General features: G+C 41.8%; 2 protein-coding genes across 3 annotated transcripts; one reads left to right on the top strand and one right to left on the bottom strand.

Annotated features, from left to right (window-relative positions):
• Nucleotides 1-23556: 23556 nt before the first annotated feature.
• On the top strand, nt 23557-65476 carry CDC20B (cell division cycle 20B). Of its 2 annotated transcripts, none has more exons than XM_054987232.1 (13): nt 23557-23811; nt 24679-24750; nt 29522-29584; nt 38539-38761; nt 40639-40733; nt 41171-41258; nt 50246-50365; nt 51425-51621; nt 52544-52638; nt 57623-57851; nt 59122-59247; nt 61261-61378; nt 64888-65476. In XM_054987232.1, exons 1-13 carry the CDS (start codon nt 23758-23760, stop codon nt 65034-65036), a joined length of 1629 nt encoding a protein of 542 aa, XP_054843207.1. In that variant the 5' UTR covers nt 23557-23757; the 3' UTR covers nt 65037-65476. The 2 variants fall into 2 exon arrangements, with proteins under 2 accessions (XP_054843207.1, XP_054843206.1); XM_054987231.1 differs by having other exon boundaries at nt 23557-23815.
• On the bottom strand, nt 29488-35293 carry GPX8 (glutathione peroxidase 8 (putative)). The gene is made up of 3 exons (XM_054987233.1): nt 35081-35293; nt 34076-34337; nt 29488-31554 (listed from the first exon to the last, which is right to left on the bottom strand). The coding sequence occupies exons 1-3, from the start codon at nt 35291-35293 to the stop codon at nt 31391-31393; spliced, it is 639 nt and encodes a 212-aa protein (XP_054843208.1). The 3' UTR covers nt 29488-31390.
• Nucleotides 65477-72089: the final 6613 nt, after the last annotated feature.

Here is a 72089-nt window from a genome sequence, read left to right as displayed (position 1 = left end):
CATGTTAGTCCAAAGAAAGATTCCAAGACCATACAGTGGTGAAATTTTTCTTTCTTTCTTTCTTTCTTTCTTTCTTTCTTTCTTTCTTTCTTTCTTTCTTTCTTTCTTTCTTTCTTTCTTTCTTTCTTTCTTTCTTTCTTTCTTTCTTTCTTTCTTTCTTTCTTTCTTTCTTTCTTCCTTCCTTCCTTCCTTCCTTCCTTCCTTCCTTCCTTCCTTCCTTCCTTCCTTCCTTCCTTCCGACCGACCGACCGACCGACCGACCGACCGACCGACCGACCGACCGACCGACCGACCGACCGACCGACCGACCGAGGCTACTTTGGAAGGGGGTAATTTAGAGAAGAATCAAGAGAGAAGTCAAATGCTTGTCTGCTTCAAAATCAACATTAGTGCTCTTGGTGGCTAAGCGAAAGGAACAGCAACGGCATGGCATTGTATTTGCCATTTAAATGCTGAATGCTTTCCTGCCTGTATTTTCCCTCAATGGTCTCCCTTAACAGCCATTTTGAATGTGATTAGTTTCCATCTTAGAGTCCTACAGAGAGGTATTTAGAGTTGTCAACTGCCTGGAGAAAAAAATGTCCTCCCTCTTTAATGGTGGCTTAGTGGGATGGATGTTATTTCCAAGTGATGCTTTTTACCTTCCTCTGCCAGTTTCCTTCTGTTCCACTCCATCTACCAGGTTAAAAGGGCAGGGTTCCCCCAGGGTTTTAGCAACCCAGTGTTTCATGGGGGAAAGGTGGGCAAGTAAAGAGTCAACCCACCCTACTGATGGCATTTTCCTTAATTTAAATTCCCCCTTGAAAGCAATTTTGCAGCATCCTACATTCTAACAACATGGGTGTGCCACCATCATGGCTACTTCACCCCTCACATTTTCCTGCCAGCTGTGTCATCTTAGCTGGCTGAGGAACATTGGCGCCCATCAGTACCAGGGCCTTGCTATCAAAGGATCTCATCAAAGGTGGATTTCCAGGTACAGTTAGATCAAATTACCTCTTTTTTCATTCCAAACCGCCTAGTTATCTTTAGCAGCCCTTCTTCCATCTACCGCTACCTTTGGGTTTCCTGTGACTGTTTAGAAATCTACCTTCCATAGCCATTTCACCTGATTTTATTGGACAGGAGCAGAACTCAGACATTCCAGAGAACAGGCCTCACAAGGATAAGTTTCTACTGAAAAAGAGGATGTACAGCCACTCTACCTACCAGGTGACTTTTTTTGCTTTTGCAATCCCAGATAGGTTAAAAAAAAACAACCAGGAGGTAAGACACCATTCAGGGCTGGTTGGTATATTCATCTTGTTGGGTCACAAATGAACAAGGCTGGGTTATAGATCCAACCGGGATACTAAGTATTGCTAAGCTGGAAAGCTCGCTGTTTCCTTTTGGCCAGTCACTATTTTTCAGCCTGATCCTACCTCACAAGGTCCTTATAGCTTAACCATAATGTATGTCAGGCCTAGAGTTGCCATCCTCTCACTGGGGGTGGGGGATCCTCTGCCCCCTGCCTCTGCTCACCTGGCTGGTGGGGTGTGTGTGAAGGCACTGGGGGGAGGCATGCAGGCTTAGCATGCACATGCTTCCTCATTGCACTGGAAAATCACACTCAGTTTGACAAGGATTTTTAGCAAATTGCCCCCCCCCCAGCACAGCCTGTAGCTTCTGAGTTGCGTAGGGTTGCCAGCCTCCAGGTGGTAGCTGGAGATCTCCTAGAATTACAACTGATCTCCCGGCCACATAGATAAATTCCCTTGGAGAAAATGGCTGCCCTGGAGGGTGGAGTCTATAGCATTATACCCTGCTGGGGATCCTCCCCTCCCCAAACCCACCATCTCCAGTCTCCACTCCCCAAATCTCCAGGAACTTCCCAACCTGGAGCTGGCAACCCTAGTTGCACCAGAAAATGATGTCACCTTCTGGTGCAATGGGTGGCTGTGGGACAGCATGTGCGCTTTGTGAGGGGTAAGTACCACTGCCTCCGTCCCCTGGTTTGGCCACTGGGGAACCTGCCACCCTTAGTCAGGCCAGCGCAAGCTCTGTAACGGTAGGCCAAGCTACAAATGTGATAAATTAATTGCCATTCCTCAAATCAGTAACTGAAACCCCCTGTATATTATTGGGAATATTTTTTAGTTAAAGTAGCAAAGCTGCAGAGTCAGAGTCATGTAAGTGAAACACTCTTTAAGCCAGTATACTGAAACAGATAAAACTTACTTTTTTTGAAGTTGGTTCACATTCACTTACTTTTTTGTAATAACAGAAGAAACAAACATAAAACTAATCTAATAATATTCCTTATTACAACTAGCTAGCTAATCCAGGTGCAAGTGAGTGGAAGTATGAAAGCATGGGTGTGCCTCTGGCGTGCTTGTCCAGGAGGGAGCTGCAGAAACATCTTGCAAGACCACAAGGAGAGAGAGAACAAAGACACAAAAAAACAAGGAGGAGTCAGACAGAAGCTAACAGCTCTGACAAAGAGGTTTCACACATATACAGAGTCTGGTTCTAGAGAAATTGGAAAAATAATACCCACCAGTGTCCAAACATGCTGAGTTGCCTCTGTTCCAACATACATGATGCCATGTAGTGAGCCAGCATGGTGTAGTGGTTACAGTGTTGTTCTGGGATCTGGGAGACCCATGTTGGAATCCTTGTTATTGTCACGGAAGCTCTTTTGATGCCCTTGGACCATTTCATTCTTGGCCTAACCTACTTTACAGGTTTGTTGTTGTAAGAATAAAGTGGAAAGAGCAGAGAACAATGTTGTAAGCTGCTTTGGACCTCCACTGGAAAAGAAAGGGGAATATAAATATTAAAATAAATTAATGCGCTAGACCCACAGCTCTTGTAACACAGGACTATTTGTTGAAACCCTCTAGGTAATAATAATTTGGTATGTAAATACTGAAGCAACTTGTTCTAATATTTTTTCCACTGCTTTACTTTTAGTTGCTTTTTTGAACAAATAAAAAGTCAATTTACAAGGCAGAGTGACAACTGATACAAATGCTGTCCTCTGCCAAAGTAATCCTTGGCCTATTAAACTCCCTCTGCTTAATCTTCCAGACACATCTGTCATTATATTGTAAGATGAAGAAAAGGTCAATTAACCGGTGTTATAAGTGTATTCCAAAACGATGACACAAGTCTGAAAATGTGAAGGGAAAAGCTTCATCTGTTTGTGCTTATTTGTACCCAGTTAATGTAACACATGTACTTAAAAGTGATGTTTCCTTAAAAGCACAATAGAGCACATGCAGAACAAAGTCCCCGTATTGGTGCTGCGTGTCCTGGCTGATAGCAGGTCAGATGCTTCATGGGAAAAACTGTGTTATTTCTGCCTGTTTATTCAATCATTCCTTTGTGGGAATTTTCAGCCCACTTTTCTCCCCTATAGGACTCAAAATGACTTACAAAAACAGTATCAAATTGCAAAAGCTAATAGATAAATTATGTATAGGCATTGGACAAGGGAGAAATGTATGGCAAATTTAGCATCTTGGTTTGCTGCCTGGATGATCTAGGGTTGCCAGTCTCCAGGTGACAGCTGGAGATCTCCTGGAATTACAATTGATCTCCAGGCCATAAAGATCAGTTTCCTTGGAGAAAATGACTGTTTGGAGGGTAGACTCTATGGAATTATACCTCACGGTGATCCATCTTATCCCCGAACCCTACCCTCTTCAGGGTCCACCTCCCAAATCTCCAGGAATTTTCCATCCTAGAGCTAGTAACCCCACCTGGATCAGTTCTAGTGAAATCCTCTTGATAATTTATAAATTTAATTCACACAAGATTTTAACGGTTTAGAATACATGTGAGTGTCAATAAATAAAGTGTTAATAAATAAAACCTTTTAAAATCCACTGACTTGAATGGACTTAATTTGCATAAATGTTCGTATGATACAATGTGCACATAGTAGTAGTTTGGAATGAAAGACATGTGTTATGACCTGTACTTTCTTTGGGGTAGATTTTTCTTTTAATCTTCCCCTTACACCCTCTGGGTAGTTTGCTGCCACCAGGAATATATTATTCCAAAATATTTTATTCAAATTTCCCCTTTGGTAACGTGTTTAAGCGTCAGGCTCCTTCGTGGTTCTATGTGGCCCTGAGGATATGAATGGGGGATAGCAATGACAGCTACACTGGGATATAACCAAACAAAATAAATGTTTATTTTTCAAGAAGCGTATTGGTTTCATAAAAGTAGTTCTTAAAGTTACTTCCTATAAACTCATTCGCACAGATCTCTTCTAAGGCTTAACACACAGCCTCCTTCACTAGACTCAATAGTTCTCTCACAAATACTTCAAATATAGGCAGCACACAGCTAGCCTCTCTTTCTCTGACTCTCATTCACAGGAATATTAAACCTGCTCAGGCAGCACACAGCTGGCCTCTCTTTCCCTGACTGAGTGTCCTTTCACGAACATGCTCAGTTCAGGTTCCACACAGGTTATATTTCTGTCATAAATACTTCAGTATACTCAGGCAGCAGGTGACTTCCGGTTTGGGATTTATGGAGGTCTGACGCAGCTCCAACTGCGGAGCTGACCGGACTGCCGTTTTAACTGGCCGGCGGGGGCAAAACAGCCCGCGGCCGACTGCTCTCAGGCGGAGAGCAGGCAAAGAACGCTCAAGACCTCAGGGCGCGTTGATCTCGGGCGAGGGGGGGCTCTACGCGACGGGCCCCCTCACGACCCTTGAGGTCCCACCCTGTGACAGGTCGGCAAAGATCTCTGCGGCAGTTTCGGGGCCAATGCGGTTGGCATAAGACCTACGTACCCAAACTTCAACAGGGGAAAGAGGAGTGGAGGAGAAACGAAGATTGAAACAGTGATTACAACCCACGGAAAGTGAATGGGAAGGTAAAGATCACTATCTTCTGATACGGGACAGATTGTTAAAAGTAAAGAAGATTAAAAGTAGATTTTAAAACTGCAACAGGCTAATTATAACGAGGAGAAAACTCGGCAAGAGTCGAAACAGAAAAAAGACTAAGTTTAAAGAAGTTATTAAAGAATTTGGACTATTGTTTTGAATACTTGCGGTTATAGAGCTGTGAGAAAATTCTGCCATCGCGAGAGCTACTGCGGGAAGTCGGGAGACAGGAAGTACGTAATAACAATAGAGTTGCTGGAGAGAAGCGGCCCCTGCCGGAGGGCAGGAAGAAGGGAATTGCCATCTTTGAAAGGGGAAAGGCCGCGGCTTCAGCGGAAGAGGAAGTAAGCCATTTTGGATTACAAAAACCATAGAAGAACCATAGAGAAAAGACGCCCAACATTTTGGATTTTTTAAAAGTTTTTTCTTTGCAAAAAGACTGAGACATTTAAATTAAAAATTAAAAAGACGCTTAATTTCACGCCACGGAGTTAAGGAAGAAGGCGGACTCGTGGGAGCGAGCCAAGGCAAGCCCCACGATGTCGAAAAAAGAGTGGCAATCGGCAATAGAGAACCTAGACAAAAAACTCTTAGAAGTGATTAAAGAACTTAAGGACATTAAACCGGAGCTGATCAAAGAGGTTAAACAGACAGTGAAAAGTGAGCTGTCAGAAGTAAAGAAAGGTATGGAAATAATGCAAAATGAACTGCAAGGAACACAGCAGAGAGTTAAAGTAGTAGAAGGCACGGTGGAGAATTTAGCTGACACACAACAAACAGAGATGAGGCTGATGAAGGGGAGAATGGCGGTTGCGGAAAGCAAACACATGGAGAAGCAGCTAAGATTTCGCGGTTTGCCGGAAGTGGAAGGAAAAACAGCGCAAGAACAGATGACGGAGGTGTTAGCTGAATACCTGGGGAAGGAGGAGGAGGAAGTTGTGGCTATCCTGGACGTGGTATATCGTGTAAACTCAAGAATTGCGACCCAGAGGAAACTACCAAGAGATGTGATTGTGCAATTTACGACCCGAAATATGAAAGAGAAGATTGTGACTAAACAGTTTCAGGATCCATTGGAGATCGACGGCAAGACAATTATCATTATGAAGGAAATACCCAGATCGGTGTTACTGGACCGGAAAAAATATAAGGCGCTAATTCAGATTTTGAAGGACATGAAAATCAGGTATAGATGGGAACTACCAGAGGGAGTGTCCTTTGAATTTGGAGGGGCCAAAAGACGCATCAGATCGGAACGAGAGATGGAGCGATTTATAAGAGACAATGAAAAGGACTTACCAGCAACAAGATTATGATTATGGAGTGTAAAGTTATATCTTGGAATGTAAATGGACTTAACTCACCGAATAAGAGAAAAAGCATTTTTCACTGGCTATTAAAACAAAAATGTGATATTGTTTGTTTGCAAGAGACCCATATTCGAAAACAAGATGTAAAGTATTTAAAATTAAAAAAATTGGGTAATGATTTTGCAGCGGCCTCTAATAAGAAAAAAAGAGGAGTAGTGCTTTATATTAAAGAGGAGCTGCAGCCAAAGTTTGTAATGAAAGATGTGGAAGCCAGATTTATAGCAGTGGAATGCGTATGGAATTTAAAGAAAGTGCTGGTAGTTGGAATTTATGCACCTAATGGAGCAAAAGAAAGCTTCTTTGAGGACTTAAGGAAGCAACTAGATGAACTCTCATATGATCAGATAATACTTGCTGGAGACTTCAATGGAGTGACAAATTTGGAATTAGACAAAAAATCATCAACTGCACAAAAGAAAAGAGGATTGCTACCAAAGTTGTTTTTTGAACTGATACAACAGGAAACCTTAGAAGATGTATGGAGAAGACAAAATCCGAAAAGCAGACAATTCACGTTTTACTCCGCAAGACACTTTACACTATCGAGAATTGATATGATCTGGGCCTCAAAAGACTTAGCGTTATGGACTAAGGAAGTGGAAATAATGCCGATGGTAGGCTCGGATCATAATCCAATAATGTGGAAATTGGGAAGAAGGAGCAAAAGGAAAGGATGGAGAATAAATGAGGACTTACTTCAAGAGGGAGAGAATATGGAGATGCTGAGAAGAGAGACAAAGTTCTTCATACAATACAACATGAATAAAGAAGTACCAACCAACAAGGTTTGGGATACTTACAAGGCGGTAATTAGGGGCATACTAATGGACCTAAATGGAAGAGCCAGAAAAAAGAAAGAGGAGAAGAGACAGGAGATTATGGAAAAAATAAAAGCCAAAGAAATACAGTTAAAGAAGAGACCAGGGAAAAAGAAAATTTACCAGGACATTAAAATATTACAAGAACAGCTAACAGCAATGAATAATAAAGAATTGGAGTGGAATCTTAAAAGACTGAATCAAAAAGGGTTTGAAGGTGCAAATAAACCTGGGAAATATTTGGCATGGCAATTGAAAAAGAGAAAGGAAAAGAAAATAATAAACAAAATATGTGAAGATAACAAAACGTATTTGGAACAGATATCCGTTAGTAGAGCCTTCTATAAATTTTATGCTAAATTGTATAACAAGAAAGAGGTCAATAAAGAATCAATAGCGACATATTTGGAGAAAATGAAGCTCCCAGTAATCTCGGAAGCGTGGAGAGATAGACTGAACAATGAAGTAACGGATGAGGAAATAAAAATGGCAATACAATCAACAAATTTGGGAAAGGCACCAGGGCCAGATGGACTTACAGCCAAATTTTATAAGACAATGGCCAATGAACTGGTACCATTCCTAAAAGAAGTGATCAATGGAGTATTAAAGGATCAACAGATTCCAGATACCTGGAAGGAAGCCAACATTTCATTGATCCCCAAAGAGGGCCAAGATCTGACTAATGTGAAAAACTAAAGGCCTATATCCTTACTTAACAATGACTACAAAATCTTTGCGAAGATACTGGCAGAGAGAGTGAAGGGGTGGCTTTCGGAAATTATTGAGGAGGAACAAGCAGGTTTTTTACCTGGTAGACAAATCAGAGACAATTTAAGGACAGTGATTAATGCTATTGAGTATTATGATAAGCGTTGTGACAAAGAGGTTGGTTTCTTCTTTGTTGATGCAGAGAAAGCGTTTGACAATTTGAACTGGGATTTTATGTTTGCCACTATGGAAAAGCTACAAATGGGAGAAAAATTCATAAGAGCAGTTAAAGAAATTTATAGAGACCAGAATGCAGCAATTGTGGTGAACAATGAGACTACCAAGAAATTGACTATAAGTAAAGGAACAAGACAAGGTTGCCCGTTGTCTCCGCTGCTATTCATTTTGGTACTGGAGATACTGATGATACAAATACGACAAGATGAAGAAATCCGCGGAATAAAAATAAAGGACTTTTCTTATAAAATTAGAGCATTTGTGGATGACATAATGTTAATTGTGGAAGATCCAATGGAGAATATGCCAAAAGTGATAGAGAAGATCAAAGAGTTCGGAGATTTGGCAGGGTTTTATATTAACAAAAAGAAGTCAAAGATATTATGTAAAAATATGACTAAGCAAAAACAACAACTGTTAATGGAAATAACGGACTGTGAAGTAACAACCAAGGTGAAATATCTGGGAATTGAACTGACTGCAAAGAATATAGATCTATTCAAAAACAATTATGAAAAATTATGGACTCAGATTGAGCAAGATTTGATCAAATGGAATAGATTGAATTTGTCATGGTTGGGAAGGATTGCAGCGGTTAAGATGAATGTGTTACCAAGAGTAATGTTTTTGTTACAGACAATACCAATTATCCGAGACTCTAAGCAGTTTGAAAAATGGCAGAGGAAAATATCAGACTTTGTTTGGGCAGGCAAGAAGCCTCGAGTGAAAATGAAAGTTTTACAAGATGCAAAGCAAAGAGGCGGAATGCAACTGCCCAATTTAAGACTTTACTATGACGCAATTTGCCTAGTGTGGCTGAAAGATTGGATGACGTTGAAGAATAAGAAATTATTGGCCCTAGAGGGATATAAAAAAATATTCGGATGGCATGCATACCTATGGTACGACAAAGTAAAAGTGAACTCTATGTTCCTACATCATTACATACGGAAAAGCCTATATGCAACCTGGAAGAAGTATAGAGACTTCCTACAAGAAGGAACCCCCATGTGGGTAGTTCCGTATGAAGTAATAGATCCGAGAGCTGTCTATACTGAGCAACAGTGTTTAACATATAAGGAGATAACCCGAATAGAATCTTCTAAACTTAAAATAAAGACACAGGACGAGTTATCACCCAACTATGATTGGTTCCAGTATAGGCAGATCAGAGATCTCTACAATTCGGATTGTGCAAAGGGAGGCATAAGAACAGAGAATTCGGAACTAGAGCAGACACTTCTAAAAGAGGATAAGAAGGAAATTTCCAAGGTATACCAAGTACTGTTGAAATGGTATACTGAAGATGAAATAGTTAAAGTACAAATGGTGAAGTGGACCATAAACTTTAATAAAGAAATAACAATGGAGGCATGGGAACACTTGTGGAAAAACACAATGAAGATTACAACGTGTACTAATATTAAAGAGAACATTTACAAAATGATCTATCGTTGGTACATGACACCAAAGAAGATTGCGCTAGGGAATCTGAACACTTCTAATAAATGCTGGAAATGTAAAAAACATGAGGGCTCTCTGTATCATATGTGGTGGACGTGTGAGGTAGCCAGGCAGTACTGGGGAGAAATAATAAAAGTAATAAGTGAGATTTTACAATTTCAAATTAATAAGAACCCAGAACTCCTGCTACTGAACCTGGGAATGGAGAACATTCCAGCCCAATATAGAACATTGCTATTTTACATGACAGCAGCGGCCAGACTTTTGTATGCGCAAAAATGGAAAGTACAAGAAGTGCCAACTATTGAGGACTGGACTTATAAATTGCTGTATATGGCCGAAATGGACAAAATGACAAGAAAACTGAGAAATCTGGACCCAGGACAGTTCAACACAGACTGGGAGAAGCTGAAGCAATATGTGCTGAAGAAATGGGAGGTGGGAAGAGAACTGTGGCAGTTCGAGAACTACTGAAATATGACAAAATGTAGAGGGGGGTGACTTTACCGGAGGGTAGAGAGAGAAATGAAAATGTCTAAGCAGTTATTTTGTTAGATTGTTATGTATAGAAAAATATATAGAAAATGGATAGAAAATAATTAACTATAAGATTAATATTGTTTCTGGTATAAACGTGTAATATGTTAAACTGAATGAGCCTATCTGAAGAAATATAGGGATCAAATTGATTGATAATTTTTGAGGATAGTTATACAAAGTAATATACGGAATATAAGTTAAATTGGTTGACTTATATGAATGTATGGGTTATATGGTATATGGCTTATACAAATATTTGAAACCAGGAAACTACGAAATTATGTTAAAAAGGGACAAATTGTTTGCCTAATGTGGAAGAAGGGACTCAAAGATAAGGTATAGAGTATAAAAAATAGTTAAAGAATTATTGCTTAGAGCAAAGGGAAAGTATATGTTTGTTAGATAGATGAATTTAAAATGAGTAAGAGAAAAGGGACAAAGGGTTGGAAAACTGTTGGAAGTCAAAAGAAAAGGGGGGAAAGGGAGGGGGTTAGAAATTGGGAAATGGGAATTGATTGTAATATGAAATTATATGATTCTAATTCCAATAAAAATTTTATTAAAAAAAAAAAGTATACTCAGGCAGCACACAGCTAGCCTGCTTTCTTCTGACTGAAACCTTTCTCTCTCTGCACTCTCAGTCTAAACTGCATTCACTCCGCCCACACTCTCAGTCATCAACCAATCACATCACTCACTCTTCCCTCTCTCACCCCACTCTTCACCTAGCTCAAACCAAGCATTTAAAGACACCTGCACACATTTACTTGGAATCATTACAACATGTTTTCTCTGTTTTTAGATAGCACATGGCCTAGGCCAGCTCATAGTATTTTGCTGATCCAAGCTAAACATGCACTCCATCCATTGTGGGAGCAAGGTGATCCCTCAGTGGTGCTGCCAGCACCCTTGGGATTTTGCCTGAATCTTAGTTACTGGTTGCGCAGGTCCAGAGAGGCAACAGTGGATGTAGGTGATAGGGCTTTGTAAGTATTTGTTCCAGGAACAGTGACTGTGGGCCAAACTAGATGTGATAGCATCCTTATGGCTGCCACAAGGATGTTGCTATCCTTTTAACAACAACAACATTCAATTTATATACCATTCTTCAGGACAACTTAATGCCCACTCAGAGTGGTTTACAAAGTGTATTATTATTATTATCCTCATGACAATTACCCTGTGAGGTGGGTGGGGCTGAGAGAGCTCTGAGAGAGCTGTGACTGACCGAAGGTCACCCAGCTGGCTTCAAGCGGAGGAGTGGGGAATCAAACCCGGTTCTCCTGATTAGAGTCCTGCCGCTCTTAACCACTGCATCTTTTAAAAATGCCACAAGGAGGCCTGCAGCACAGAGCTCTTGTTCCTTTCCCTGTGCCTTTCAAATACTGAAACATCTGCAGTGAGAGTGTGTGCAACTGTTTTGGCACTTGATAAGGAATGGGGTGAGGGTGGGGAGAAACAAGGACATCTCAGCTTGCAGTGCTGTGGGCTCAATCAGGATTGGGTCCTTGCAGCATTTTAAAAGCACTTTAAAATGGTGGCGGCATCCTTGTGGGGGCCCCAAGGATGCCATCTCTTCTAGTCTGAGACCAGGTCCAGTACTGGTAGGAGTTTGGGTGGACCAGCATATGGGCTGTCTGTAGGATCACTTTTGTGTGGAAGAGAAGAGACTGTATAGGAAGACACAGGCACGGCAAGTTGCTGTGCCTCTGCAATCCACCTGGCAGCTGAAACAAAGACAAAATTCTATTTGGTGGCTTCATAAAGCAATGTTTCAGAAATTACCAAACAAGGCCAGGGAGGGGGGAGCAGGGGTCTCAACTCCCCCTAAGAGTTGGACTGAGTGGGCTGAGGACCCCACCCCCCACTCCCAGGAATGATCAAGTGGAACTCGACTGAGAGCCAAACTACAAGTGACATCTTACACAGGTTGGACACTAGTCGGCTTCCCTCAAGTTTTGATGGGAAATGTAGGCATCCTGGTTTTACAGCTTGGCTCTCCATTACAGCTGCAAGACCAGGATGCCTACATTTCCCATCAAAACTTGAGGGAAGCCGACTAGTGTCCAACCTGTGTAAGACGTCACTTTTAGTTTGGCTCTGAGCAGGAATAGCATCAAGAGGAAGAGAGAAAAGGACAACCTATCTCTACACAAGTGTGTTTCTGCACTCCGCTTGCTCCTGCTGAAGTAACATGGGTTTCTGTTTAAGTAGCGTCTGCATGCTTGTCTTTCACTATTATAAAATACTCGTTATGGAAGGAATTCATTATATTTAACTCTAAGTATCAAAACATTCATTTGCATTTGTTTTCAGGGATGGCAATGGATGTTCTAACTGTCTAATACTGAAATTTGTTGAAGCAAGAAAAGAAAAAGGGGATTAGTACTCTATATTAAGCACAAAGAATCAGCACCACCTAGTGCCAGTAGAACCACATGTAGAGTTTCAGACTGGTGCTGTATTGTAAGCAGTAGCAACTTGATAATGGTTACTTGGAGCCAAACTATATTTTACCTACAAAAGTGTGTACGTGAGCCTCGATGGCTCCTTCTTGTAGTGTAAAGTAGTTTTGAGGGGATGATTTACAGCAGTGAAGCAGCAGAGTTCTAAGGATAGATCTCATGCATACAATTTAGACTCCCCACGACATGGAGAACAAAAGAAAAGCAGCAGGTGGAGAGAGGAATAAACCTTCACTTCCCTGATACTTCTATACTCTTAAGGAGCAATCCTAAGGAGGTCTGCTTGGAAGCAAATCCAACTTTAGTCCATAGGGCTGACTCCTGGAAAAATGCTCTTAGGCTCAGCCCCTGTCCTGAAGCTACTTTTCATTACAAGAAATGGTTCTGCATGTGATGCATACTTTGGTTCTCATGCCTCTGATCCAGAATTTTGACATGGGACTGAGGGCTCGGTTTTACATATGGAGCTACTCTACTTTTATGGATGTTTCAGTGAAGGGAGAAGTCCATGCTCAAAGCTGCATCACCAATGAACTGAGTAGGGGACTCCTGCAGGCACAGCAGATCTGGGCAATGATGGGTCTTCCACATGGAGAAATTTTTTGAGTTTGAGTTAGCTTGTCTGAGACCAATAAGTTGCACAGTACATGTATCAACTAATTGGATCAGCAGACCGGACATCAATAGGGTCCGAACAGGCAGCTCATTGGGACACTTTTGTCTTGATGTCTGATCCCCCCATCTAGTCTCTTTCATAGGGATTGCCCTGTTTGGATGATGTTCAGGTGTACAAGGGCATTGATGGCAAGCGATGGAGGTAATGGATGCCATGGCAGACTGCTTTTCTTTCTAAACCCAAGGCTAGCATGTCAGAATACAAAAGAAGCATAAGAACCGTCCTTGACAGATGTCAGAGAGCTGAGCTACAAGTGACACCAGATGTGTTTTTTTTTGTGTCTGGGACCCAATTTCACCTGGGAACTGTAGTTTTCAAAGACAGAGCCATGTGGGATCACTGAGGGAGAGGAAATTTGCCCTGACTTCACAGAGTTCACTGTTCAAATTGCAAAGGGTCTGGCAGCTTCTATTTGAGCTTAACTGTGACTCTTAACAAATAGACTAAGTTTGGACTAAGGGTACTGAACTTCCTTAGTACACATTGACTTTCCTTGGAGAAACTGTACATGAAGGAGAGGTGATGGGAGGGGCAATATTTTATCCAGTCAAAGCTTTGTTTCTTGGGAAACCAGAAGAGGCTCTGCAGAATAAGCTTGACTCACCTTTAAAGGTAAAGGGCATTTGAAGGCAGGAAGGGGGCAGGTGCCAGTAGCTGCTCTTAGATCTTGATACATGCAAACACCTACCAAGGATGTATATTTCGAAAAGAACAGCCATCCCACAGCACTGGGTTCACTGTTAGCAAGGGTCAGGGATATATGACGTTCTATTGTGTAGTGCTGCTTAATTTCGTTGTTTAACCACATTCCCCTATTCTCCAAACCTCAAACTGTCACCACTTTGTTCCAAAAACCGGTTAAGGTTCCTTGGTGACAAGGTTGAACTTAGGTGTCACATCACTTACAAAAAGCCAAGTACTTAAAACACGGAAATGAGAACCTAAGGGCATAATAAACTGTACACTGCCCACATAATAAACAATCGTCATTCTTTTAAAAACAAAGAAATGCATATTTCAGCACAGTGCAAGAAACCTTGCACTGCTATTCCTGTCTTTATATCATTATTTGGCAACAGTATTGAGTCAACTATTATATATTAATCTGTGGGGCTTTAATATGATCAAGATAACCCTGTCCATTAAAATAATTAGCTTCTAAGAACTCATTGCGGGTGTGGCTTCTTATAAACTCCCCTATTCTTTGTTTGCCTCTTTTTATCTCCAGCAGGCCTCATCAACGGCAGAGTTAGGATATCTGAGCGCCCAAACAAGCCGCCTTACTGCCTGTCCCTTGTCCCCTCTCCCCTTGACCTAGGTGCATGTAAAAAACAAATGCAGTATTTAAAAACAAATTACACTTTAGAAAATATGCTAAATACTTTGGCAGTACGTTTAATGCCATACACAGAAGGAAGCAACAAGCCTGGCTGTTTTGGCATGCAGATTATGTCCATTTTACAGGCCGGGTCTCATCTTGGTGGTCTGCCCCTGATGGACTGTAGACTTGAGTTGCCTGGATAGGTCTACCAGATGTAGCTGCAGTTTCTGCTGCTGCTGATTCACACATGTTACAAAGTCTGCATGTCTCCCACATGTCTGCCCTAGTCTTTTTGCTCCGATGGCTTCTGGGAATTCTGTGGTTAGACCTTAACTCCCAGGTAACCACAGGCTTTGTTCAGATCAGGAATGCTGCACAGGGGGAAAGGGGACCTCAGCTTTCTTCCACTATGTGAGTAACAACAACCCCCCTCCAGGAGCTGCTATTTGCCCCAATGAGAAAATGTACATGTAGACCATCAGCTCACAGAAGGCTCTTCAACAGAGCCAGTGACAGCTCCCTGAAGCTGATTCAGGGCAGGAAAGTGGTGCAGGGTGGGGTGCATATTCTCTCCTCACCTGCTACACTCACAATCTGATGGATTTTGTGTGCATCTGAAAACAAAGTTCCAAGCACAGAACTCCTCAGTGCATGTCTGAAAGGACCTGGGCATCGATGGACATTTAGACATGCAAACTGGCTATCAGAGCCTCTGTTCTCTGAGACAGTCAGGATGGGACCTACACCTCCTCCAGTAGTGGGGGTCATTTGAGGGTGGGAATTTTGCTAATAAACCCAGAAAAGCAGCAGCAGATAGTGAAAAGTTGTGGCAGCCACCGCACTGAGATTAGCGCCCAGAGGTCCCATGGTAGCTCTTTTTGCCCTATGGACACTTTTCCATTAAGACTCAGGATGAATGTCCTCCCCATATTCCTTAAATCAATTCAAGCCAGAGAACCATAGGTGAACAGCCAATATGGTGTAATTAGGGTTGCCAGCTGTCTGGTTTTCACCTGGACAGTCCAGTATTTTCTTGGACTGTCCAAGGGAAATGGACTGAAAATATCAGACACTTGGCTGTGGGAGGGAAGAATGGGAAGAAGGGAAGGGGAAGAAGGGGAGGGAATCGTGTGGCACGCAGGAAGCTGGCCCACTTGCCACTGCAGAACAGGCAGGATGTCCTGGTTACTGGCTCACACAGCTGGCAGACAGGGGAATTCTTCCAACAAAGAGGTGACCATGAGGAAGTAATTATTGCTAGTTTCTTGGGGGTAAAGTACCACCTTGTTAGTATTTTATAAGCTTGTAGTTTAGTGCTTATGGCAGAGGAATTGAACAATGTGGAGGACCATATAGTTGTCCACTGGTCTTCTGTTAGGGTGATGTTGCCATCACATTGCCACTTCAGTTGATAACTTAAAGGTTATGGTTTTTCTATATGGAGTAATGTATCATATATCTTTGTGATTAAACCTTTGCGCTTAGATTCCAAGTTGCTCAGCAATTGTTCGAAATCTGATTCAGGAGTACTCAGAAATTTTGGAATTCGTAGATAGTTTATCATATGACTAAGGGCCAAGCTACACATGACGAATGACACTTGAACAGCAAGTGTATTTCTCCCTGTTCACTTGCCCTCCACTCAATCCACTTGCCGTTCAAGTGTCATTCGTCATGTGTAGCTTGGCCCTGAGTTGTCAGTAGATGTACCATGGAATTTTCTGTTGAATTTTCTGTTCCAATTCAGCTTTTGCTAAAATACTCTCTTTTGAGGAAATATCAATCAAGTGTGTGATCTTAGCTCATTGCCATATGATGGGTACAGCAGATTCTTTGCCGGCAGGAAACCATTCTTGGAACAAGAATGAGGAAAATCGTGATATTTTCGGGGCCAGTTTGGATGTGAGTCCCACACCCTAAGCATGACTTTAAGAAAAATGTTCTGTTCAATCAAGATTGGATGAAAGTGACATAGCATATTGAAGCCAATTCTTGGTCTTTTATGATGCCACAGGAATTTATAAATTGTGGATTGCCACTGTTTCAGTGTTTTGGAGGGTAGAGTAATGGGAATAGCTCAGAACAGAAACAATATTTTAGGAAGAACAAAAGATTTGATCAGATGGAACCTGTCTGACCGAGAAAGCAATTGTCTGTCCCATTTTTGTAGATCAATTTTATGTCTTGGAATTTCCTAAAATGGTTGACTTTTAGCAGGTTGTTGAGATTCAGAGGAATGTGTATCCCAAGAAAGGAGAGATGTGTGTTCATTCATTGGAAGTCATATAGTTGATGTAAATGTGCTTCAGAAATAGAAGATAAATTGACAGGTAAAAGGCATGATTTGGACTGATTGATTTTCAAACGTGAGATCTGACTAAAAGCTGTGATGGTTTTTTGCAAATGGGGAAGAGATTGTTCCGTTTTTGCGATGTAAAGAAGCATATTATCTGCAAACATACTAAGTATGAAGACGTGAGAGGCTGTGTTCACTCCATGTATTTGGGAGTTCTCTTGTATTTCTGCTGCTAGAGATTCCAAGGCAATAGCAAAAAGTATAGGTGATAGAGGGCATCCTTGTCTAGTCCCTCTATGCAGTGATAGGTTATGAAGCTAAACCATTTACTTTTATTTGTGCTGTTGGGCCAGAGTAGATGGTTTTCACCAAACAAAGGACATTTTCTTCAAAGACCATATGTTGAAATAGAGTCTATAAGTATGATGTTTCTAGTGAATCAAAGGCTTTCTCGATATCTAGCAAGAGGAAGACCAGCACAGTGTCTGTGTGCTTACATGAGGAAAGGACATTCAATATTTTATAGATGTTGTCTGTTAGGTCCCTTCCTAGTATGAATCCTGCTTGATCTTGATGTACGTATTCTGCCATGAATGAATTTAGACGTTTGACAATGAGGGCTGTACAAATTTTATAATCCTGGTTCAGAAGTGATATAGGATGAAAGGATGCTGGGTTTGTAAGATCTTTACTTGGTTTGGGGATGACCACTATAGATGCGGAGCTCCATGAAGGTGGGAGGGTCCCTGCCTCTAGAATCATGGTACATGTTTCTGCTAGTGGTTGTGCCAGGATAGAGCTTGAATTTTTGGATGAGTATAATGATCGATAATAATTAGCAAATAGTTGAGCTTATCTTTTGATTTGGTGTTTAATCAGCCTTTGATGTCATGAATTGCATTTACCATTCTAGAAGATCTCTTGTCTTTCACCCTCCAAGAGAACATTCTGAGCAATTTAGGTGAATTACTCCAGTAACTTACCTAAATACTCCAGTACTTTTGTTTTAGAAATAAAAGAATGTTTTTGTATTTAGGTGCACTCCAGAGTTTCTAAAAGCTTGCATTCAGTTAGAGGTTTATGGTAGACTTTTTTGCTTCCTTTTTCCTTGTGTAGTCTCTCTAGATGGTGATCTCTAGATCTGTAAGCATTTCTACGCTTTTTCAAGATTAAGTGGTCTCTGAGAGATTAAATGGTCTCTGAGAACTGCCTTCAGTGCATCCCATGACATGAATGGGGTGGTCACATTGGAGCCATTGTCTTTCAGATATTGCTGAATATGAAGTTTGATTTCTTTAGCATATTCTTCATTATATATGAGAGATTTGTTCAGCAACCAGTGTCTGTCAGCTTTAGATGTGGATTCCATTGACAATAGGCAATTTACCCAGGTGTGATTGGACCATTTGATATTGCCAGTTTCAGAATTTACCACCTTGCTAATTAGGGATTCAGAAATGAGAATAAAATTGATTCTGGTGTACACATTGTGTCTTGATAAAAAATATGTAAAGTCTCTGTCAGAATTATGCATTAGACACCAGATGTCAATTAAATGAAACTTGTTCAAAAGTTCTGCTAAATGCATATTTAACTTGCTCCTCTTAGTTTTGTGTTTACTTAGATGCGTGTGATCTAACTCGTGATTTACAATATAATTAAGATCGCCTCTAATGATCACTTCTTCCTGAAATTTTCTTAATGTGGATAGAGTTTCCTCTAAGAATTTCATTTTATTGTTGTTTGGAGCATAGACTGAAGCTAATGTGGTCATTTGTTCATCAAGGAGACCTTTCCCAAAGATGAAACGACCTTGTGGATCAGTTAGCATAGCTCTATGTTGGAAGTGGACATTCTTGCAAATTAACACGCTATACTGTGTGCCTTTGACATATGTTTTGCATCATATTGATATTGTATCCAGTTGATCGGAGGATTGCAAGTGGGCTTCCTGGAGTAGTATGATGTCTGATCGCAATTTGGATAAGTTTGATAGCATTTGTTTCGTTTTAATTATGTTGTTAAGACCCTGTACATTAAAGGAGGTTATATGCAACTTGGAATACATTTCTGATGTGGAATAGATCTACCCACTCTGATTTGTGTGCAATTAAAAGTAAGAACTCAGAGATGACAAGAAGATTACACTATTTGTTTGTTCAGTGGTAAATGGCTCTGAGGGCACACAGTGGAAAAATTAAGTCTCTTTAGAGAAGCTGAGCTGAGGTCAATGAGATGGACTATCCCAGTACTTACACACAGTTCAGGCTTCCACACAGGTTATATTTCTCTCAGACAACATAAACAAGCTCAGGCTGCACACAGCTTGCCTGCTTTCTCCTGACTCAATATTTCTCTCAGAACTGCTTAAAAATACTCAGGCTGTACACAGCTTGCCTCTCTTGCCCTGACTGAATCTTTTCTCTCCCTCAGTAACTAAAAACTGCCTTCACTCCACCCACACTCTCAGTCATCAACCAATCATATCACTCACGCATCCCTCTCTTTCACCCCCACTCTTCATCTATACCACACCAAACATTTAAAGACACTTACACACATACTTAAAAATCATTACAATGAGATTCTTGTTTTATATAAGGAAGCTGAAAGAGGAGCTCAAAGCTCTGTTAGTACAATGCTAAACTGTGTGGTTGCTGAAGTAATGTTATGTCATATCACACCCCAATTACAAGCATATAGATTATGATTGTTAATAAGAAATTACACCTGAAACAATATAATGTTATCTAGATTAAACCAAAACAACTTCTACAACAATCAACCCCTAGAAAGCCAAATTGCAAACTTAATCAATAAGTGTAATATCTGATTTCCTTTTATTGCTAAGATTATTAACTTAACTACAGCAAGATAAATGTGATTTGAATAATTATGTGATACTTCTAATAATTAAATAATTATTACTATATCTAAGATTGGAAAAATATAAACAGAACTTACACAAAATTATTTTTATAGAAGTAGCAGAACCCCTCTCAATGTTCTACCTTTCCTCTGAGGAGGACTCCTTTTTTTTGAAATAGTAAAAATAACACTTAAAGTTATAACACTGAACCTTATTCAATTCCCACCCCCACCCCCTATTGTGTTAAACACAAATACTTTGCTTATTGCTTGATTTGATATAAAGTAAACCAATTAGGTAATAAAAAGCCCAGACATCTTAAGGATGCAAACAACTAAAACAGCCCTCTACAACCTCAGGAGAAACTGACTCTTCCCTTGTTACCAGAGTTAACTCCAATATGAAAGGACTATAAATAAACAGGGAAGCAGAATTAGATAACCCCCCTCCCCTCCAACAGTAAGGTAAAATGAACAATACTAACCTTGACCATAACTATTTTAGCGGAAACCTAAAAGCAACTAGAAATGAGAGATAAGGAGTGTTTAACTATATTATGAAGTAATGTAGCAGTCAGGCATGATAGACAGGTATTTTACTACCCTTTGGAGGGGTTGAAGGTTGCATCATCTTTCTTTTCTGAGAAGTTTTGATGAGATCTCTGGGTAAGTTGACATGAATATTTTGCAGTAAAGCAAGACCCGTGTCTTGATCTATCGTATAGTAGAATTTGTCCTTGTATCTTACTTGTAGCTTCGTTAAGTTTATCCATTTATATTCTATATATGTGCTTGTCTTAGTGACTGTTTTTAACTCTCGCTGCTTGTATAAGACCTGTGGGGGAAGGTCAGGAAATACCAAGATCGGTTTGCCTTTAAAGTAAAATGAGCCTTGGGAACCTGGCTGTTTCTAACATTTTCTTTTGAGCTTTCAGGTCAAGGAAAATTCCTAGAATGTCTCTAGGACTCCTCCACTTTGGTTGATTTATGGGCCCCAGACAAAAAAACTTTAGTTATTAAAGGTGCCACTCTATCTTCTAAGGGTAGCTTTTGTGCCAGCTAATTTGCAAAGAAGATTGGTAAGTCCACACTGACAGCCAGTTGTTCATCAAAGCTCCTAAATTTTAAATTGGTCTGCCATGCCAATGACTCTAAATTCATTATTCTGTCTTGAAGGTGATCATTTTCTTTTTGAAGTGTGCGTAGCTCTTCTTGTAGTCATTCCTAATGCTAATGCACAGTCTGTTTTCTGAGTGACAGTATTCAGGAAGATTTTAAAGTCAGTGAATTGAATTGAATTAAAGGTTTAATAAGGACAGACATGTTTTCTAGAATTTTTTGCTCCATATTTGTTAATAATGAGGCTAGTGCTGTGTCAGATGGGGGAATAATCTTTAGACCTACCTCATTTTCCTCAGTCACCATTTTATTTTCTTCTTCCTCTTTCCCGCCTTGATTTTTGGATGTCTGTGACAGCGAAAAGAAGTCCTGTATTTGTTTACTATGCCAGTTTGGTATAGTGATTAAGAGCGCGGGTCTCTAATCTGGAGAACCAGGTTTGATTCCCCACTCCTCCACTTGAAGCCAGCTGGGTGACCTTGGGTCAGTCACAGCTTCTAGGAGCTCTCTCAGCCCCACCCACCTCACAGGGTGTTTTGTGTGGGGATGATAATGACATACTTTGTAAACCGCTCTGAGTGGATGTTAAGTCATCCTGAAGGGCGGTATATAAATTGAATGTTATTATTATTATTAGGTGGTTTAGGATTCGATTTAAGTTTGTCAGATGCTTGTTTGCCCATATTCAGGGCTTCTTTTTCAGCCGGAACGCGGTGGAATGGAGTTCTGGCACCTCTTGAAAATGGTCACATGGCCAGTGGCCCTGCCCCCTGATCTCCAGACAGAGGGGAGTTGCTGACCCAAAGTGACATCATTGTGCAGTACTGGAAGCGTGTGCACACTTTGCATGTGTGCACATGGTACCAGGGGCACCACCTCCCACCAGGAGTTGCCCCTGTGCTGGCAACCCACTGAGTCCCACCATCTCTTTTCCCAGAAAAAAAGCCCTGCCCATATTACTGGCAAGTGAAAAGTCGTTAGGTCGTTAATTAATGAGGTTCAGGGACTGAGGAGGGTTGGAGTTTTCTCCTCAGGTGTCCATCTTCTCCACTGCCGAAGCCACGCCCTTCTGCTAATCTGAACAGGGCCTTCTGCAACTGCCACACTGCACATGGCCAAAATTAATAGCTGCCATACACATACTTTCTCTGCGGTGGCCCCCATCTTACTGAATGATCTACCTGAAGAGGTCAGGAGATCTCCCAGTGTCCTGGCTTTCTACAAATAATGCAAAAAAGAATGATCTAGGAGGGCTTTTAAAAACACAGGTAATAGGAATGTGCTGTAAAAAAATGATTCAGAGAGATTTGTTGGAAAGGGATTGGGACTGTAGACTGTGTACTATGTCATGTCAATTTGCTTATGTTTTATTTTCAGCTTTATATCAGATTTCTGCTTGTTTGCCAATGTCTGCAATCCTTACTCTATTGTATTGTTTATTGATTGTATTGACCTATACTGTGCAACGTAAGCAGCAGTTGTAAACAGGATCTCTGTCCGAGCATCTGGAGAATGCATTTTCCTTACCAATCCCAATCCCTGCTCATGTATCTGCAACTGATATGTGGGGGGCAAAGCTGCTAAACTGGAATTGACAACTTTGTCTTGAAAGAAACCACCCTTTCTATCCTACCTTGTGAAGAGTTCTGTGCAACTTGAAAGCTTACAGACACCCAGAGTTACAGAAAGTAGCTCTAAGAATAGATCTCACATTACTTCTATTGTATTTCTTTTTGCCGCTGGACTACTTTTGAATTGAAGTGGGCAGTAAAGGAATTGTGCGGGGGAGTGCTAGATATTATCTTTTAAAAGGCACTTCAATAACATAAGCAGAGCAAGGGAGCAATTAGGATGGACAAGAAACAGTTCTCCCTCCTCCCATATTGCCTGTTTCAGGCCACATTCGACTAGTATTCAACAGGAGTACCCATATTTTTGGCCCATATGCCTATTCATTCCTGGCTACTCTTATACATTAACCATATCTGTGCAGTAGCAAGTTTGCTCTGTGATGTTTGGACGTCTGAGGGTGGAAAACCTAAACACCCTTTGGCAAGCAAAAATATAAAGTTTAAGGTAGGATTGGTTCTGTGTGCCAGATATGTATAGCACAATCCGGTTGATTCAATAATCGCATATATATTTGCCTGTTTCTTCTTTTGCTGGCCGTCTTGATTTTATACTATAGAAGCCAGAAAGAAACAAAAACGACCTCAGAGATTTCACTTTAAAAGAAATAAGCGGCTTTAAAAATAAAAACGTTTTAATCTCGAAAGTGTCCTGGCCTCTTTGAACAGCACCCCCCGCCCCTATCTGAAATGCACCCCCGGGCCATAGGAAACAAACTCCTCCTGGATGCGTTAGGACAAGGGGCGAACAACGCTCTTGCCCGCTTCTGCGCCCGCCGCCGCGCTCTTTGGCGCTGTTCGCCAGCCCTGCGCCCGCGCTGCCGCGCGGCACACAATGGAGGCGTTTCCACCCGGTTCAGCCGAAGCGGGGCTTTGCCCGGGATCTGCAGCCTCCCAGCAGCAAAGAAGGGCGGATACCGGGACAGCCTCGCCGCCTGCCAGCGATCCGAGGAAGGGAACCCCGTGGCGTCACAGGGCCAGGCAGCCAATGAGAAGGCAGAACCAGGGATTCCCGCGTCTCTTGCCGCTCGCGCTGTCTCTTTAAATGGTTCCATCGCGCTGAGATCTCAGTGGGGACCGGGAAACAGGCAGCGCAGCAGGGAAGCCCCTTATGAGGCTGCGGGATGTCGGGGGAAGCTAGACGAGGGCTTTACCGGTGGGATGAAAGGGAAAAGGAGCTTAATTAGGGCACGAGGAGGAGCAGGCGGGGGGCGGGGGAGATCGCAGGCTGCAGCTGTTAGGGTATCTTCCTCTCTCGCGCTCTAGCGAAGGGTAGATCAGGAAAGAGACGAGATTGTTCAGCCCCGGCAAAGTGAGCTAAAAGAGCAAGCCACGAGCCCCTCTCCAGAGATGGAATGGAAGTTCGAAAGATCTGCCTGCCGCAAGGTCAAGACGGAGGAAGAGGTCTTGTGGGTAAATCTCTGTCCTTCAGTCCAGCCGAAGCCATCATAGCTTTGCTGCTCTCAGCAGAAGCTAGTCCGAGTGTTAGCACAGTAAACAGAACCGTCAGCGGTCTATGGATAGTAATAAGAACAACAGTAATAATAACTGTGTTTATATACCACTTTTCTAGACAGACTAGTGCCCATTCAAAGCCCTGAACAAAACCAGTGTTATTATCATCCCCACAATACAGCTGGGGAGCTGGAGCATCCAAGGCCACCTATGGAGCTCATGGCAATAGTGGGATTCGAACCAGCAGAGTGCTGATTCACAGCCCAACATTGGAATCAAATTATGTTAGTTGTTATGAAGATGCCAATTGACTCATGTTTGCTTTATGCTAAACAACAAGAATTAATAGGCCCTTTGGCGATCAGGAAACAATGGTTTGCTGAACTGCCATGTGAGCTATTAGTTTGTCTTGGGAATGTGTGTTAGTTTCTTTAAAGACCTTCTCATAATTTACAAGACAAATACCAACTTTATTGTATGTTATACTGTCATGTAACAGAAATTCTTACTTTTCTCCAGTTCAAGTTATGATGTGATCTCAAGCATGTTTATTCACAAGTAAACCTCACTGTGTTCAATGAGCCTTCCTCCCCAGTAAGTGTGTTTAGGATTGTAGAACATATATGTGTGTAAGATTACTAAAGGCCTATACTTAAACTTTTGATGAGATAGAAAGGAGCAGGCTTGGCGGCTGCTAGCTATGGATAAATAAAATCTGGTTTGTCACAACTTATTATTAAGAAATGGATGGACCTTTCTGTTGCTCAGGTCTGAGATCTAAAAAGTAAACTGTGTTCTTCCCCACCTGTCTCTGTTTATAGGGGAAAATAATGAAAGCTCTTGGGACAGACCTGAGGCAGAAAAGAAAACAAAGTTTACAAGTGCTGACCAAGGTAAGTGTTTGTGAATTTCTACAAGATTGCTTCAGCAGTGAGGAAGAAAAGAACAAGAAAAGGGGCCGGTGTTTCACCTCCATGCTAGGTGATCAACAGTGGACAGAACAAAAGTCCATTGTGGACTTAGAATGGTATACCACTGCTGAGGATTCCACTTCAAGCCACTCTCTTCCAGTCAGGCTTGTTCACCTGTAGTGTGTGTGTGTGTGTGTGTGTGTGTGTGTGTGTGTGTGTGTGTGTGTGTGTGGGTGTACTGGCTGTTGGTTACGTGATTGTCGTGATGAATGCTGAGCTAATGCACATGAGAAAGAGTTGCCAATTTGTCACTTGTTGACAAAAAGTCACTTGCTGGTTTCCACATAGCAAGCATCCGATAAAGGCACAAAAACTGGACAGGCCTATCCCCGTCCCTTGTCCTGGCTGTTTGGCATCCCTGCTGTGAAGAAAGGGAATCATGCACCACTATCCCATTAAAGGCAGATCCTTCCTTTGGCACAAAGGACTGTGCACTGGCCGAATACACTTCTGCTTGGGAAATTCCTTGAGCTGCAGGAAGGCACTGCCATTAGCTAGAAAGAGCCACTGGATACAGTCCTGTATCAATCCTAAGTATTATTATAACCAGAACAATTCTAATAACACAAATAACTCTAAAGAAGTGGGGCTTTCTTTATTATTTGTGTATTAGAAATGCAATTCATATTCAAGAGAACGTTACGCAGGGCTTTTTTTCAGCAGAAACGCAGTGGAACGGAGTTCCGGAACCTCTTGAAAATGGTCACATGGCTGGTGGCCCCGCCCCCTGCTCTCCAGACAGAGGGGAGTTTAGATTGCCCTCTGCACCGCTCAGCGGCGTGGAGGGCAATCTAAACTCCCCTCTCTCTGGAGATCAGGGGGTGGGGCCACCAGCCATGTGACCATTTTCTCCGTGGGCAACTCACTGAGTTCCACCACCTCTTTTCCCAGTCGTTATGGATCCAACTTGTTTCCCCATTTCCTCATGGAGTGATGGGGCCTGTCAATAAAGAATGGTGCAAGCTATCTCCGGCACTAAAGCACCTGGCAGCATGTCTTTTAAGGGAATACAACAATGTTTTTTAAAATAGATAATTTGCATAAATAATATTTTTTTAAAAAATTATGAATAAAAGAAAGGAAATGATGGAACAGACTGCAGTTGGCTGAGCAGACGTGAATGAGCCAACATGTTCAATCAATGCTCAGATGTTTCAATAACAAAGGTATGACGTCATTTGAAACAGTGTTTCTGGTAATGCACAAGGTATTTTTGAGCATCTGTTGCTTTTGCTACTTTTACTCCCATTGTTTTCCAAACTACTTTCTCAAAGTCTTTTGTGGAATTCTGGCATCTGGGCCATCAAAGTAAAGGGAGGCTCTGAGCCAATGTTAAACCAAGTGGGCTGAAGACAGATACAAACACGAAGTGCTGATTTATTTATTACTGCTGAAAATTAGTGTTGAGAAGGCCCACTTCTTAAATGTGCACTGATGGAAGTATGGCTGTGTCGTAAATGAGAAGGAACAACAATGAAAGCGATCCTGCGAATGTGTCGCTTTGGCAGTGCAGTGTTAGCTGGCTGTTCAGTTGCTAGCAGGATAACAGTTGCTAGCTGCACTCCAAGTGCTGCATTCCAAAGCATCCAAAAAGCAATGAAAGTGCGCCCCCTTGTGAACAGTACTGACATGTCTAAATAATAATTCTAGCCCAGTAGCCAAGTCCGTCTGTCACAGCCAAAACAATGGAGTCTTGTGACACTTTGAAGACTTACAAAAGCATATGCTACAATAAATTTGAAAGCCAGATTCTTCTTGTATCTGAAAACTTGAGGTTTGGCTCCTGAAAGCTTATAGATCCAGAGGAGTTAGCCATGTTAGTCTGTAGCTACAAAATAGTAGAGTCCTGTAGCACCTTTAAGACTAACCAACTTTATTGTAGCATAAGCTTTCGAGAACCACAGCTCTCTTCGTCAGAAGCAACATGCATCTGATGAAAAGAGCTGTGGTTCTCGAAAGCCTACAATAAAATTGGTTAGTCTTAAAGGTGCTATTGGACTCTTTAATATTTTGAAAGTTTGTTGACATCAATGGGCTTGGACTGGATTAACTCTATTTAGGATTGCACTGTAAATGTGTCAAGACTCATTGTTTAAGCTAGAGAGTATTTATTCTTTGAAAAGTGCAGATGAATTACTTGGATTTCATACTTTTGCTGTCTGTGTTTGGTAGGCAGTGTAGAGTTAGCTGGCTGCTTGGCTTTGACTACAGTGGTCCCTACTGCAATGTTACTTGCTGCCAAAGAGGTTTTGTGTTTGAGTCAGAAGGCCATAAAGCTGTGTATGTGCGTGTGTGTGTGTGTGGTGGAATGGCAGTGTACTGTTAGCTGGATGAACATTTGAAGGACACCAGCTGACATTCTGCTGCCAGCCTACGGCACATATTTTAATCACCAATCAGACCAGCAAGGAACTGATCAAACGCTTTCTGTCATCATTCAAGGATACTTGTTAATCTTCAGCTTCTTTGTCAACTGCTATTGGGTTGCAGACTTCTGAATTTCACAAGATTCTTGTCCAGGGATTAAAGCAACAGTAAGAATAAAGAAAACTCTCTCCGCTTTTCCACAAGTGAAAATGCTGTGCTGTTGTAGGACCTGCTGTTGAATTGATGGAATGGCACCTTAGGATAAAAGGCTAAATTTCTTATTACTAGCCATGGTAGACTGACTATTGTATTAGAAAACAAAGAAAATGTTATGTTATTAGAATCCAATTTCTAAGTTAGAAAGACTGTACCATGATTTGTGACTGTGGCTTTTGAGTCCTCTGGTTCTTATTTTCTACTATGCATATAATCAGGGCTTTTTTTCTGGAAAAAGAGGTGGTGGAACTCAGTGGGTTGCCCTTGGAGAAAATGGTCACATGGCTGGTAGCCTTGCCCCCTGATCTCCAGTCAGAGGTGAGTTTAGATTGCCCTCCGTGCCGCCGAGGTTTTCAAGAGGTTCCAGAACGCTGTTCCCTGCGTTCCAGCTGAAAAAAAGCCCTGCATATAATACAATTTTTCAAACAGGAAAATATGAAACCAAGAGAAAAATGTAACTCTAATTTCCCAGACTATTTCTATTTATGTTCAATCAAAACTACAGTTACTGTGATTTTTTTCATTCTTGTAAACTTTTTTTTGTAGAGGAACTTCTGTCCAGGGGACCATTGGTGTTGCATTGTGGGATAGTTTGGCAGTGTATCATTAGTTAGCTGTTATCCATATTCCAGCAACTAAATACACTTCCACATTATCACATGACTTAGCATCATTGTCAGCTAAATGCTTTGAACTTCTCTCTGTGGGAGAGAATTACAACAACCTTCCATTTGTCAACCTACCTGTATCTTCATTGCTGGCTTGTACACTCTAGGTGGTTGTTTATTTCTTTTCAAACAGAGGCTTTTAATGCCCAACTCATTTGTTCTCAAGCTTGCCGATTTTACCTATGTGCTGGGTTTGTTTGCTGAAGTAAATTTATTGCCAGAGAGTGAGGGCAAAGAAAAAAAAATTAGCAGTAACTTCAGGTGCGACTATTGAAATTTCATGGAAATATTGGTAGGAGGCACAGGGCTGGGTGGCTGGCAGTGCAATACTCTTCTTCAGGGCTTTCTTTCTGGGAAAAGAGGTGGTGGAACTCAGGACCACACAATGACATCATTTTGGGTCAGCTGGAATAAGGGGGGAGTTTTTTAAAGTTTAAATTGCCCTCTGCGAAAATGATCACATGGCCGGTGGCCCCTCCCCCTGATCTCCAGACAGAGGGGAGTTTAGATTGCCCTCTGGGCCAATGGCGCCAATGGCGTGGAGGGCAATCTAAACTCCCCTCTGTCTGGAGATCAGGGGGCGGGGCCACCGGCCATGTGACCATTTTCAAGAGGTGCTGGAACTCTGTTCCACCGTGTTCCCGCTGAAAAAAAGCCTTGCTCTTCTTGCTGTGGAGAATCTCTGGTATACAGATTAGCCATAACTCTGGTGGAATAAGCAGACATTGACTGGCTTTGTTTATTGCCAATGTGTTTGTTCAGAATAAGCCAAGATTTCAGAGGACCGGCACTTCTGCACTTGCAGTTCTGTAATATAACGTGCAAAATGAAGACTCATGGTGATTGCAACCTCTCATGTCCTCTGTGGCAGGGTCTTGTCACCAGAAACATGGGCTCAGAAGCTGAAGGGATTTACTCTTCTGAAACTCCTGCTTCTTCCAAATTGTTCTTAGGCTGATACTAACAGCCCTATTTTATAATGCTGACGCTGACCAGATCATTTTACCTCATCACAATGCAGTGCAGTGTTGAACTGATCCTAACGTTCTCATCTGTAGTCTCGTGGTCTGTTTTGTGCCCTCTGTTGCTCTTTCTGCATCCCCAGTAAAGCACATGGCTTAAACAAATGGAATTTTTGCCAATAATACATCAAATTGTTTAAGTCAACCCATACAGATAATGTTAAGCACTGATTCTGGTTATAATACACATTCAGTTAATCTTCTGCATATAAGAGAGGCTGAACGATATATCAAAACACCCTAACCAGACTATTTCTTTAAGTATGTTTTTCTGAATGCAAATTTGGGGAGTGCAGACAAGTGATGTTATCTCCGCCTTATTATGATCTGATATTAGCCAATATGTTCACAGAGTATGTTGGGAAAGGAATATTCAAAACGCTGAGTTAATCAAAATTTCAACTACGTTTATTTACACAGGTCTGCCCTGACATGAAGCTGCTTGGTAGACAAACTTCACATGTGGAGCATCAAGAGTTTCAGGTAACCGAGGTACAGAAAAGGGGGAGTTTTCGTATTGTACACACAGTTTGAACTAATAGCAACATTCCATTTCTACATAAAATAATATGGAAAAGTACTGTTTTATGTTTTGGGCTCCAGTTCTTGGTCACACTAGAGTATAATGGAATGTCAAATCCAACAGAAACTTGTGATATGCATCAAAAATAATACACAAAATAGACCTGGTTTGTTTTCTCTTTTAAAATAAAGAATCTTCATTAAAAATATTTACATTTTTGTTTTTCGCATTGCACTCATTTCCTGCTGTTGTTGATACCAAGCTGACATCTTGGGTAGTTTAAAGTTTTAAATAGAATGATTGGCTGGAAAATTTCTTGGCCAAACTTCATGTTTGGCAAGGAGTGTTTTTAAGATACTTGATGGGGAATAAAGCATACTTTGTTAGAGTCAGAGGAGTTAGCTGTGTTAGTCTGTAGTTGCAAAATAGTAAAGAGTCCAGTAGCACCTTTAAGACTAGCCAACTTTATTGTAGCTTAAGCTTTCGAGAACCACAGTTCTCTTCTTTTTAATGTTTTGCTTACTTTGTTAGGTTACCTTAGGCAACTGGTGGCCATGTGACTCAATATGGCACCCGTGATTTGGCCCTTAGCATCGTTTTCAAGCCAAGGGCTCCTTCCCTATGCTCCTCAGATGCTTCCTTGTTTTGTGAACCAAGACACGGGTGAAGAACTCTTTACTACTTCTCCCCACTGTCAACAATAATATTTGGGTAGCATGCTTTTGCCTTCTCACTTTAAGAAACAAGTGAAAGTCTCTAACTTGACCATTTTATCATATAAATAGCAGCTGGGGTTCTATTTGCGTAGCATATGAAGCTCATAAGTGAAGGACTCTGCCAAAGCCTCTGTTGTTGTTTGTGTGTAGAGTAAGGCACTCAGTAGTCCTTTGCTTGTCTCTTACTACTTGTAGGAATGAGTCACTGGCCAGTTAGCCCCTGGCCCTATTAACCATTGCTCTTGCGATCATATTTATTTGCACATACAGGAATAACGGATTATGAATTGCCACTCAGAACATTATCATAACATGCTATTTCTGTAGCAAACCTCCATGCATGTTGGAACTGATGCAAATGTCTGTTTGTTTCTGAAGAGCCAGTGCCGACTGGCCACTAGCTTGCATTATAGGGGATTTGTAAAAGTGTTGTTTGATACTTGTATCAAAATGGTAGCCTGTATTCCAACACATCTAAATGCTGGAGTAGTTTAAAAAAATATGTACAGGTCTCCTAGAATGTTAGCGGTGTCATTCCCAGGGGTTGCAGCTGTTTCAGGAATACTAAAGATCAACCAAAGTCCAACAAAGCTATGGGGAACAGTGCAGGAATGCACTGTGGGGTACCATGGAAGTGGATCTCAAACACTTAGCACAGTAAGTTTGCTACCCAGATAATTTTCAGTAAAAATAGGTCAGATCTTTGAAAGTTCGAAAGCATTTCTTCTAACATAAGACATTGGAATTTATTTTGTTTATAGCAGCTACTGACTTGAGGAACCACCCTAAACAACTACAGTTCATGTTAGACCTCTTATCTTTTTCAAATGTGCTAGTGCTCCCTTAGTTATGCACATTTACAGGGAAGGTGCCGTGTCCTGGGCTCAGTTTTTGTGTAACAAGTTGCAACTGGCCTTAAAAAGAAGTTTTCTTTCCAAGGTGTATTGAAACTTCCTAGCAAGAAAAGATCCAGATCCTACCATTATTGAGCAGCAAGTTACTGACGTTGTGCAGAGATGTAGTGACAGAGGCATCTTAAGGCACAAGTCTTCACAAGTCTTCTTTCTTTTTCAAAATCATCTGTCTAACCAGAGCAGCTATATCTGGCCTGATGCTTTCTAGGGGCTCATCAGGTCTCCAAAAATTCACAACTTTACCTTCAGGGCTGACTAGATACTTCCAGAAATTCCACCTAGGCTGTTTCTTGGAGGACTCTGAAAGAACAAAACAGAAAACACTATTTGTTTATTTAAAATCATGTGCATGATTTCTCATATAAATATATTTCTTGGGCTTACAAAATATCCAAATACAATAAAATACATACTGGAAAACCAGCGGAATTTTAGATCACACATGGAAGCAGCACAGTTCATGAAAAGTTTACATTTGTCCCACTGAAATCAACAGAAATGAAGTCCTCAATTCCCCTTAATTTCTGGAGTGCCTTTAGATGAATTAATATGAAACAAGAGACGTACAAATAAGTTCAAATCAATCTGAACTTCAGTTTTCCTTGTCTCTGAAGCTACCGGACTTGAGACATTCCTCACCATTTCTCTGTATCAAGCTGCTTCTTCCAGCCTTTTCCTTTCCCTTCATTTTTAATGCCAACTCTGTTTTCTTGCCTTAGCCCTGTTCTGCGTCTCAGGGTCTGCTGCCTCCTTCTTTGCTATTCTTTTCCTTCCTTAAAGACATCTGCCAGTACTGTCCCACTCTAGGATCTGGGCAGCTCAGCCAATGGCAGTCAAAGTCACTTCTGCTTTTCCTAATTAATTCATTAATCCTCTCAACAATACCTCAGCAAAGAATATCCAGAAGCTTCATCAATGGCATGCAATTCCTGTGCGTGTTCCCCTGGACCTATAGCCACAGTCGCCGCTAATCCAATTTATCACAACTATCCCACCTATACTTCAAAGGTTAGGAAGAAGTGCCACAAAATGTTTGTTTGCATGCATCAGAGGCGTAAAAATTCTGGAAATTTTGTAGATGTGGGAAACAAGCACATTTTTTTTGGATTTTAAAATGAGAGGGGTTGAACAGATTTATGGAGAATAGGTCTATCCTTGACTATTAGCCATGACAGCCAAATAACATTAGGTAGAATGCCTCTGCTTTTCAGATGCTGGGAAGCAATCAGCAGGTGAGGACTGTTGTCTGTGAGCCTTGCATGTGGACTTTCTTAAGGTATCTGACTGGCCACTGTTGGAAACGGGATGCTGGACTTATGGTCCAGCATGGCCACTCTTATGTTTTGCATATTCAACTCAGAAAATCCACTGACATCTTAAAGCAAATTTGACATACTGGTAGCATTTACTAATGTGGATCAGTGTGCACACATGAGGAGGTAGTTGTGTGATTGGGTTTTTTTTCCCCATTTGCCAGCACTCTCTAGAGCACTATATTTTAAGCCAGAGGATGATAATTTATATTTACATTTAGGTAAGGCAATTTGCATAATTATGTACATATGACATGTTGCGTAGTGCTACAAATTTTATTTATTTATTTTACATTGATACCCTGCCTTTTGCCCAAGGCAGCTAACAATTAAAAGTGTAATAAAGAGACATAAAACCAATTCAAAACTCACATATATAAAACACAGCAGCAGATGGCAGAAAGTATCTGAAGTTGTTCTGTTTTCTGGTTGCAAAAGTCTTCTGAAACTTGTTCAGTTGTTTGAAATGTCTACAATATGCACGAAGGCAAGTAGGATTGCTTCTTCTGGCCCCATCCCTAGATACCTGCATGTACAGTCAACTGTTCCCAAGGAGCCCTATGTGATTACAAGTGTGCAAATGTTTTGCAGATGTGGTTGTGACCTTGCTTTTCCAACACACAAAGCCTATGTGTATACACTTGAACATACACAGATCATTTTACAGATGTTCCTTTATATGCAATGATGTCTAGAGGTGGGCCAGTAGGTGTAATCTCATTCCACTCTACGCAGTTATGTGCATTTTAAAAAATTGAAGAGAACGGTGGTGAAACCTGAATCAGTTCTTGAAAAATCTAGAGATGTTGTTCTTTGAACAGAAAAATATTATCCTCCTGATCATTTGAACAAGGGGTACTCTACTTGTAATAGCTTTCATTTTGATTATAAACTTATCTCTGAAGATATGATCAGGAACGTTTTAGTTTCTTTTGAAAGATGAATGCTAACATTCAGAAGAGACCAAATAAACAACATGGGATGCACAAAAGTACTTGGAAGATTTTCCTCATTCCTACTTTGATGACTTGTGTGTACTTCATCTTAAAAGAAAGAACAATTAAAATTCTGCACCCGGACATTTCAAATTCTGAACCAAAAAGCTGAATTCTGCAACAGGTAGAAGTTGTGCATATGTTCATAAACTTGGATGTGCATTATTGCTCACAATTACTCAGCAATTTTAAATATTTTTTCCCATCAGCAGCTTCACCTTCTAAGCAGAAATGTCATTTAGCTTCTGGGATTCCAGCAGACTAAACAACTTTATTGTAGCATAAGCTTTCGAGAACTGTGATTCTCGAAAGCTTATGCTACAATAAAGTTGGTTAGTCTTAAAGGTGCTACTGGACTCTTTTTGATTTTCCTAAAGAGAGAGACAGACTTAGAAGGGTGTAACTCTGCTGCACTGTAAATTTGTAAATTTTCCTGTCTATGCCTTCTCCCCAAAGTATAATGATATAGAAGGTCTGCACGCTATACAGCATAAGAGAATGGCACATGCTTACCTATTAGAAATTTAAATGCTGGTGATGCTCCAGATCCCAGAATCTTTATTTTGTTGAAAATGGGGAATGTGACTCCATAGTTTTTCTTTGCAAATACTCTGATTTCTTGGTTTGTGCCCGGCTCTGATTCCCCAAACTGATTGCACGGGAAGGCCAGCACTGTGAAGTGAGAGGGCCCGAACTCTCTGTGCAGTTCCTGCAGCGTGATGTAATTTTTGTCTGTGTGCTGGCACTGGCTAGCCACGTTTACAACCAGAGATGCCTTCAGACAGATGGGAGACAGAACCATTGGAAAGAATGGGTGAGTTGCAGCTGGCGTCGGTCTTGTTCATTTCAGTTGTTTGAATGCCCCAACCTCCCCTGCCCCTGCCCCATGCCCTATATCTGATCAGTTTCAGCACATGGCCACATTTTGGGACTTAAAATTGCCTGTTTTGAACTCAATAATAACAACCTCCAGTCACTGGCGTTTGCAGTAATATATACAATTTTTGAAAGATGAAACTATTAAAGGCTTATGGCGAAAAGTCAAAGAATCCAAGGCATACATTTTGCACATTTCACAACAGAGGTCTATGGGATCACATAACCTTCTGCTGCATCTGTAATTAAATTTCAGAATAATTAGAATACATATGAACTTGCTTGTGGATTGACTGCTGGTCAACCTAACACCCAGAAGCTTCTGGTAATCCTGCTAGCAATAGTCCTCTCCTGGTGGTTTACCCTCACAGATGCCCGGACACCAAGTAGTTATTTCTTTTGTCAGAGTTTTTTAGTTTACGTTGGCAAATATTATGAAGTGATTATTTTGCTTTCAGAACTTGAATGTCACAGTCCCTCTGCTCCTGGCTCCCAAAGTAAAATATCCATGGTCAGTACAGTACAACAATTTTATAACTGTCTCTCCCTGTCCAGTAAAATATAGAACATCATTATCATGCTTAAAAGGAACAATTGGTTCAAGAGGCCTAAAGAATTTCACAAACAAAAGATGCTACTTACTTTCCCTCTGTACTTTTCCAAGGAAATGGTTTTCCCTTTCATATCCTTCACTTCAAAAGAATAAAAGTCTTCAACTTTGGCTTTTAAGAATTTCAGCTGTAGCAGCCCCAGCATGGTTGTGAACAAAATCATTGAGAGGAAAACAATTAAAACTCTGGTTTTTGGAACGGAGCTTTTTAAAGAATACGCTGTAAGAGGCAGCGGCAGCTCCATTTTGGAGAATTTTAGAGGAAGTCTCTGCAGGTCTGGAATGCAAGGAGGAGCTGAAACTTGAAACCCCCAGCGACTCAGAACCCCAGTCCCGTATTTTGCTCCGTGTTCTAAGGACAGAAAGCTGCTATTTTAACATCTTGTCATTTTGCAAACATCCTAGTGGCATTAATATGATTTCTAGCTATCAGCTAGTGAAAATATATACACTGCTTTACAAGAATTTTGACACTGAAGTGGCATAAATACCAACAGCAGGCAGCCTTGGTTGTTTGTAGAGTCCATTATTAAAGCAGGCTGTCTCCTTCCTTCCCCCTTTCATGCTAACACTGTAAAGCTCACAAGCGATTTAATATATCTCTGTGTTATTTATGATGTTTTTATTTAACTCTACCTCCAAGGAGCTCAGATTGAGCTCCAAGGAGCTCGTGATTGAATTCTTGTCATACAAAACAAAACCCTCCCTTATTAAAAAAAAAAACCCTAGATGTCAACTAGAAAAGCTCTAACTTAGCTTTCTGACTCATATTTATTCTTCTGTGTGCAAGAAAGGGTTTGGGTTTTTTTGGGGGGGGGGGAAGGTATGGAGGAATTTACAAGTGTGTGAGCCATCTAGGGCTGCCAACCTCCAAGTAGAATTTGTAGACTTCTTAGAATTACAACTGATCTCCAGATTACAGAGATCTATTTCCCTGGAGAAAATGGCTACTTTGGAGGGTGGATTCTATGGCATTATACCTCACTGAGGCCCTTCTCCAAATTTTGCCCTCCCCAGGTTCCAGCCCCAAATCTCCAGGAATTTTCCAGCTCAGAGTTGGCAACCTTAATGCAGTTAAAGTTGCCAAGTCCTGCTTGAGAAATTCCTGGAGATTTGGGGTAGAGCTTGTAGAGGGTGGAGTTCTGGTGGAGCAGAGAGCTGAGTGGGTATGTGATGCCATAGGCTCCACCTGCCAAAGCTGCCATTTTCTCCAGGGTAACTGATCTCTGTAGTCTGGAGAGCAGTGGTAATTTTGGGAAATGTCCATGCCCCATGTGGAGGTTGGCAGTCTTAAAGACAGTTTAGATATAGGTTTAGTGCCTCTGTAAGAACTAATAGCCACAATCCACTGCAGCAAGAGGACAGAGGAAGGAAAGTAAGCATTAAGCACAAGGTGCTCACATAGCAAACACTAAGCCAGGGCCCCCCAATGTGGCACCCATGGGTGCCATGGCACCCTCCAATACCTTTCTTTGTGTTCACCGATTGTTTTAGACTGTGAGTGTGGCCAGGTGGGGCTTTTGTCCAGCAGGGCTTCTGACTGGGCACTGGAGATCTGATTTGTCATGCCGATTTTTAAAAAAATTGCTTGGCAGCAGCTGCTACGTCAGTGCAAGAATCTTCACTGCGCATATACAAGAGAATATTTTATCAATATGTTCATTTCAAAAGACATCATATTAAGCAGAGCTTCTGATTGGATGTTGGAAAAGTACTATTGGAGTTATGCATAACCCCACTCCTTGACCTTTTGTGGTTAGCTCTGCCTCCGGTGGGAGCCATTTTCTCATTGTGTCAGAATTCTCACCCGTGTCAGAATTCCAAAGATGCCTCTAGGTTCAGAAAGGCTGGAGATCCCTGCCCTAAGCCATCAATAATCCTTCACCATTAGTATATGAAAACAGGGATGCTCTTGTTTTCCCTATTTTCCCACCAAGGGTTAAAGGCTCTTCTCACTTGCTGCATGTTCTGTGTAGTATGTTCTGAGCTGGGTTGCCAATGTGAACGATACAGGCCATTACATTTACTGTGGTTCTGTCAAATCAGGATCTGAAGCCATGATTTGAACGGAAGTGAGTTTATTTACTGCACTTAGTCTTAACTACATTTCCTCCTGAAGTATGAAAAACATTCTGGCTTCTTCTTAGGCTACACTGTCCTCATGGACTCTGGCTATAGAGACTTGTGGCAGAGTAAATACAAAGAAACCAGCATTTGTCAAGGCAAACCTGGATTTGAGTGATAACCTGCAGGACGAAGGTTGATTCAACATGACAATGACTCTCTGTGTAACTCTTGTTGCTGCTGCAAAGGCAATGGAGCATCCACACGACATTTTCCCCTCATACTTTCCTTGCCTCAGCTCCCTGCTGCTGCCATTTCACCTCTGCAACTGAAAGGTTTTTTTTGGGGAGGGGCTCTTAAAAAAACTGCTAATTGACATAGTGCTATCATACTATAATTATCTATTTACTCATTTCTCTTAATCCCTAGCTTACATTAAAAAAAATAAGTATCTAGCCCTTTATGCTTTCCCCCTTATATATCCACAATGAAAACTTATAGAGATTGGGGCAAATGACATATTACATCTGCCACAGCAACTTGCAGCAGGATGCCAATTGTGAGTGCCCCATGGGAACACAATTAAGAAACACTTTAGGGGCCCAATTCAGATCAGGATCATGATACTGGGGGATAAGCAGCTCTTGCCTCTGCCCACACAATTTTCCTGACCTGGAATGGCCCTGTGAAAGCATTCACTGGGTGTGTGGCCTCTTAAGGGGGCATATAAAATTCCACAAGCCATTTTGGGCAAGGAAAATAGTGCAGGGGGGGAGAAAGGAACCCCTCTCCCCTCTGTGCTGTGGTTCCAGTCTGAACCATGCCTCTGCAGTGCTTCTGAATTAAATTCTCATGGGGAATTTACAGAAGACGTATGGCTGCAAGTTCCCGTAGCAGTCATGTGGGAGATGCATGTGTAGTTTGGTCCTTACTCTGTGAAAATGAATGCTGGGAATTCAGAGGAACAAATAGATAAATTGACAATTGTTATAATGTTATAATGATATGTCAATGATTGATCTGCTTGGAAAAACTTCCAGTGAGGGGAATTGTAGCAGCAGGGGCAGAGGCCAAGAAAACGGCGCTGATGTGGACAGGACCTGTAAAAATGCACAACTTCCCATCTGCATGACATGCAAATGTGCTTTGACCGCAATCATTCCAAAAAGACAGCTCTGAACCAGATTTGGAAAAGACTGCTGCAAAGCTGGGGAAAACATAAGAAATGGACAATTAGGGAATGTAGTATGGATATTCCCAGATAAGCCATAGTTTCATGTTATGTCTATTCAATATCATTTTGATATTAAAGTTTTTGTTAGGAAACATATTTGCCTGCACCAGTAACTTGAAATGTTTTAAGAATATAAAAACCATTGAAGGCTTAAATAACACAATGAAAAATTATTTTTTTAAAAAAAAACAGACGCCAGGAAAGACCTCATACTCACAGTTTAAAAGTTGCATTGCGAAGAAACTGGCATCTCAGATTCCTGTTGCTAGTAGCCCAATTGCCACAAGAGGGCGGCAGGTGTGCACCAGAAATGACGTGGAGCAAACTTTCCCAGAACACAGTCCAAGGGAATTCTCTACTTTAGAGGACAGATCTGATTTTACAGAGTCATTGGGGAAGATTACAGCAATTCCAGGTCAGTGAACGACAGTGGCTGCTGGGCCCTGGGCTCAAAATTAACAACTACAGAAACATCCCAAACTTCTTTCTTTACACTTCAGTTGAATCTGATAATGAATGTGTCTACGTAGAGGTTTTGCTCCAGTTTAGCACCTAAATTGTTTTTTCATATCCACGGAACTCTCCCAAATTGTCTGTTTTCAGGGTTTTCTCCTTTTTTTGCACTCTTTCTCAAATCTGATCTTTTTGGGAAGATTGCAGCCACACTGTGTGAACAGGAAGCTTCTGCCCACATTGGTGCCTTTCCCCGTGGCGTAGCCTTTCCCCACCAGCTGCCATCCCCCCTGCACCCATCAGTTGGCTTGATTGGGCCTGCTTTTTTTAAAAGCTGCAATGGCTAGATGGAAAAGGAGCACCCCTTATATCTGTGCAACAAAAAGGGCTGCAGACTTTCCCCTCTTTTAATAAAAGCTGGGAATTTAGAAGAACTAGCAGATGGTGGCAAGAGGAGATCTAGCAATTGTTTATTTTTTTAAAGCCATAAGAAGTCTTCTGGTGGTATGGGAAAGGGGGAATGGCAGCTGTGTGGGGCAGGGAAAATGCGGGGAAAACTGCTTTGTGGATGTGAAAAGGAGTGAAACAAAAACTCACAACAATATAGGAAAGCAATAAAATATAACAAAATCAAGACATCTATGTATAGCTCTATTGTAGCAAATGTGGATTAATTAGAGGATTTTTTAAGATTGAATTCAAGTTTGTACTAGAAAGCCACTGTAAGTGGATACAAGAAGTAGATAATACCCCAACACAGTCTGAGCCATGTTCTCCAGGAGTGATGCAGCAATCATTAAAATAGCAGGTTGTCAAGAGGTTGTCAATTCCCTCTGCAACACAACACTCCCCCCCCCCCTTTGGCCAGGCACCTTTAGCCACATGTGGAAAATGCAGTTGCCAGCCATCTGGTGGAAAGTGTCCTGTCCCTTTATGATAAAGCCTAAATGTGAGGAAATAAGCAGCAGAAGCGTTTCATGGCATGGAAGATCACTTGGCCAGTAACATCCCATTAAGCCTTTGTTAAAGGGACAGGACATTTCTTCCCCAAGCAGTTGGCAACTCTTGTGGCAAGTTGGCATGGCCAATAGGGCTTCAGGAGAGTTTGGCAAGCCATATTGGGCATGCACAGCTTGCCACCCTGTGCTAGCTGTTCTGAGGAGAAGACATTGATGGTTGCGAGAAAGAGGAAAATATTATGGATTGAGGGGGTGAGGCAAGGGAAGCAGAAACTCAGTGAAGTCACCTGGGCACCACCCTTGCAGGTCTTTATGAGAAGACCTTCTAAAACCCTGTGGTGCAGGTGGGGGATGCAGCTGAGGTGTCTCCTGCTCTGAAGCTTTGTTGGTCCCATTGTCTACTCTTCTCTGTTCTAAGAAGCACTTGAGTTTTGCCTGCAAGGTGGCAGAAGAGGGTGGGAGAAGGGATTGGTGGAACAATGAATGGAGAAGTACCACTACTGTATCCTCCCTTACTTCCTCAGAGCTTTCAAAGGGGCAGGCACCATCTTGCATGATGGTCTGGCAAATACTCAGCTGGGACTCTTGGGTGGATCAGTGGAAAGGATGATATATATTAAGGTTTGGATGCTGGTTAGAAGGCTTGAAAGGCAATTGCAAGCCTTTTTGTATGTGACAGTTGTAAAGCCCATTGCTGTGCTTGCAGTACACAAGTCTCTGGATTTGGGTACAGTGTAATGCACATTTTCACTGAAAGCAACTTAAAAAGAAGTCCAAATCAAGGCGACATGTTTAGGACTGTGCATTTGCAAGCATGAATCAAACCACATTAACCTTTTCAAGGGGATATTTACCAACTAAATATGTATCTGTCTTTCAGTGTCTTCTAAGAGGCTTTTTGAAGCCACTGTCAGTGAACACATTGTTTTTACTAACACCACTCATTTGAATGAGGGAAGTAAAAGAAAGAAGCAGGTATGTAACAAAACATTCCAGTTAGCATTAATCTCCCTTTTAGGTAAGCGTGGATCTCAGTTACTCCTCCAGGAAGAATTAGGAGGTTTTCAAATCCTGCTGCTAGAAGCAAGAGCAGGAAGAAATCCTCTGAAACAATAGGTCTCTAAAGAGAAGTTTCTTACTGCGTGAGTTGCGAGATACCGTTGTTGTTAAGGCACAACTGTAACCTTCCACCATCCATACCACTATCCATTTTAACTAGAGGCAATTGAAAGGGAGATTTTTCATCTTTCTCCCATTTGACTGCATTTTTGTGAGTTCACGCTAGTCATCCTTTAAGCTACAACTTCTGGAAAAGGCCTGTATATGGAAGCAACTCTAGCTACACAGAGAATGGGATTGCAGAAAAATTGTATTCGCTCCCAAGTCATATTTTAATATCTATTTCCTTACAGAAATGTCTTCATCAGATAGAGAACAGGTATGGCATCTCAGAAAAAGAGGGTCTGAGGATTTGTGAGAAACCCAACTGCCTTTGGAAAGGTATGATTAGGGATATGCGCTTGAAAAAAATGCTTTTTTAAATTTGGATTTTGGGAATGGTTTCCACAACAGTATTTCAGATTATTGGGGTCCATGAAAAGGTTTTGGCATTCTGGTTCGGGGTTTGTTTTCCAGAATCACGAGTCTTTACTGTCCAGCAAAGACCCTCTAAGTTTCAAGTGCATTGGATCAGGGGGTCCAAGTCCATGGGCCTGTGTACAAGGTGCCCCCAGCCATCCTACTTGTCTCCATTGTTTCCTATGGGGGGAAAATTCCATGCTTTCTCCAGGGCAAAAAAGCCAATAATCAAACATGCAAGAACCATCACTGGCCAGAAAACTCCAAATGCAAACAGAATTAACAATCCCAAGAGAACCAGTGTCAGACCAGAGAATCCAAGCCAGGCATCTTAAGCAAGGGACACTTTTGCAAACCCAAAAGAACCAACATCAAACCATAGAAGCCAAACAGATCCCAGTGTGGCAAGCCCAATAGGATCAATGGCAAACCAGAGAATCTAACTCGGAAACCTTCCAAGCACAAACCTTTTTTTTAAAAAAAATCTTTCAATTACAAATAAAATGCAAAAGAGTTAAAAATTCTAAAATAAGACAAGAGAAGAGAACCCAACAAAACGGAACAAATCTTTAGAACTCTTTTAAAAACAGTGCAAAACAAAAACAGGGTAAACTATTTTTAGAAATACCTCCAGTAAGGCTCTTTTCCCCCCACCTATGACACCCTGAGGCAAAAATAAAAACATAGAAAAACTTAAAATAATATTTTAAATAATATTTTACAACAAAATCCACTGTGGGCAGACCAGTCCTGAAGATGTCCAGGCACAGACAAAGAAGGTGGTCTTTCCGGGCAGGTAGCAGCAGGCAACAGAAATCCAAGGTCCAGACCAGACAAGAGCAACAGTAGCAAGAACCACAAAGATGCAAAAAAATCTAGCCCTACAATGGAGCCATGCTGCAGGGCAGGCCTGTTTTTTTAATGCTCTTGGCCCAAGCTCAGAGGGCCATGGAAGGCTGAGAGAAAATCAGCAGAATTGGCATTGCCTGAGAAGCCTGTTAAATGAAAGAAAAACAGGCCTGGGACTCTTAAAGTGCCAGAAATGGATGTTCATGAACATTTCTAGAAATATTCAGGACCTGATTACTGGTATTCGAAGAATCCTGAATAGCATTCCAGATACCCAGGTAGAGCCACCCCTCCCCTGCCCCAAACCCACATTAAGTTATTTTTGGTATATATATTCAGACTGGAAATATATGAATGCACATACCTAGGTATGGTAAAGTTCCAGCGAATGTTAACTAATATGCATATGTTTGGCAATAAGTGCAATGGGGTATGATTAACCATTATGCTAGACCAGTTCCAGTAATATGATCACCATTTCTACTTCCCAGAAAGTGATGTTTCCAGCAGCTCCTCATATAATCTGTCTTCTTTTCCAAAATGTCTGTATTTCTTCTCAGACTTTCTTGTAATCCTGCTTTCCTCAACTATTTCTTACCACCTTTTCTTTTCCCACCCTCTGTGTGCCCTTCTGGAACCTCTAAGGAGCCACTTCTTATCTCCAGTTAGCATTTCTGCACATAAATGTCACCCCTCCAGCTCTGCCATCCTCAGCCATCCAAAGCTCCACCCTGGTCCTCTGCCTTTTCATCCTTGGTAGCCCCTTACTGGTGGAATGACCCCCACCCTGAAAACCTGTGTGGCATCATCTCACTCAGATCAGATTGAATTTTTTCAGATCTCTCTTCAAAATGTACCTTTCCCACTAAACCATTAGCACACCCTCTTCGACCCCATCCTCTATTGAAAGTAAGCCTAAGACTGTGCAACTGGCATGAACACACATTTCTGTTTATTCCTTCTTCCATCTCCCTCTTCTTCATTGATCTTTGTCTTTGTCTCAGCTTTTAGATAAAGGTAAGGACGTGGACCTGTCTTCTTGTGCTATGTAAAGCATCATAGAATCACAGAATCATAGAGTTGGAAGGGGCCATACAGACCATCTAGTCCAACCCCCTGCCCAGTGCAGGATCAGCCTAAAGCATCTCTGACAAGTATTCATCCAGCCTCTTCTTGAAAACTGCCAGTGAGGGGGAGCTCACCACCTCCCTAGGCAGCTGATTCCACTTTTGAACTACTTTGACCGTGAAAAAGTTTTTCCTAATATCCAGCCGGTACCTTTGTGCATGTAATTTAAGCCCATTGCTTCGGGTCCTACCCTCTGCTGCCAACTGGAACAGCTCCTTGCCCTCCTCCAAATGACAGTCTTTCAAATATTTAAAGAGAGCAATCATGTCCCCCCTCAACCTCCTCTTCTCCAAACTAAACATTCCCAAGGCCCTCAGCCTTTCCTCGTAGAGCTCAGTCTCCAGACCCCTGTTCATTCTCGTCGCTCTCCTCTGCACCCTCTCGATTTTGGCCACATCCTTTTTGAAGTGAGGCCTCCAGAACTGCACACAATACTCCAGGTGTGGCCTGACCAAGGCAGTATAGAGAGGGGCTATGACCTCCTGCGATTTCGACGCTATGGTCCCTTTGATACAACCCAAGATTGAATTAGCATCATGCATGATGATGATGATGATGATAATGACAATAGTGATAATGATAATCCAGGTGCTTTTGTTACCAACATCAGTCCCTGTGTCTGGCTGATCACACAAGATCATCCCCTACTGGTGAAAAACCCTGGACACAAAACCAGAGGAAACGTTTAGTCTGTTATATATACGATTTCCAATTTGGCCCAATAAATCTAGTCAGGATGGAAGGAAAATAAACACTTAGCTGGAAAATAACTTTATTGCCTCAACCAAGAGACAAGACTGGAAAATGAGAAATCAGTATGAAAGAGCAAGACAAATAAAAAAAACATTCACTTTGCAACTGGTTGGAATGGTGCTTAATTGCCATGGCTACAAAGTGAATAGGAGGCAATTGATGGAAGTCACATAACCCAAAAGACTGAAGCTGCTTTAAAAGAACAGGACAAGAAGGAAAATTAAAGGGCATTTGCTTTTAGGAACCTTATCAGCTCTGTCTATCCTGGACAGACTGTTGCTGCAATTATGTTTTAAGTTTTTTTTTTAAATAATCACAAATCTGGTCTGGAAAAAGATCTTGAAAAATAACATAGAAAACAGTGGTTGGCTAGATTACCTTTTGGGTTCTCCAAAAACACTTGAGTGAATGAATGGTACCCCATTTCAGACCAAATTACCGTTTGGGTTTGCAGGATGAAGGCCCCCCCCCACCATCCCAAGCCTGAGATCCATTGGGTGGTGGCGCCAGTGCACGGAGCCTGGGGCCTTCTGTATGCAAAGAACATGTTTTATCACGGAGGCTTCGTCCATCTCTCATGAACACATGAAGCTGCCTTATAGTGAGTCTGACCACTAGTCTATTCAGGCCAGTATTTTCTAGAGACCCATGGCCTCTTTCACCTTGCCTACTACTTGATCCTTTTAACTGGAGATGTTTGGTCTGGACTTGGGACTTCCTTGAAGGCAAAGTAGATTCTCTACCACTGAATCATGCCCCTTCTTGATATTTATTTGCAAAGCTTGTGTAGCATCTTGTTTTGTGATGTTGTACTGTTAGTTTATTCCAGCCTAAGCTCTGTCCTAACTAGCTGTGCATTCTGGTACAGTTCTTTAGAATTAAGCTCTTGATTCCCTGCCCCCCATCAAAGTTCTATTACACTTGAATTTTGAATTCTCAGAAGGTGCCTATAGGAACAGAAGAAATTGCTCAAATATATATAATCATACTCTGTATAATTATTTCTGCAGACCAAACATTACCAGGCTGCAAAAATAATCTACCACTTTGTTATAGAAACAGTAAAGGCCAGGTCATAATATCTCAGCGAGAAAACACCACAATCCCTCCAAGCTTGATTATGCTGCTGCCCTGGTCATTTGCCTTTTTCCAATGAGTCACATTCTTATCTTCATAAAGATGCAAAAGGTAGGTGTGATGTGGGAAGCCATTTCCTGGGGCTCTACATTGCAGGGGGCTCTTTGATGGGAACTTAAACCAAAAGCTGCATTTGTTTAGCAGTAGAATTTTTCAAGCGTTTCTTGTGGTTTGAGGTTACAGAGGTATTGTAAAAAAAATCTGAAAGATATTGAAACCAACTGAAATGAGAAGCAAATTTACGGTCACTATGCAAATGCAAAATAGAACCAGAATTTTATTTCTGATAGATTTGTACAAAGTGAAGGGAAGAAAGCTGAAAGTTTACTGAAATTTAAAATTCCATGACATCTCAAAACCTGAGATTTGAGTTTGTATTAAAAATTTAGCCTTGTTATATAAACCATGACAAGAGAAGCATCATTTATCTCTCCCAACTAAGCAGGTTGCAGTAGAGCAACAGTATTCTCTTAATGGTCTGCTGATGGAATGTCTGCCAACAGAAGGACTATCCACGAGTGGAGCAGGATTTCCCAGCTCTCCCTTCTTACTGCAGCCCCAAATGATCCCTGAAATGTTTTTTCCTAGGGACAGGGGACCTCAAGAGCAACATGAGAGGATAGACAGAGGTCAGCAGCTGGAAGGGAGAAACAGTGAAATTCCCCCTCTGTTCCATTAGTGGAATTTTTCCATGATATCCACCCCAAGGGTTTGGAAATTTTAATCCATTACACAGTATAATAAATTAGAACTGAAAAATTGTAGTGGTTAAGAGTGTGAACTGTGAACTGTTTAGCCTTAGCCCCCCAACTGACAATATGGAGATAGTGAAACTGACCTGCCTGAAATGTTTTCAGCTTTTGGGCAAGTGCACTATTTAAATGCAAAGTTTATCATTATCATTGTCTTTGCCCATAAGTACTTGCCTGTATGGTTTGAGATCAACAAGCATTGGACTTCTCTGTATTCCTGCCTCAAGAGAGTTGAGGTTGGAGCAATTTTGTAAGAGAGAATTTTTTCAATCATAGCCCCAGACTGGAATTATGTGCCCCATGATACCCCATGAAAAGAACACGAAGCAGTGCACCAGGTACTGTGGACCCAAACAGTTTAGGGAGGATGTATTGTCGAAGGCTTTCATGGCCGGAGAACGATGGTTGTTGTGGGTTTTCCGGGCTGTATTGCCGTGGTCTTGGCATTGTAGTTCCTGACGTTTTGCCAGCAGCTGTGGCTGGCATCTTCAGAGGTGTAACACCAAAAGCATAACCTCCAAGCAGTATTCAGACCCACCTGAAAAATACAACAGTTGCTACGATCAGCAAAAGACAGTAGAGACCCCCTCACCTCTGCAGGAGTATACCGTATACCCTGCAGCTGTGGACAAGTTTACATCGGGACCACAAAGCGTAGCATCCAGACAAGAATAAAAGAACATGAAAGACACTGCAGACTTGGACAACCGGAAAAATCAGCAGTGGCTGAACATAGCCTAACTCAAACAGGGCACAGTATTTTATTCCAGGACACCAAAATACTGGACAACACTTCCAACTACTCTGTCAGACTGCACAGGGAAGCCATTGAAATTCACAAGCATAAGGAAAATTTCAACTGGAAAGAAGAAACCTTAAGAATGAACAGAGCATGGTTTCCAGTTCTGAAAAACACCAGGCTAACAAAACACTCCACACCCGACAATAGCCCTGCAGAGAAGATTAGCACATCAAGCACCAATCCATATGCAAAAGAACCTCCTCAGGATACAGTGAAGCCTCCCGCCATTAGCATTCCACAGGATGACTCAGCTCAAACCCACCCCTCCTGAGTAGATATAAATGACCTGCCACATCTTTTCCACACTGTGACACTGAGAGATCTCTATCTTTTGGTGCTACACCTCTGAAGATGCCAGCCACAGCTGCTGGCGAAATGTCAGGAACTACAATGCCAAGACCACGGCAATACAGCCCGGAAAACCCACAACAACCATAGTTTAGGGAGGGCTTAAAGGTTTACACCAGTATTTTATCTTGGGCCTGGAAACACACTGGCAACCAATATAATTGGCATTCAGTGGGACTGTATTGTGTTTGTTGCCAGCAGTCCCTGTAAGCACGCGGACCACCCTGTCCTTAGCCAGGTGAAGCTTCCTGTAAGGAAATTATCAGCCCCAAACCAGATCTTTGGTAAAAATGGCTGGACTTAGGTTCAGAATAGTAAGTGTTTTTAGGTTATTGTCTAGTTCAGATATACGGTTGCTGAGCTAATTAATAACGCCTGTGGAATAGTCTCTGAGTTCCCCAGAGATTCAACCCTGGGAGAGGCTCTAGGTTCACTCCCTAGATTTTCACACAGCTGAAACGCTAATTAACAGCTCAGCCCTGATTGGCTCTTGAGTTGCCGGGTGATTCATTGAGTCCTGAAAAGATGGCTTCACAGCTCACCTAGTTGTCCAGGTAGCTTCCTTCAATCAAGCTCAGACCATGATGCAAGTATGCCAGAGAGAAGCTGAAAGCTGCATGGTATTCCTTACCTCAGTATGTCCCTATGCTGAACCAGTTAGGCATGGGAGAGGGCTTGCATTCTAATGGACAGGTGAGATAAGCAACAAATGGATGCCAAACAGAGAAGCCTGCTAGCTCTCAAGTTTTTAAAAAGGCAGATTTCATTATGTAGAAAAAGTAAGAGTTCATTTTAATGTGTGTTGCCTGTGTAAGAATGCTTTATGTTTTTTGCAAGCACTTCTTAAGCTAATAAACCTAACTTTTATTTAAGCTGAGTCTGGAATTCATGACTTGGGTGTGTGTACACTCCAGAACGAACCTGGAAATTGAAAAGCCAAGGCTTTTGGGAAAGGAAGAGCGTTCAGTTTCACAAACAAAAGGGAACATGTTCCACCTGCCTGATTGCTGAAGTGGCTGTGATCAAAGCTCAGAATTAGGAGGATGGGAGGCAGCCTTCCTGACATTTCCAAGCCATTACTTCAAAGGCAGCCCCATGACAGTGAATACAGTAGTCTATCTTGAGAATAGCCTCTCACCCCAAATTTCCAGATGGCCTTTCTCAGAAATCTCATGTACATGTTAAAAAACAGAGGTGATAGAACCTTGCAGGATCATCCATTAGGGTGACCAAAGCTGTTTCTATGCCACAACCTGAGCAAAAGCCAGACTGAAAGTGGGTGTGGCTCAGTGGTATAGCAGCTGCTTTGCATGAAGAAGGACCGAAGTTCAGTCTCCAGTTAAAAGGATCAGGACAGGAGAGCTGCTGCCCGTCAGAACCTTGACTTGACCTGGATAGACCAATGATCTGACCCAGCATTAGGCAGCTTCATGTTTTTGTGTGAAAGGGATCAAGTTAATAAGTTTCCTCCTGAAATGCTTGGAGCTCCACGGTCACTGCATTCTGTAAACCTTTGTTTTAAAAAGGCAAATTCGATATTGGTCTATCGTTAATTGGATCCAGAGGGGTTTCCCCCAGTAAAGACCTAACAACTGCCTCCTTGGGAAAATGAGGGATGGACCCTTCTGTCAACGATGTTTGTCATCCATGCCCGTAGCTTGTTTAAAATAACCCAGTAACAATCCAATAATCTTTACTCTGGATTTCTTTGGAGATAATTTTCCTTGTGCAAGATCTTCCTTTTTATCTTGTCTCTAGTCTTTTTTTAAAAAAAGAAACAATTGTGGCCTCAGTCAGGAATGTTGGGTGGGTTTACTTATGGCAGGTAAATCCTAGCGCTTAGTGCTTAAATGTTCTCTCTTTCAAAAATGTCATTTATTTTCTAGGATGATATATTCTCTCCTCAAAAAACAAGATTTGAGGCTTAGATGCCTGTCATTTGGCCACTGGTTTTCATGATGAAAAGACTGGTTTTTATAGATAAGTATTGTTATTGTTGCTTAGAAGGACTTCTGTGAAGATTTCAGAGGTTTGTCACAGTGGCTGCTGTGCTGAGTTCAAATGGCTATAAATGCACACATCCCTTTTTGCCTCTATAGAGAAACATTTTCTTGCACAAAGGCTTTGCTACTTTCCCAGAAATAACAGTTTCTGAGAGCCAAGCTACAAGTGACTTTTTTCACGTGGAGAACACTTGGTTGTTTTCGTAAGTTTTCCTGGGAACTGAAGTCCAAGTGTCCTTCCCCTCCCTGTTAGAATCGCTGCCAGAAAAGCCAGAGAAAGCCAGTGGCAGCAGCAGCTTTTGCAAATCCTTCCTCCAGTCACAAGCCTGCTGGACAAGAGGGCTCTCAACGATCGTTTGGGGGTGGGCAGCTGCTACTTTCGCCCTTGACGTCCTGCTTCCAGGGAGCTGCTCTGGAGAAAGCCACCCTGTCGGTGAAGCTCCAGCCCAGGGAGAAAGTAGCAGCTGCCCGCCCCCAAAGATCGTTGAGAGCCCTCTTGTCCAGCAGGCTTGTGACTGGAGGAATGATTTGCAAAAGCAGCTGCTGCCGCCGCCGGCTTTCTCTGGCTCTTCAGGCAGCAATTCTAACAGAGAGGGGAAGGACACTTGGACTTCAGTTCCCAGGAAAACTTACGAAAATAATCAAGTGTTCTCCACGTGAAAAAAGTCACTTGTAGCTTGGCTCTCAGTCTCATGGAATGCCACACCAGAAGTTCTCTGTCTTATGGAATGGGACGGCCATAGGCTCTGAAAAGGAATTTTGCAATAGGTGGGCAGTGGATCAGGATAATTGTCTTTTGAATTTCCTATATTTCAAGTCTGCTTATGATCTTGGCCTGTTCTTTATGCTTTGGCTCTCCTTGGATCTTTCTGGGGATTGTAAACATTCACATTAAGAGTATATGATGGCTAATTATGCAATCATGAAAAATGAATTAAGATGGGTATTCATGTTAGTCTGTCTGTAGCAGTAGAAAAGAGCAAAAGTCTGGTAACACCTATAAGACTAACAAAATTTGTGGTACGGTATGAGTTTTCACGAGTCACAACTCACTTCTTCAGATACAGCTAGAATGTGAGTACATCTGTCCTTATATTTTGGAGAGTGAATTGCTGTCCTTGTAATTGATACTTTCAGGATGCAAGGATGGAACCAAGAGGGAGCATGATGCTTGTAGCATTTCAACTGGCACAGAAAAATTTCCACCCCTAGAGCCAGAAACGAAATTTCACACCAGTGGTTTACGTAATGACTACTGTAAGTTTGGTGTTGTTTGTTGCCATCAAATGCTACATTGTATATGAATAGAGAACTTTAAAAACTTTTGCTTCAAGGCTGGCATAAATAAAATGTAAGATCTGTCTAGCAAGACCATGCACTAAGAAAATTACCGAAGCATGGTATTACACTGTACTACTGAAATGAATCATGCAAATTAGGTTGATTTTTATGATTACTTAACATGCATAATTTATTTGGTATGGTTCTCTTGTTTTGTCTTTAATGTTCTCTTCTTAGCGAGGAAAGGAAGTTTTGATTAGTACATTAGTACCTTGGCCTTATATTCCTGATCCCAGGCTGAAAGTCAGTTACCTGTTCCTAGGTAAGCATTTATGCGCCCCCTCACAGCCTCAGCCAGGGCAAAGAAATCCCATTCTCATTGACCCAGAGACAACTCACAGTGAAGCAATGATCAGGGTGCATCTTTATTTCTTAAGTTGCAGTTAAAAAGCCCTGAATTCCTCTGTCTATCACTGGAGATAAGTAATTACAGAGCACAAAGGCAGGATAAAGGCAATAAAGTTCACAGTAAGTCAGGAAAGGGACAATAAAGTTCACATTTCCTGGGCATCCCTGGAGGAAGGGCATGGGAAGGGAGTATCTGACTACAAATCGCATGAAGGTGCAGACCCTATTATTTAGCAGTCTCTAAGGCTAATACACAAGCTTTCTTATCTTGCTATAACAGCACAGGCCCCGATTCAGGAGCTGCTATGTCTAGTTCTACAGTGTGTTTTTGTGACGAATTTGGTGCTACACCTCTGAAGATGCCAGCCACAGCTGCTGGCGAAACGTCAGGAACTACAATGCCAAGACCACGGCAATACAGCCCGGAAAACCCACAACAACCATCGTTCTCCGGCCGTGAAAGCCTTCGACAATACATTCTCTGAACATTTCCCCCCAGTATAGAGCAATATACTGTTGTCGTTAGATATTAGCAATTCATTATGAGTAATACAGGAAAGCCTTCCTTCATTTTTGTTACATTGCACTGTTTAACTTAAACATTAATTCTGAGTCACTTTCTTCTAGATCTAAACCTATTGGATTGGAGCCAGGAGAATCTTCTCGCACTTGCACTTGGATCTGTTGTGTACATTTGGAGCGGAGAAACCAACCAGAATTTCAAAAACATAGACTTATGTTCCAATTCCAATTATATTGCCTCCTTAGCATGGATGAGAGAAAATCCTTGGCTTGCTTTTGCAACCAGTGATGGAGAAGTGCAAGTACTGGATGACGCTTACTTTCATATTAATGTTATCTATTTAGATAAAACAATTAATGATAATGATAGAAAGAAATTGTGGGTTAACCAGAAGTTATGGACACATGAAGCTGCCTTATACTGAACCAGACAACTGGTCCATCAAGGTCAATATTGTCTGCTCAGACTGGCAGTGGCTGTCTAGAATGTTAGACAGAAGTCTTGCCCATATCTTACAACCTGATATTTTTAGCAGGAGATGCTGTGGATTGAACCTGGGACCTTCTGCATGCCAAGCTGATGCTCTGTCTCTGAGCCACTGATGCCAATGCTGACCTAGTTATAGCAGCATACAATGAAGCTGATGTGTGCAGTGGGAAGTCTAAGAAAGTTGATTGGAAAGTGCATTCCCATTGTCATTGAAAATAAGTAGAACTGAGCAAGCACATCCATCCTAGGGCTGCATGAAAGGGGAACATACCAGATGTCTGGTGTTTCATGTCATATGTCATGATGCATGGTTTCTATCCAGCAAGAAAATCACATGTTGATTTTATGCATTGACTTCCATTATGAGATCATGGCCGTCATTGCTGGAATGTTGTACCATGAACACCCTAAGAAGAAGGCTGACAAATGAATTAATGACTGTTATAAGCCGTATCCATTTGTGTGTAAATAGTTGGGAATAAAAGGTTGTGGCTTTCAGTATGTGGCTTTTATTTTGGAAATGCGAATATTATTTTTCTTAATTGGCTGAGGTGCTATATTGCTTCCACATCTGTATTATTCATACACCTCAGCAACTAAGGTTAACATATTCATATGACAGCAAAGAAATTGGAATTATTGACAAAATTAATCACTTTGGAATAAACTCAGGACTTGGTGTGTTGCAATGAGCACTATTTCATAAAATTCTTTTGGATTTTTTTTTTGGTTAGCTGTGGGACATTGAAACCCAAAAGAGGCTGAGAAATATGTTTGGTCACTTGTCTGTAGTCGGCACCTTGAGTTGGAATGGACATATACTTAGCAGGTGAGCAGCAGTGAAATGACATCTTTATCATGACCTTATTTAAAGTCCCATAGAGTTCAGTAGAGGGCGCAGTATCTGTGGATGTGGAACATTTCCTCACACAGAGTACAGTATGTCCCAAAAATCTATCTCAGCTGGTTTGATCAAGTGGAGCACAAGTGAACAGGGAAGAATACATGTGAGTCTGTTCACTTGCCGTTGAACACTTAATAGATTAAAAATAGATTTTAATTCTAATTCTGCCTTGGAGGCAACATGGGCCTCTCTTCTTTTCTTCCCTGAAAGGTTGGCAGATTAAGAACCTGGGAGGATTTCTATACACGTAATGTTATAGACATAGAATTGTTCCTGGCATGAATTTTTGTAGCGGCAATGTTGCAATGACAAGGGAAGCAAAATAATGGCATTCCATTTTTTAAAAATACGGCAAATGGGCAAGATGAGATGCTGGTAATCCTGCCTGACTACCTGTTATCTAAGAGCCAAACTAGACAAGACAAATTACATGAGGTCATGCCAGTGTCTAGAATCATGTCTGTTCCTACCTGCCTGTGTCCATTTTACTCCAGGTGAACATGTGTCCTGTAGCCATAGTCTGTGCATGTGTCAGGTAACTTGTGTAGTTGCGGTTGCGAGTGTCTATAACCAGCGAGTTGCTGTTGCAGAGCGTCGATTTTGAGCAACTTCTGCTTCCCTCTCCCCTCTTTTTGCCCTTAAATCCAGCTTTCACCCGAACTGTTTTGATTTTAATCTGACATGTTTTAAATTCTCCCATTTTCTAGTTGATACTGCCACCACCCTATTCCTCCTTCCTGCACGCTATTTCCCTCTTAACTTCCTCCTCCTCCTCTACATGCAGTATCTTTGGTCGGAAGGAGAAAGTGGGAAGAAAGCTCATGGCAACACAAGCATCTGAGAAAAACTTCAGAAACATGGCCTGATACATGAACCTGAAAAGGATGGGGTGTGGGGGACTCATTCTCCAGTTTGGCTTGGCAATACAGAGCAAATTGGGTAAAATTTTGCCATTGTTTCCAATGGGAAATGCGATTTGGGGCTTTCCAGGGGTCTGGGAGGGGATTTTAGGACCAAATTTGCTGGGGACCTATTTCTAGCTGTTCTCTAAGGATTCCTCAAGTTTCATGAAGATTGGCCTTTGGGGGGCATTTTACAGGCCCCAAAAGAAGGTACCCCCCAAGCCACCTCCAATCTCCATTATTCCCTGTGGGGAAAACTAGGGGAGCTATCTAGGGGGATGGGAGTGATATTTTGCAAGCAAAATCCACCAGCTTTTCTGGAGAGTCCTATCTGTCCCCCAAAGACACCCCCCCCCAAGTTTTATGGAGATTTGGCCGCAGGAAAGGCATGATCTATGGGTTTCCCCAGTTTCTGTCAAATTTTTCCTCTCAATAAGAGCAAATGGGGTGGCTGGGGGCACCTTCTTTGGGGGGGGGGGTCAAAAATGGCTCCCCATGGTCCAATCTCCCTGAAACTTGTGGGGACTTTAGAGGACAGTTAGCAGTAGGTCCCCTGAAAAATTTGTAGATTTATTTTGCAAAATGCCAACCCCATCCTCCTGGATAGCCCCCATAGTTTCCCCCATAGGTAATGGGGACAAACAGGTAGGAAAGAGTTGCTTCTGGCTGACAGCAAGAAATGCTGCCGCAGTTCCTGAAGTGGAGATTGCCCACTCCCCTTTGCATATATGCCCCCCTTCCTGGCAGGCTGAGATGCAAGACCTCAGCAGAGGTGTGGAACCCCCATTTTTAGCCCCTGCCAGGAAACCACCAGTGGAGTTTTTCCTCTGATACGTCCAATTGAGTAAACAAGCTCCCCTCTCAGAAAAGCTACAGAGGAAGGTTTGAGCATGCATGAAGAGAAGGTGTATCACGGGATACCATGTCTCATCTGGGAGGAATGGAGAAGAAACACGTGCCAGTCTGAGCATGGGATCGAGAGCAAATCAAGTGCAGTGTGGCCACGGTGTGCAAGTGAACAGGAAAACAATGAGGAAACACATGTAAGTGCATTCACGTGTTGTACACATGCAATTCGTCTCGTGTAGTTTGGCTCTAAGACAATGTCAGAAGGTAAAAGAGTAGGTAGGCGCTGTAGCAAGATTGAGGGGAAAACTGACAGCAACATGGCAAGAAATCAACAAATGCAGCAAGATTCAATGCAATTTAGGAATAACTACACAAAGAAGCAAGTTCCTACTCCTTGTGGCTAGTCCTGAGCCAAAGAAATCAGGGAAGCTCATGCAACAGAACTACAGAAGTTAGTTCTGATATGATGCCAAAGTGAAACGTGGTTTTTCCGTGCAGACATTTTTCTCCATCTTTCCTCCCAAATGAGAGCATTGTTTTTGGGAGCATCCATCCAATGTCATCCTCTATTTGTCCACCTTTCAGATTTTCTTCATACTTGGTATATTCTTTCTGAACCCTCAAAGAATGTAATCCAAGTGTGTTAGCACATCATCTGGATGGGAAGTCACAGTTTTTCATGTGTGTTACCCATCTTGGTGCCATTATTGTTTTGTCAGCCTCTTGTGGCTGCCATTTCCCCTACTATACCACTAGTGGCCTTTTCGAAGGCTTTATACTTGTATTTGTTTGTTTATTTATTTATTTATTGTCCACCTTTCTCACTGAAACTGTAATTTAGTATGATTGAGAACAGGGGCATTCAATAAATAACACAATATGGTATAGATTGTAGAAATTTGAAAAAAGCAGAAATCTGACATAAAGTGATTGCTCTAGTGCCCTAACTCTTTAGTGCTATAGAAATTACCAGTTCTTTAAAAAGCCCTTTGGTGCTGTGGCAGGAAAAAATTCAGAAAAAATGTCAGCTTACAGAAGAAAATGCACAGAAAACTCCTGTATGGACTGTCTCCATTGCCAATACAAATGCCTAACATTCACAGGGGTTAGTGGACAATCCTTGTGGTGTGCATGCAAATAGTATTAGCACTAGAATGCTACTTTCTGCGGCAAAATAATTACTTGTCTATATATAACAGTGTCCTAGATCTACCAATGAACTGAGAATAAGCAACCTCTGTGCCTTCAGTCTCACAGGTCATAATAAAATAAGAGCCTTGCTAGATAAGGCCAGCGGTCCATCTAGCCCACCATCTAGCCACACACAGCGGCCAACTAGTTGCTCTAGCATATACCTGAACCTGGGAGATTGTGTTCCAGTGTGCATCACCTTACCCTTATCTATACTAAACTTCATTTGCTACCTTGTCGCCTGCTCACCCAATTTTTGGAGATTAATTTAATTTATTTAATTTCTAACCCACCCTCCCCACAAACGGGCTCAGGACAGGTAACAACATTATTAAATAACAACAATAATCACAGTATAAATACAATGTATAAAACTCAGTTTAAAACCATAAAAAACATCCTCCTGAAGCTCTTCACAGTTGGCCTTGGTTTTTATGATCCTAAATGATTTTGTGTCATTCATAAGCTTGGCCACTACACTGCTCACCCCCAGTTACAGATCATTTATGATCATTTATAGTCCTTTGGCCTATCTTTATTTCCCTGCCTGCTGTGAGGCAGACTATACTACTACTTGCTGCATCAGGTGGAGTAAGATGAATGTAAGAACATAAGAAGAGCCCTGCTGTATCAGACCAGTACTGCATCTAGTCCAGCATCTTGTCTCACGCAGGGGCTAATCAGTTACCCTGGAGTTCCCCCAAAAAGATGCTGTCTCTTAGTGCTGATATTCAGACGTTTGCTGCCTCTGGACAAAAGAACCAATGGACAAAGCGACCAGTGGAGTAGCAGTGAGGATTTTTAAAAAAGGGAGAGACAAGATTTCCAGAGGAAAACTTGACACCCTAATCGTCCTCAGATTTCCATCTCATACAGCACATATAACTTTTATGGCATAGAAAAATCAGTATTCTTTACAATTTCCTTCTCTTTCAAACTAGTTATCAGCGTGCTGTTATTTCAGGTGAGGTATGTATGGAAAGAGTTTCTACTCTGCAAGATCAGCATCCATATAGCTCTATCTAGCAGGACTCTTTCTTGTATGCACTGTGACAAGTCACCCGTTCAATGTTCTCCCAATGTATGGGAGCTGCTTATCCATTAATGGATCCTACCTAGCTGAGAGAACATCTGAATAGCTCCGTATGGGAATGGAACTTGTTCCATGGGAAAGCCCTGCCTACAAGATTAGGCAAATTAGATCTGAGGGCCAAGCTACACATGACGAATGACACTTGAATGGCAAGTGGATTGAGTGGAGGGCAAGTGAACAGGGAGAAATACACTTGCTGTTCAAGTGTCATTCGTCATGTGTAGCTTGGCCCCAAGTCAGAGGGCCAAGCTAGAAGTGGCGAATTACACTTGAATGGCAAGTGAACAGACTCACGTGTATTCCTCCTTGTTCACTTGCACTCCACGTGATTGCGTGGAGTACAAGTGGAGCACAACTGAACAGGGAGGAATACATGTGAGTCTGTTCACTTGCCATTCAAGTGTAATTTGTCACTTCTAGCTTGGTCCTGAGTTACAAGAGATTTGCGTACAGACAAGTGGTTCCCTTTTGAAGGTAAAATGCTTAAAAGACATTTAAAGTGTAATGGAATAATGAAGCTCTGACCTGGATAGTCCAGGCAACCCTGATCTTGTCCGATCTTGGAATTTAATTGGATGGGAGACCACCAAGGAATCTCAGGTCACTACGCAGAAGTGGGCAATGGTGAGCCATCTCTGAACGTCTCCTGACTTGAAAATCTCAGAACTGGTGGTCATAAGTCAGCTACAACTTAATAGCACTTTCCACCACCATAAGAGCAATGGAAAAGTGGGACAAAGTTGGGATCTATCTATCTGTCTACTTACCTACCTACCTTTTCCAAGGTCATGCTTGCCTGTGACATGGTTACAAAAGGTTTCAAATTTATGAAATTGCTTTGCACAGAATAGTGTTGTCTTTCTTTTGTCCGTAGTGGTTCACGGCTAGGCTATATTCATCATCATGATGTTCGGACAGCTCAGCATCATATTGGAATGGTTCGGCAAAGCAAGAAGAGTGTTTGTAGTTTGCAGTGGTCCCCAGACCACAAACTCCTGGCAAGTGGTTCTAGTGATGGTCTGCTGAATATTTGGCCCAACGATCCAGGTGTGACAGGACAGTATAGGCCACTGACCTCTATATCTCATTCTTCAGCTGTGAAGGTAGGTGTGATGGACTCAGCTTCAGATGCTGAGATTTCCAGAAGTGAAAGTATGATTGACATATTTCCTCCCCCCCCTCCCATGTGGCTAGTCTGAAATGGCAGTTGGGGATGGAATGTTGGGGAAGTAGTCTGTCTTGAGAAACCTGGTGTTCTCAGCATCTAATCAGTTCTCCCTAATTTCTAATGCTAGCACCACCAATTAACTAAGGGCCAAGCTACAAGTGACGAATGACACTTGAACGGCAAGTGTATTTCTCCCTGTTCACTTGCCCTCCACTTGCTCTCCACTCGATCCATTTGCCATTCAAGCAGCTTGGCTCTGAGTGAGCCCTGATTGGCTATTGGGCTGTGGGCTGACATAGCCACCTCAAAAAAATATGGCTGCCTGGTACACTGTAGACCTCTCTGTTCACTATTGCTACACCATTATGTGTGAGAGAAGACTTGTTCCATGCCATCAAGATGCCCAGAACTGAGAGTGGGACCACAAGTGACGCCTGACACAGGTTGGACACTTGCTAGCTTCCCTCAAGTTTTGATGGGAAATGTAGGCAGCTTGGCGGAATGTTGGACAAGTGACAGTTGAAAAGTCCATTGGACAGCAGTCAGAGAGTCAAGCTGCAAGACCAGGATGCCTACATTTCCCATCAAAACTTGAGGGAAGCTGACTAGTGTCCAACCTGTGTCAGGCGTCACTTGTGGTCCCGCTCTGAGTGGCATGGAAATGGACTCTTTTACTCAGCTTATTGGTAATCCAGCCAAGAAACCATGTCAGAGAAGAAAGTTAGCCAGCTTTTAAGTATTTAGACCGATAGGGTTTAGCTAGCGTTTAGAAAGTGTTGTTTTGCTTGCCTATTGCCTGACTCAAGGGTGGTTTCTGCTCTGCAAACACCCTCTGTAACTTATACTCAATAAACCTATCATTTTTATTCAACATGTATCAAGAGTTACTTGTTGCACGTAAGCACACCCTCAGAGTGAACCCAGAGGCTAAAAAGCCACAAAAGAAATGGGACAGAGCCTTTCCTATCTTCCAGGGGTCTTGGAGTGGCTGTGGGTCAGCACCCAGGAACAGGAGCAGAGGGGCTCTGGAAATTGCCTATTGTTCAAAGAAAAAAGCAATTTACTTATTTTTTCTCTGACCTTTTCTTCCTTTCATGTTTATTTCAGCGGTAACAACCTACACTCAACTTGTTAGTTGTCTCTCACAGTTGCTCAGTACCAGAAAACGACGATTTTAAAATTCACCATGTTCCTGTTTCTTATAGGCAATGAAGTGGTGCCCATGGCAATCTTCTGTAATAGCCACAGGAGGTGGAATAAAGGACAGGATGTTGCACGTCTGGAATATAAGCAACTTGAAAAGCCTTGAAACAGCAGATACAAAATCTCAGGTAAATCATAATATGACTACGTACATTCGCTTCGTAGACTGTGCTCCCCTCTCAAAGGAGGGCACCATGAGTCTTGTCTGACTGGGTGGTTCCAGAAGATGGTGCTGGAGGACTGCAGCTCAGCCCCATGGAGTTTATGCTGTGAGGTCCCACATATTGTCCCCCATGCTATTCAACATATACGTGCAACTGCTGGGAGAATTCGTCTGGAGTTTTTTTAAAAAAAATCACTTTAGCACCTACAATGGTTTTGTTTTGTTTTTTATTTCTGTTCCTGTGCAACTAGAAGAAAATTGATTTGCAGTCCATGTTTGTGCTTCTGTTAGAACAGTGGTCTTCTGCTCACAGGCTGAAACCACAAGTGAGCCAAAGAGCCCCTCCTGCTGGGTCACAACAAGCCCCTAAAGAACTGTAGTTTTCTTGCTGTTTTTTTGCCAGGATATGCTGGCTAGTGTGCGTGCATGGAGCTCTTCTTTACACACAATGGTGAGGTGAAGTAACATAACGTTGGAGAGGATTCTTCTTAACATGGGCAGAGAGACTACAAAACCTCTCCATTGCCCTCTTTGTCTCCCCTGGCCCATCTTGTCCCTCACCCCACCAGTCATTCCTCCACTATTCCTTGCAGCACATTGTCTGCCTCCCTGCTGATGTATTTCTAACTGTGGCTCTGCCTCTTTCCATCACGTGACTTCCTGTCATGTGCTTGCTGCTCAGTCAGTTCTGTGCTGCCATCTGAGAGACGAGGGTGGGTTCCAGGTCTAGAAATATTGAAGACCTCTGTATTTGCACAATCAATAACTTTTGAACAACCTTTTTCACTCAAGGTGCAGTTGGGTTATATTTACATGTTGGCTTCTAGAAGACAAAGGAGGAATACCTATTTAAGATGTAAAATAGTAGAGTCCAGTAGCACCTTTAAGACTAACCAACTTTATTGTAGCATAAGCTTTTGAGAATTACAGTTCTCTTCGTCAGATGCATCTGATGAAGAGAGTTGTAGTTCTTGAAAGCTTATTTATTTTTATTTATTTCAAATTTCTATTTCGCCCTCCCCGCGAGCGGGCTCAGGACGGATAACAACATATTAAAATACAATAAAAATCCATCTACATTAAAACATCATTAAAACAGCAGTGTATTTCTATTAATACACTTTTAAAACAGGATGGTGAACAGCTTTCACAGGGAGGATTAAGATTTTATACACCCCTTTTTCAGGCCTGCGGAGGCCCAGCCTCAACCATATGCCTGGCGGAACAAATCTGTCTTGCAGGCCCAGCGGAAGGCTAGTAGGTCCTGCCAGGCCCTGATCTCAGCAGACAGCTCATTCCACCAGGTGGAGCCAGGACCGAAAAGGCCCTGGCTCTAGTCAAGGCTAGGTGGGCCTCCTTGGGGCCAGGAACCACCAACAGCTGTTTGTCCCCTGATCAGTGTGTTCTCCGGGGAATATATAAGGAGAGATGGTCCCGTAGATACAATATGCTACAATAAAGTTGGTTAGTCTTAACGGTACTACTGGACTCTACTATTTTGCAGCTACAGACTAACATGGGTAACTCCTCTGGATATTTAAGATGTATTTTTATTATGTATGTTTTTAATCTGTTTGCCACCATGGTGGCTCTGATCGGGGCAGAAAGGACGACTATCACATTTTAAAATAGCTATATAAAATAAAATTTAGTTACATGTTAGCGAGTTGTTTGTCACAGACGACAAAATCTAAAACTATTGCCTATATACCATGTACCTAACCTACCCCATAGTGTTGTGGTGAGGATAAAATGTAAGCTGCTTCAGGTCCCCAATAGAGTGAAAGGCAGGATATATTAAATACATACATGCATACATACATAGATGACTAACTATACCTTATGTCCACTATGGTGTACTATTCCACTAAACTTCAACTATGCATACCCAGAATTTAATTTTAAATTTTGTTTTGGTCCAAAATCAAATGTCTTTCGTTCTACAAAAATGAAATTAACTTCTGAGAAATTATTCCAGATATGTTCCCTGCTCTGGTTACCCAACACTAAAGAATTAATCACTGGGGAAGGCTATCCTTGGAATAAGATGAATGTCTGGAGATATCCCGCACTTTCAAACTCGGCAGAGCTCTGTGGTAAGTAAGTTGATAGCCACAGAGTTTTATCTAATTGCACATTTGCTCAGATTCTTCGTCATAGGTGGGGTGAGCATTTTTCAGTTTCACTTTGGGCATTGCGGGGGGGAATGTTCTTGCAACTGATGAGAACAGCTCTTGCATTAACCACAGAAGTATGAAGGCCAATGTTTCATTGATCACAGGAAGAAGAGAAAGAACCATGAGATATTTTTTTGCTTCTGTTCTGAACTGCTGGTGGACTTAAGCTTATTGAACTACATTGGCTAAGAGGAAATTCTTTCCATTGCTGGAAATAGGACAATAGTTCCTATTACAGCAGAACATTAGAAAATGATTTACAGTGCAATCCTAAACAGAGTTGCACCCTTCTAAATCCATTGAAGTCAGTGGGCTTAGAAGGGTGTAACTCTGCTTAAGATTGCTCTGTTAATGACTTAAAATGGGGGTGGGGGGAGTCAAAAGCAAGTTGATAGCCACAGACAGTTTTTTCTAATTGCACATTTGCTCAGTGTCTTCGTCATAGATGTGGTGAGCATTTTTCACTTTCGGTATTTTGGAAGGGATGTTCTTGCAACGGATGAGAACGGCTCTTACATTAACCCTACTGCGTAAGATTTTGATTTAAAAGTTCTATCGAGCTAGTTTTTATTTTAAATCTGGATCTTCCACAGCACTTGTGGTATTTGAACTTGCTTATATGAAGTCTTTTTGGTTTTGCTGTTCTACGGGAGTAAACAGTCTTCTATATTATAAATTCCTGATTTAATAGAAAACAAAAGAGATGCTCTTTTTTTCCTAACAAGTTGTTTGTATAAACAATGCCCTTTCTTCAATAGTGGTGTTCAGGACCCCCCCCCCGCCCCCGCAGTACATGCTGGTACGCAGTTCTGTTCCTGCCAGTGGGCTTGGGCCCTCAAGGTGGCAAAAATCATGTGTACCAGCACTTTTGAAAAGTGATTATGTCTTCCAGTATGATCTGGAATTGGTCCTATTTAAAGCAGAATTTGGGGAGCATCACTAAATGTTTAAAAATTAATCTGATTTTAAATTGGATCAGTTCTGAATAGTCCTAGAGCCATCTCTTCTTTTCACAGCTGACTGGAGAGTTTTGGAGTAGTTTTATGCTGCCATTCTTTCCACAGACCCTGCCTTATAAAATTTAGTTAAGTGAAGACAAAGCTAGGCTTTTATGATGGTGTTTTTGGTGCCATTACCCAATGGGAAGAAAAAGCATTTTAATATGTGATTAACGATTCAGTTGGTTCATTTACCAAATAAATCAATTTAAAAATGCAGTCCTCTTAAAAGTTAGCAAAATATAAAAGGCTACATGGAGTTTGAATGAATTGTACCCATTTTCCATATTTCACTCACTTTCTTTTTGCATTTATATAAATATTACTGGATCCGATCTGGTATATCACATTTACATACACTGTTCTGACTTTGATGGTTTCCACATAGGGAGGGGCTTGTGTGGTTTCCCCATTACTGGTGCAACTGCAGATAAAACGCAGTGGCAACAAGGCTTCCACATGGCAGTTTTTACTGCAGTTTGCCTGCCCTGTCACCCTCTGGGCTGCTGGGGTTTTAGCAATGTAAAAAAATCAGCACTAGAATATTGTTATAATGACATACTGTTGTAACAATATGTGTAACTGGTTGTGTGAATTTCCAGCTTTCACTTTAAAAAAAGCAAGTCTCTTGCCGCTTCTGTTGTTGAAGATATGCCTTTCCCCTTATATCTTTGCAAAGGGATAGGCCAGAGACTTTTTTAAACAAATGAAAGCTGAGAATGCAGAGAACTTGTTACACGTATTGTTACAACTGTATAACAATATTCCAGTGCTGATTTTTTTTAACAAATAAAAAGATCCCTGATGGTGGGGAGGAGGAAAGAAATGGCTGCCACGTAGGCAGGGTAATTCAAAATTTTCCGTCCACAGCGTAGCCATTCAGGCTTTATTGAAAGCTTTCTCAGAACTTTGGAGTAAAACAGGTTTGGGGAACATGGTAGAAAAGCTGGGGAAACCCTGCGAGGTGCACAAATGCACTAAAATGCTGTGGGGAACCAGGAAAAAAAGCCCTCTTCCTAACAGCATTGAACCGGGGGCAGATAACCCATGGCCTCAGTGCCATTTTATGGTAGTGCAGTTCAACATATTGTGATTGCATGATTACACAATTTATGATGAAGTAGTAAAGAATCAAGGATGAAGATTTCCGCAGATTCTATCAGAAATTGTGGAGGTGGTTGGGATGTATGTTTATTTTAATATTTTCTTGTTAAATAAATCCTTGCATATAGGGGGGAAAACTTTGCCAGGGAAATATGCAAGATCAATACTTTCTGGTATACCAGTTTTTCTACACATAAGTACATTTTTGCATTCAAATGAGCAGCTCCCTTTCTACACCCTGAAACAGTAACATTCAAAGAAAGACTTCTGACATGATTTTTCTGACTGTGTAAATGGAGTCAGGGCTAGAGTTGCCAGGCTGATTCAGGCTGAGCATGTCAACTGGCAGGAGGATGGCGGCGTGGAAACAGGGGGAGGGGAGGAGTGATGTTGGCCATGTCACGATATCACTTCTGGGTACTACCACAGAGTTTATGGTGATTCCTAGAGCTACCCTACATCACTTCCTGGTTTCACCATAACTGCAGCATAACCGATGTCATGGTGGGCAATGTGGTGGTGGGCAATAAGACAGTCGTTGGGAAACCTGGCAGCCCTAATCAGGGCACTGCTTCATTTATAAGAAAAAATGTGTGTGTGAAACTCCCAATGGTTGCACTTGAAAGTGAAACCTAAATTTTCTTGAATTTTAAAAGCTGTCTCTTGACTTTACCATAGAAGAAAGATCGGTCATTTACCAAAAATATTGTTTCTTGTAATTTTCAACAGTCTTTCCACTGTGGAGAAAAAGAACCACAATTTGCTTTTATAGAAAAATAATTCACTTCAGTTGTAGAGTTGAGGGGAGAGAAATGTCAGCAGCAGAGGCCATGATTCAAAGGGTTATGCATGACTCAGGCAACCCTTGTTCCCAAAGCAGCTCCCTGCACAGATGGGCAAGCAGAAATTCAGAGGAACTTTGGTAAAGATACATGGAACTAAGCAGAAAATTCAGTCCTGGAGGAGTCCATGATGAATATGTTGAAGCCCTTACAATGGCCCTTTGGGTGTAATTCCCCCCCCCCAAATATTACAGCCCCATTCATGTGGAGGTTACCAAATGCTTTTCTCTGATGTGGCTCTCCAGGAAGAACCATAATGGGAGGGTCTCGGAGGAAGCCGACAAAGAACCAGGACGATCAAGTCATCCGCATGCCAAAATATGCCTTTAGATTATTGTGCTCCAGACATACACTGTATTTACCTGTGCTGTGCTTGTAACTGATTAGGCCCTTCATGGACGCAAGATTTGAAAATGGCAGTGTTTTAATGTTTACCTGCACTTCATGTTTGATATTTCATATGGATGTCTTTCTTTAAATGTAGATCATAAAGGAAGAGTTTTGCATACGGCACTGAGTCCTGAAGGAAACAGGGTCTTTTCTGCTGCCGCTGATGAGACAGCCTATGTCTGGAAGTACCGAAAGATGAAATCAAACACAATGTGCTTTCAAGAAGATGATTGTTCCAATTAATCAGGATATGTTCCTCACTATTTACTCTTAATTCAAGTTCAGGAGCAGTCAGGTTTGAAAACCTCAATTTTTCAAATTTCCCCTTAGCTTTGAAGCATTAGTTTTACTTTATTTTGTATTTTTGCTTGATCTACCTCACAGAGATGTTGTGAGACTGATATGCCTCTTAAGGTTCAAGTAATAATGACAATTTTGTACTAACAGAAAAATGTTTCATGCTTGTAGGTAGCCAGGAAAGATTTTTTAAAAAATCAATAAACATTTTCTTTTTAGTTAGTGAAATTTAGATTTGGTCCCAAAACTTGAATTGCTTTCAATTTCAGTAAAATTAGGGTTTCACTTCCAATCCTCAAACGATACTCTGAATTACATACTAGCTAGCACCATAAATGACATAAGGGCTTGTGCATGTGAAATAAAGATATGATTTTCTTTTTAGAGATAGTATCATGGTATCCTTCCTGGAAAACAGATATCCATCAGTTTGAAATCTTTGTCTATTCTTCTGAACAAACTGGATAAGAAGGAGATGAACTGGCTCAGAGTCAATCTATTTCTCAGAGTGGAAAACATCTTCTCCAAAAGATAAGAACAGCTCTATCTAAAAGAAGTACCTCTGGCTCACTGTCACAAATTTGCTGTTCCTCACATACTATTAATCACATACTCCAAATATATATACATAGCCAGTTTGGTGTAGTGGTTAAGAGTGTGGGACTCTAATCTGAAGAGCCTGGTTTGATTCCCCACTCCTCCACTTGAAGCCCGCTGGGTGACCTTGGGCTAGTCACAGCTCTCTGGAGCTCTCTCAGCCCCACCCACCCCACAAGGTGTTTGTTGTGAGGATAATAATAACATACTTTGTAAACTGCTCTGAGTGGGTATTAAGTTGTCCTGAAGGGCGGTATATAAATCGAATGTTGTTGTTATTATTATTCAAACAATACACATTTCTAACACTCTATATTCATATGAGTTTGCAGGTATTAGTTCATTTTCCACTGACAGGATTTTACCTGCCTAGTTAGATGGCGTGTTAGATTCCACTTTTCAGTTTTGGTGTGGTGAAGATACCTGTTACTAGAAAGACGTTGGTTTCTGGGTTTCCTTTGTGGTTCTAATTCAAAGTGGATGAAAAAAACAACATTGCTTTGATGGTGAATACCAAAATAAGTCACCAAGAAACTGATGACTAAGAGCAGAAAATTTACTTATTCAGTGTCTATTCTGATAATGAGTGTGCTGTTGAAATTTTAAAGCTTTTAAATAAATATTGAAAAGTAATGGAAAAGCAGTGGAGGGGGCATATATGCTGGGCTTTGCCTGATCAAAAGGTGGTAAAGTCATTCCCTCAGGCAGCTGAGGAGAGGTGGGCTGAAGGGAAAGGAGGGAAACTGCTCTCTCAGGGCTTAAATAGGAAAGTTACGGGGGATCTCTGACCGGCTCTCATGATGTTTTTACTTTCCTTAAAAGACAATTGTAATAGTGGAATGGATTGAGGCTGTAGCATGGGGCAGGGGTTAACCCTTCTCCATATGCTAAGCTGCTTGAAGTGTTATCAACCCCCCAATAACTCAGGGGTGCTGATTTATTCTAGGAAATGAGAGTGCATGGAGAAGATCAACCCCCGCCCCCGCCTTGTCCCATCACCAAGACCCTGCTAGAAATAATTTCTTCCCTTCACTGGCTTTTTGAGAAGAATTAAGATGACAAGCTCTTCTAGTCTGTTATCCAGTTAAGATTTTAATGTAAGGTTTCCAGCTTGAAGAAGGGGCTTGGAATTCTCCCAAAACTACAACTAATTTCCAAACTATAGAGGTCACAGCAACTTCTGAGGGCAGTCTCTACACAATCACAATGCTGCGGAGGTCCCTCCTCATTAAACTCTGGTCTCCCAGGTACTGCCTCCAGGAATTTCTTGAACCAAGGTGCAGAACACTGCAGTTCAATTATTATTGGGAGCTAGGAGGGGCATGAATATTCCATTCTGTAGTCACTCCGCTGGCTACCTATCAGTTACTGGGCTCAGTTCAAGGTATTGGCTCAGTCTGGCATATCTACAGGACTGCCTCTCTTCTTAAGTTCCACCATGGCAGCTTTGCTCATCTGAACAGAACCTTCTGTGGTGGCCTCATTTTATGGAATGGCCTACCTGAAGCGATCAGGAAAGCTCCCATTCTCCTGGCTTTGAGCAAACAATGCAAAACTGAATTATTCCAGAGGACTTTTTATTCAGAGAGGAGGGCTGTACTGTAAGGTAGTGGCTTCAAAGAGATGCATCAGTAAAAAGATAAGGACCGTAGACTTTACTGCTATGTGTTACCATGTACTATCTGTGCTTTAAGTGTGATCCTATTGAGTAGTTTTTTTTTATTATGTCAGTTTTAGAACTGCTAATACTCTGTTTCAACGTTTTTCCACTCTGTATAGGATTTCTGCTGCAAATGCAAATTTGCATTTATATGTTCTATTAAATTGTTTATTGAAATGTCCTTGAAATCGGCTGTACTAACTCACACTGTGTAATCTGCCTTAAGTCTCAGTGAGAAAGGTGGACTATAAGTGATGTAAGGATGTGAAAGTTGGACAGTGAAGAAAGCTGACAGGAAGAAAATGGATTCACTTAAAATGTGGTGCTGGAGGAGAGTTCAGCAGACACCATGGACAGCCGAAAAGACAAATAAGCTGGTACTAGATCAAATCGAGCCTGAATTCCCCCTAGAAGCTAAAATGACAAAACCGAGGCTATTGTACTTTGGTCACATCATGAGAAGACAAGATTCTCTAGAAATATCAATAATACTAGGAAAAGTGGAAGGCAGTAGGAAAAGAGGAAGCCCTAAAACGAGATGGCTTGACTCAATAAAAGAAGCCACGTCTCCCAGTTTGCAGGATCTGAGCAAGTCTGTTAATGATAAGGTGTTTTGGAGGTCTTTCCTGCATAGGGTCGCCATAGGTCGGAGGCGACTTGACAATACAGCTCATACACACACACAAGTGATGTAAATAAATGAGTAAGTCAATAAATAAATAAACTGTATCTCAATGAGAGGATCAGACCTGGTCTCCTCCTCCTAGAATCCTCAGGGTCAAACTAGACATACAGGTTTTTAAATAGTTGGCAAAGTATGAGTTAAGACCTCTCTTTTGCTTTTCTTGTTCCCTCTTGTTCTTCTCTGCCACTGTATTCAACCCACACGGGTATCTACCAGACTTCAGCAAATACCATCCCACTGCAGCATCCTGCTTCAGCTCCCCCGTCTTTCCTTCTAGCTCACCACCAGAGCCCCATATCTCTCCCCTTTCAGGCACCTCTGCAACCTGGCAGCTTCCCCTCAGTACCAATCTCTGCAACATCCTTAAGCATAGCCCCCAGATTCAATCCCAGATATTTTCTAGCCTCCATCAATTGCTGCCTGTGTGTCTGCCTCTGTCTCTCCTCTTGGCAGCTCCTTTCCTCTTGGTCCCTACCAAGACCCTTCCTTGGTTGGGCTCCCCTCAAAAGGGAATCAGAAGAGGATGGGACCCTACTGTAAAATAAGGGAATAATCAATCACACTAGGATTGAGATTGTCATTATTGCACGTATGAACTGCCATTGATTTCTACTTTCCTTCTTTAATCTATCCACTTTTGAGTCAATAAAATTTAGCATTTAGTATTGTCTTTCTTTACAGCTCCTTTGGGGAAGGGATGTGCTGGGGCCATCCAGTGTATACACAGGCCTAAGTGATCCCTAGACTATTAGGATGCAAACTTCTGGGAATACCTACACATGCCAGCCTCAGGAGGATTTAGGTAACATAGGGGACCCCTTTAACCACGCAAAACAGCTATGTTGGAGATCACAACCTCCATGGATTAAAGCAATGTGGGAAGGGGGGGGGTTGTACTAGGGGAATTAGGAATGATTAAGTGAAAAACCTACTGTATCCAAACCCATGGTTTGAATCCTGCCTATATCTGTAGGCTCAAGTGTGTTTGGGGCAATCAGTGTTGATACCCTTTGCAGGAAACCTATTTCCCCCCAAGCTATTTTTGGGAGCACCCACTCCCCGAAGCAGCATTTTGGGGTATGTTTTGGGCAAAAATCCCCCCTCTGGGCCCACAGGATCCAAACCCATATAGCAATAGGTAAGACCAGACGCACAGCAAAAAGAAGTTAAAAGGTGCACGCTGAGAAACATGTGATACATAGACGTTTATTCTAAAAGCAGCACAGTAAAAACACTTGCTATTCAACAATAAGAATGTCGGGCAAGAATGAAATTGCAGTTATTTAGATCTAAGTTAGACTGCCATTGTCTCATGAAAAACTTCAATATAAACAAATTTCTTTTTGTTCTTTAAAGACTAGAGTTTTCTAATTTACCTCAAGTTGTATGCTTTCTTAGCTTTTAATTATTCATTAAATAAACCACAATGCCATAAAAGGGTTATGCTTTAAGATGCTTCAGAAGTGTTAAACTTACAGCTGCTATGTAAGTAAATGATTGTGGAGAGTATAGAAATATACAGATAAACTTATAGGTTGCAGGTAGCTGCATTCATCTGAAGCAAAAGCCAAAAATTAAAGCCATGCATTTTTATTGTGTGTGTAAGGGGCCATCAAATTGCAGCTGACTTATGCTAATCCCATAAGGTTCTCAAGGCAAAGAGATGAACAGATATGGCTTGCCAATTCTTGCCTCTGCCTAGTGACTCTGGACTTCTTTGGTGGTCTCCCAATCAAGTACTAATCAGGGACAGCCCTGCTTAGCTTCCAGAATCTGACAACACAGGTTAGTCTGGGCCACCCAGGTCAGAGCAATGATTTTTATTAGGACCAGCCAAACTAATATGAAATAGTCCATAAGCCTTTAAAGCCTTGAGAACTCTTCTGCATCGGGCTGGATGTTAAAATCTGGCATGGGGGAAGGAACACTGTATCTCACACCTTGATCTTAAGGCTTCTTGTCTTTATCTTGCAAATAATGCCTAGCAGGTTTGTTCAGGAAAAATGGTGCCAGGTTGAGGTAGTGTGAGGATGCACCTGTAGCCTTCCAGGAAGAAAGGGGAAATGGCAGCTCCTATGGAAAATATACAAACCAGTAGTTGCGCACATTCTTTACTATCAAATGGACCCTGAAAAGGCTGAGAGCAGGGAAAACAATACGGTAGTCATATTCATAAAAGTGGAGATTAGTTTTAGAGGACACACCATGTAAAGAGTCAATGAAAGCCACATTGGCAATATTAACTTAGTGATGGGAAGCAAGAAACAGCATCAGAAAATACAAGGTCACTAGTTTCTGGACCCTTTTCTGAGAATTTGGTGATATTTTAAAGGTAGCAACGCTTAGTGACCAAGCAGTGATACTTCTTGTAATATCAAGCAATCTATAGGGCTGTAGCCACTGCCAGCCAGCCAGAAATGTAACTGCAGTCACAAACCAGAGAAAGTGAAGAGCACTTCTGGAACTTAGTCCAGTGGCCCCTTAGAGAACAAGAAGGTTTTCAAGGTATAAGCTTTTGAGTGTCAACGCTCCCTTTTCAGATAGAGGCACTTCCTGCATTAAAATGCATGGGTTTTAAGAACAGTTACATATTTAAATTCTATGCAAGCCCTTTGCATAAGATAAGGAGATGCAGATAGGCTTAGAATAATGTTACTCTGTTTAGGATTGCACTGCAACATCCATAATTAGTATGGAGGCTGATTATGAAGCAAAAGAAAACCATCGGTTTGCCTTTAAAATATCAGAATAACATCAAATGGGCAATTGATGTTTACACACATGGCAATTGGCTTTTTTGTGTAACTCCAGTGAAAGCAGTAGGAAAATATTAATCTTGTATTGAATAAAATAGCATTATAACTGGTCAGATTAAGAGACTGAGAATGATCTCTAGGGGAGTATAGGCTTGAGTACAAGGTTTTCATAAGTGGTGATGAAATCTTATGAGAATTTCAGAGCCAATGAAATGAATATTGCATGTTGACAGGGCTGGTGTGTCCATTGAGGCAGTGGGGGCAGCTGCCGCGAGCGCTGAACTTAGAAGGAGGTGCTGTCCCCACTCGCCTCTCTGCCCTTTCGCTGCTGCTGCTCACCTCGGCTCAGGTCTCGGTGAGCCAGGCACCCTGGCGGCGTGGCAGCGAGCAGGGAGATGAGTGGGAAAGCGGGCTGCCCCGCTTGCCTCTCTGCCCCTTCACCGCTGCTGCCCACCTTGGCTTGGCTCCCAGCAGTGCAGCAGCGAGCAGGGAGGAGAGTGAGGAAGGGGACTGCCCTGCTCGCCTCTCCGCCCCTTTGCCACTTCTGCCTGCCTCAACTCGACTCCTGGCGAGCCGGGTGCCCTGGCGGCACGGCAGTGAACAGGTATCTCGCCTCAGGTGCCAGAAATGCTGGCACCGGCCCTGCATGTTGATATTCCTTGGTGAAGTTGTCTCTGTCTGTCTCCCTTGTGCATCTATGAATATGGAATGTAGTAGTGTTGTCTGACATAGAGATGTGAGATTAGCATACATCAATGAACAAGCTTTTTAAAAACACACTACATCAACATATATCAAGAGAGTGATGTGCAAAATCCAGTGATCAACCTAGATTTCCCCCTGTGATTTTCTTAATCCATTCGACATAGTCCTTTGTGAGACGAGTGTAGACACCTGGGTACTGGGGATAACCACATTTTTCTGGTTCACCAAAAGAAGTGATGCCTCTTTGTATCCCCCTGCATATCAAAGGGCCACCAGAGTCACCCTGAGGAAAAGAAAGATGTTTGACACGATCATTCAGCAAAGCTAAAAGGTGCCCCTGTTTGGTCGGACTGCAACAAACTATGGGAATAGTTAGGAAAAATGAAGCTCTTACATTTAACGATTTACTGAAATCTTTTAATTAAAGCAGTACAAGAAATACAGAACAGGCTGATATTCTGAGTGCTGTAGCGATGCACTTATACATTCATATGTAGGACTGTTGAAAAAGTTGTTAAGTCAGAACCTAATTTCAAACACGGCAGCGAGCAGGTATCTCACCTCAGGTGCCAAAAATGCTGGCACCGGCCCTGCAT

The sequence above is a fragment of the Eublepharis macularius genome, chromosome 8 (genome assembly GCF_028583425.1).
Source record: "Eublepharis macularius isolate TG4126 chromosome 8, MPM_Emac_v1.0, whole genome shotgun sequence".
NCBI classification, from domain to species: domain Eukaryota; kingdom Metazoa; phylum Chordata; class Lepidosauria; order Squamata; family Eublepharidae; genus Eublepharis; species Eublepharis macularius.
Note: the sequence above shows the minus strand (reverse complement) of the source record. Positions and strands in the feature narration are given on the sequence as shown.

Bases quoted from the DNA above. Each gene is read 5' to 3' on its own strand.
- CDC20B (XM_054987231.1), top strand. From the start codon at position 23,753: ATGGAATGGAAGTTCGAAAGATCTGCCTGCCGCAAGGTCAAGACGGAG. The intron at 50,366-51,424 runs GTAAGTTTGGTG...ACTTTCTTCTAG, and splicing joins TGGTTTACGTAATGACTACT to ATCTAAACCTATTGGATTGG. The intron at 51,622-52,543 runs GTACTGGATGAC...TTTTTTGGTTAG, and splicing joins CCAGTGATGGAGAAGTGCAA to CTGTGGGACATTGAAACCCA.
- GPX8 (XM_054987233.1), bottom strand. From the start codon at position 35,293: ATGGAGCTGCCGCTGCCTCTTACAGCGTATTCTTTAAAAAGCTCCGTT. The intron at 34,338-35,080 runs GTAAGTAGCATC...ATCTGTCTGAAG, and splicing joins TGGAAAAGTACAGAGGGAAA to GCATCTCTGGTTGTAAACGT. The intron at 31,555-34,075 runs GTAAGCATGTGC...TTGTTCTTTCAG, and splicing joins AGCATTTAAATTTCTAATAG to AGTCCTCCAAGAAACAGCCT.